The following is a 60,948-nucleotide window of genomic DNA, read 5'->3' on the forward strand; positions in this document are numbered from 1 at the left end:
ATCGTCTCAAACAGTTTTCAAATTTTTATATTTCATTTTTATTTAAGTATTAATTTTTAAGAGTAAATCTTTCTTCCATCATTTTTCTCTTTGCATTTAATCTTTTTTTAACATTACAAACACGTTGTCGTGGTACACATTACGGGTTACATTGTATCCTTTAGCAAAACTAATAGGAGAGGGGATAAGAACAGAAAAACGATCTTCATTGAGTGCCTATAACTCATATATTGAAGCGAACAATGACGGCTGTCTCGTCTACGTGTCAACATTTGCTGTTTCAATAGATATAGGAAGATGTGGTATGAGTGCCAATGAGACAACTCTCCATCCAAGTTACAATTTATAAAAGTAAACCATTATAGGTCAAGGTACGGCCTTCAACACGGAGCCTTGGCTCACACCGAACAGCAAGCTATAAATGGCACCAAAAAAATACTAGTGTTAAACCATTAAAACGGAAAAACCAACTGTCTAATCTATATAAAAACGAGAAACACGTATGAACTACATAAACAGACGACAACTACTGTGATCAGATTCCTGACTTAGGACAGGTGCAAACATTTGCAGCGGGATTAAACGTTTTAATGGTACCAAACCTTCTCCCTTTTCTTAAACAATAGTATAACATAACAACATTGAAAAACACACCATAAAATATTAATTGGAATGCTTAACTCAATCAAAAAACGTAAATTAACACACAATGAACGAAAAAATTTGACCTGTGACACCTGAATGCAAATACACAGTTAATAAAAAATTACAAGGGATAAATAATTAAAGTCAAAAGTAAATAAACAGGTTTAAACAAAGTTAAAGTATGATATCATCATGATCATTGTGAAATTTCAAACAATTTTTAGAAAATCATCACTTTTGAAAAAACCTGCGTCATATTATACACAGGTAAATGATAATGATTTTGTTGTTAAGTATACTTCTTCTTCTGTGTGTATAAAATCTTCCGTTTAGGAATACCAAGAAATTTCTTTAATATCAATAAAACTAATCTAACACTTGGTACATATGGGGTGAATATCAACAATAAAAATATACAATTAGTGCTAGATAAAACTTCCTGTACAGGTCCAGGAACAGCATCTAAGGAAAAATGAAATAATTTTGATGTTCATAGTACGAAGAAGTGAAAATTTGTAGTAAATTAAATACCAAATAATCAAAGCTGGTATATAGACAAGATCCATGTTAACATTAAATAACAAAAAAGCATTACAAATAGTATCAACAGGTCAAATTAAAAAGAAAGTACGATTTGAGAGTACTCGCAGTTACTGACAGCAAGTTAAAAGCCAAAACAATTAATAATAAAAAATCATGCATCAGAGACTAAAATCAACTAAAATTCATCCCAGGAATTTAGTAATTTAACGTCATGAACAGTCAAAGAAGACATGACTTGTGCAATGCCAAAAATAAATGTATCGACAGGTAGTAGGATAGTTAGGAGTGACTTCTTTATAGATAAAAATGAACGTGTGTGTGTCTCTATACACCCCGTTTGAAAATAAAATACAAATTTAGTTATGTTTTAATTTGCTTATGACAAAACTGATATTAGTGCCAATGTAAACTATATTCAGAGATCTAATTACAACATTGGTACGTTAACCCTTACTAATAAGTTTGTTTAAAGGTTCGATGAGTTTACACGGATCACATAATGATTTCCGCGCTTTAAGTACAATATTACCATAAAATTTAGGATGTGAAATACCATTTTTAATAGGTACAGCCAAATTTACTAATCAAATCTTTGTATCTATGAAAGAATTTTGTAAAAGTTTTAAGTAATTTATGGTAACGAAATCCCTGACTTAATAATTTACCAGTGATGCATTGATTACGTTCGTTAAAATCTATGACATCACTACACACACGGGCATACCGAACGAGTTGGGATATATAAACACCGTATGATGGAACCAAAGGCACATCGCCGTCTAAAAAAGGAAAATTAACAATAGGGAATGAAAAATCGTCTCTTTTGTCGTAAATTTTAGTATGGAGTTTCCCTTTAGAAATTGAAATGTCTAAATCTAGAAAAGGACAACTGCTGCTGTTTATGTTAGATTTAGTTAAAGTAAGTTCTTTTGGGTAAATTTCGGTAGTATAGTTAGAGAACTCTGGATTATTTAACGAAAAAATATCATCCAGATAACGGTAGGTATTGTTGAATGTATCAACCAAATGTAACAATGATGTGTCTCTATTGAGTCAAGGTTATTTATATCTCAGACTGGTATAATAGTTGCCATAAAAGCAAAAATGGATAACAAAATGTTGACAACAATTTATTAAAGGATTCAACTTATTTTGGGCGTTTTATTTATTTATTTTTTAGATATTGTTTTGCTAATCGGTTTCGTTATTTTTTTTTTCATCTACAATTGTCCTAGCAAAAGTCGCAAACAAAGTGTTAAAATCAGACATGCGACTTATTTGAAAAGATTTAGTTGACCTTTCTTGTTGATTACACATATCGATCATTCAACTCGTGCATATATCGTTTTTCCCCCTAATGTTTTTTTAACGTAGATAGCGTGAAATTCTCACTACACCAGGAATCGGATTTACATTCCTATTTCGATGGCACGAAACTGCGTATTTATATATCCGATAAGCCAAACGAACGCACCCATTTAGCAAGGGTATACTGTGGGACGGGAGAGGTCTCGAGATGTCAATATTTCTATACCCAAGTGATTCATTTGATTTTGATTAAAAGGTGATAAAGATATACTGTACATTAATGCGAGACCAACACAAATACACAGACATATCAAAACATTTATAGTCAACTTTCAGTCTTTTTTTTATAGAAAGATCCGTATACAGAAAAATAATCAGTGAAAACCGCCTAATGACTTAATGATAGTTATACGGAGTTAACTCAATAATAATTACCGTCAAATATTATATATCCCAAAAGTCACATTTGATTTAATACTATTTACTGTCAAAGATATCCCAACAATCACTAGTCTCTGGTTGAAAAATTTCACCTGCCCTATTTTAATTTTGATCGGTGAAAATTTAAGAAGTTGTAATATAAACCAGTAGAAGAAAAACACTTCACTAAATAATAAAACGGTAAAATAAATGATGATAATGGATGACGACCAGCGGCAAATAAAAAGAATATTCAGGACGATAACATGTAAATACAATACGAGTATTAACCCCGCTTTTTACTAGACTGACACGCTGAGTCGGTTTTTTTACACGTAAGTTCCCAAGATAGTAGTTCGCAGTAAGAAAAGTCACCCGACTCTGAGCCGACCAGTCTGTACTCCTACTCTATGATGTCACGTGTTAAGCGTTGAAATAGCATATACTAATTTAACGTCTTTGTTTGGCCCGGTCGGGATTCGAACAAACGACCTCCCGCTCTCGAGGGGAAACCAACCAGTAGAGCGGTAGTACATCATATACCAAAAACTCAAGTACAATAAACAATACAGTTTCACAGACTTCTCACAGTTACTAAAGCGAGCTAAAAGTATCTAACCTAAATTAAATGCGTGAAATGATATTGTAAACATCGATGATCGACTTTAGTGTAGATTTCATGGATCAACGCTCTCGGCAAATTAAAAACTCTTGCACTAATTATTTGAGTGGTCCGAATGTGGCCAGCTGTTGCAAGTCTAAATTTCTGTCCTAATTCAATATACCCTCATTTTCCAGTGGTATTTTAAAGTTTCACGTCCAACCTCACTGTCGACCTCCTATTGTACGACCTACCTATTGAGTGTTGTATTTAAAGACTTTATGTGTTATAGTCATGAACAAGCATGAAATATTTGCCACTGGACGTAAAGCAAACAACAATCAATCAACTTCATAAATTGTTACTTGTACTTAGCACTCAAAGACAAGATATTGTAAATTGCTATAATGTACTATTTCCATTAAAATTTTTATGTTTTTTTTTGTGTTTTTTTTTCCTTCAATTTATTGCATAAATGACTGCTTATAAAACAGTTTTAGATATTTTTTCACTATGGTTCTTATCTACAGTTTTAATACGATTTATAGCATGTCAGGCAAGGATAAAACTAAGAAAGGTAAAAGTTTTTTCAGGTGTTTTGCTTCAGTTGGACATAACATGGGAATAACGGACGACTAAATGTATTTATAAAGGTTACTCGGGGACACGTGTATTTGTTTACTTTAAGCACGTGTGTTCAAATCAAAACATGTTTATGTTTAATTTGAATGGACAAACAGTAAGTTATTACCGGTTTAGGTAATATTAATCATGATAACTTCAGGCTAGAATTTAAGCGCTAAATTATAGTATTATAGTCTAGAATTGTCATTCGAGGTTCGCCTATCCGACAGTACAGTATCGTTTTCGTAAATTGTCAACAGTTTTTACTGGCAAAATGTCCGAATCGTCTCCACGTCTAGAATTGAACGAAGACCTACTACTTGCAGGAGATATACCGCAACCTAAGATTCCTACAGCAGCTGATAAGTCGTCTGATTTGGTTGATACCGTAGAGCTTTTCAAGACTATCTTAGACAGCAAATTAGGTGAGTTGAAGTCAGAACTCATCCAAAAGCAAGACAGCCTTAAGAGAAAGATTAAGGAAGACGTCACTTTAAAGTTCAAGGGTGAAGGTAACAGAATCCAATACACTTTTAACGAGGAAGTATTAGAAACTGTAAACAAACTGTCCAAATTCATCCCTTCCTCTAATAAGCAAGCCTATAGATTAGTTCTTGATCTTACAGATAAGCTTAGAGGCCGTAATAAGAAAATTCGCATAGCTGATTCTTCCCCTGCTGGGTGGGGAACCGTAAAGGAATATGAAGCCAATGCCGTGGCTTCAGATTCTGAAGATGAGAGAAAGATACGCTAAGCTGAGACCAGAGCTATCCGTACCTCTAAGGAGAAGTCTAAATCTCGCCAGCAACCTACCCTAAGAATCCGCCTCGTCAACAACCTGCAGAATCTTATGGTAACCCTGCTTATGCTCAGCATTATTAACGTACTCAACAGCCGCCCTTTCTTGGGAGCTTCGCAAGGCGTGAGCCTTGCTCACTCGACATGTGCCACTACTGCAAGCAGCAAGGCCACTGGAGAAAGAACTGTCCTCTTCTCGCCAGCTTCAGGTCATCCAACAGCAACTCCACAACCTACCAAAAGTCGTAAAGTAGAGCCTGCACTTCATTCTTCAGCCATCGTGAATGATAAGTATTTAGATAATGACCAATTTTCAATATGTTTTCACGATAACGATCATATAGAATCTTTTCAAGTTTCAATATTTTGAAAATTGTCAGTCATACGACAATTTTAAAGGGGTGAAAGGTAGATTAGCAAGTCATGTAAAGTATTGGGAAAATATAGGCGCTTGTCCTTTTGTGCTTGATACAATCAATAATGGTTATGTTATCCCATTTATAGATACACCTTTTAATATGTATCACACTAATAATAGATCAGCAAGGCAGAATACTGAATTTGTCACAAAGTCAATTGAAGATTTAGTTCAAATAGGTTGCGTAATAAAAGTGCCTTTCCAACCATATGTGGTAAATCCATTGAGTGTTGCTACTCAAAAGTCCGGTAAGAAACGACTTATTTTAGATATAAGTCAATTGAATAAACACATAAAGCGCGAAAAAATAAAATTCGAGGATAGGAAGATAGCTATACAATATTTTGACAAAAATATGTATCTGTTTAAATTTGACCTTAAATCTGGTTATTTTCACATCGACATCTGCCCACAGCAACAGACTTTCTTAGGTTTTCAGTGGGAAGGTCAATTTTATTGTTACACTGTTTTAGCCTTCGGAATTACTACTGGTCCGTACATTTTTACCAAATGTTTAAGGCCACCAGTAAAATTTTGGCGTGAAAACGGTATAAAAGTTGTTTTGTATTTAGATGATGGATTTGGCATGAGTCCAGATGAAAATACATGTAATGAGCAGTCGTCCTTCGTGAAAAGGTCTTTGGTTGATGCTGGTTTCCTTATAAACGAGGAAAAGTCTGTATTTAAACCTGTTACTTAGTTAGAATGGTTGGGAATAGTATGGAACTCGAAAGAATACAAATTGTCTATTACTCAACGTCGAGTTGGCGATTTAATTTCCTCATTGAATGTCATTTCGGCTAATTTTCCTTATATTACAGCTAGATCTTTAGCTCAGGTCGTAGGCAGAATTATTTCTATGGCTCCCGTAATCGGAAATGTGGCTAGAATCATGTCAAAGTTCTGTTACATTGAAATTGAAAGTAGAATCGGGTGGGATAATCCCATTTCAGGGTATAAACCCGTCGAAGTTTTATCAGAGTTAAAGTTCTGGTTAGAAAATATCGCTCTGATTAATTGTCGTAAATTAAGTCATTACAGTAAATCGTCTGCTGTTATATACTCAGATGCTAGTAATATTGCCGCCGGTGCATATACCGTTGAATTAGAAAATAAGATTTTCCATAAGATGTGGACATGTAGTGAAATGGTGCAAAGCTCCACCTGGAGAGAGCTTAAAGCAATAGAGTTAGCCCTATTTTCTTTTAAAAATAGTTTCACAGGAAAAACTATAAAGTGCTTTACTGACAATTAAAATTGCGTCAAAATTGTTAATTCGGGAAGTATGAAAGAAAATCTTCATATTATAGCAAAATCGATTTTTTCATTTTGCATTTAGAAAGGAATATCAATTGATATTCAATGGATTCCAAGAAAAGAAAATGAAAAGGCTGATAATATCAGTAAAATGGTTGATTTCGAGGACTGGGGAGTCACACATATATTTTTCAATTTTTTAAATGATATGTGGGGCCCTTATTTGATTGACAGATTTGCTAGTGTCGAAAATAGAAAAGTTTTGAGATTTAATTCCTTATTTTGGCAACCTGATTCTGAAGCAGTTGATGCGTTCTCTCAAGTTTGGACCAATGAAAATAATTGGCTGGTTCCACCAATTAGTCTTGTGATTAGATCGTTTTAACACATTATAGCTTGTAAAGCTCGAGGCACGTTAGTTGTGCCTAAGTGGGCTTCTGCTGCATTCTGGCCATTGATATTCGATAAACATTTGATTTATCAAGATTACGTAAAAGATGTTATTGTGTTTAAAAATACTGATGGTATTTATGAACAAGGTTCTAATAAGAATACGATATTCGGAGTTGAACCGTTTGGTTCGCCAGTTTTGGCTGTTTTGCTAGATGCGTCTTAGACATGGCCCTAATATATGTAAATATATTTTAGCAGGCATGGTCTGTTTGTTACATGGCCGTAGTATATGTATATATATATTGTAGCAGGCATGGTTTTTTATGTTGACATGGCCCTAGTATCGGTAATGATATTGTAGCAGGCATGGTCAGTTGTTTTACAGTACGTGGCCCTAGTATCTATAATGATATTGTAGCTGGCGTGGTAATATTGAATATATATATTATATTTTACTCTGTGTATAGATATTTGAAATATGCGAATAATTCGTTCTCTGTATATGTATATAAAATGTTATTGCAATTTTACGTTTTTCAGATATTTTTTCAGTAGGGCAGTAGTCAGAGTTTAATTTACAAGTTGCCTCTAATAATGAGCTGAGCAGTTTGTTCAACCAGTTACCCGATATCCTTTTTTCATCCAAGGCTGAGAGTACTCAGAAGAAATATAGATATGAATTCAATTCAAGGTGAAAGTGGACTAGTCAATATTCTTTTTCACCATTGCCGGCATCTCATTTGCATATTTCTTTATATTTAATTCATTTGTCTGAAACTGCAAAATCTGTTTCTAAATTAAATGATGCTTTTTACGCCACAAATTAGCTGGCGTTGCTGAACCCAGTGAAAATAATCTAGTTGCATCTGTTCTCGAAGGGGCTCATAGAAAAATAGGTCATTCAGTTATTAAAAAAGAACCTATCACACCACATATTTTGAAAAATATTGTATGTAAATATGCTAATAATACTTGTAATTTAAAAGATGTAAGAATAGCATGTATGTGTTTATTAGCCTATGCTGGTTTTTTTTAAAAATTCTCCGAGTTAGCTAACTTGAGAAGGTCTGATATACAGTTTTTCCCTACTTACCTTACACTTTATTTAGTCAAGAGTAAAACTGATGTATATAGGGAAGGAAGAGATGTTGTCATTTCAAAAACAGGGAATGTTACATGCCCGGTAGATGTACCCTATCTAAAGTTAGCTAACATTCCGGAAGAATCTAATGAATTCATTTTTAGATCAATTTGTTATTGTAAATCTCTGAACATATACAAACTTAGAAAGACTAGTCATATTTCCTACACTAGAGCCAGAGAGTTATTGTTATCAGCACTTGACAGTTTAGGTCTTGATAAAAGACAGTTTGGCTTACATAGTTTGAGGTCAGGAGGAGCTACTGCAGCGGCAGAAGCTGGAATAGATGATCGATTGTTTAAGAAACACGGGAGATGGAAAAGTGATAAAGCCAAAGATGGCTATTTTAAAGAGAGTATACAAAACAGATTGTCAGTCTCAAAACATTTAGGCTTGTAATATTTTCTTACTATTTTCTATTTTCATTTATTTATTTATATATATTTTTTTCTATTTTCTATTTGTCCCTTTTTTTATCATTCGAAGCTTTCTGTGCCGTCGGGGCGAGCTGATAACCAAATAACGGTGTTTAGTTTTTCTTTATAAATGATTTATGTTCGTTTGAAGTATTGAATAAGAACATAAATGTATTTATAAAGGTTACTCGGGGACACGTGTATTTGTTTACTTTAAGCACGTGTGTTCAAATCAAAACATGTTTATGTTTAATTTGATTGGACAAACAGTAAGTTATTACCGGTTTAGGTAATATTAATCATGATAACTTCATGCTAGAATTTAAGCGCTAAATTATAGTATTATAGTCTAGAATTGTCATTCGAGGTTCGCCTATCCGACAGTACAGTATCGTTTCCCACCCACCCACCCTTTCAAGACTTCATAGGAAAGTACATAGTATGTTATGTAGTAAATAGTATATATGATATGTAATACTGTAAAGATTTTGTTCTTCAACTTATAGAATACTTTTCTATTGTAGATTGTGTTTATATGTGATGGCAGCGGTCAATGACAGCAAATTGGACATTTGTGTTTTTATTTGTAATAAAATAAGCTTTCTGTGCTGTCGGGGCGAGCTGATAAAAACTTTCTGTGCTGTCGGGGCGAGCTGATAAAAGCTTTCTGTGCTGTCGGGGCGAGCTGATAACCAAATAACGGTGTTGAGTTTTTCTTTATAATTGATTTATGTTCGTTTGAAGTATTGAATAAGAACATAAAAATAAAAGAGTTTGTTTTCATATAATACATCGAAACTACGAATATATGTCACCTAAACACGTTTTGATCGGGTCAGTGAAACCTAGTTGATGCTATAGATGTCACATTTATGCTTTTTACTACGATTTTATTCATTGAAGTTTGCATGCATACTTTTTTTTTTTTTTTTTTTTAAACCAAAGCAAGATCTATTAATTAATTGGACTGAACAGACAACACTAATTATTTTACATTCGCATGTAACGTAGTGTAGGAAAATTGCAGAATCAAAAAGGAATGAACATTTACCGAATGAATATTGTGAAGGACCTTATGCATCTAGGTCTGTTCGATTAAAAGTTCTGAAACGAGCTGTTTAAAAAGCTAATTGATTGAAGACTTTACTTACTGTTTTCTTAGGTCTGGTCTGTTTCATGATTACTGACAGATTAAAAGCATCAAATATATTACATAACAAGAAGTTGTTGTGCAGAATATGCATTGGTCAGTTATAAATGAGGTATATATAGGGTTTTGAATGCCTCATTTATTAAATAAGAAATCGTTATTTTGAAAAGTTGGATTCAAAAATATAAATTTACCCCCTAATTTTGTAAAACTATCATTTGGTGTTATTTTAATGCTAAACAAATTAAATAAATGGATAATTGAATGATGTACTGCCATTTAATCGGTCCGTTTCCGTTGCAATTTGGTAACTGTTAATTGTATATATCAGTCTGAGTACTGTTTAACTATCATTTAAGGTGAACATATTAAGACTCGTCCAATTAAGGGGAATTAGGTTTCTGTGAGTGCTTTTTGTGTACTTTTCTTATGTTTTTGACGGTTTGTAAGTCAGTAAAAAGTCAATAATTAAGTTAATATTGACATTAAAAGACCTCCTCACAAAAAGGGCTGTTCAAATCCCCTCGCCCTTCGGGCTCGGGGATCTGAACATCCATTTTTGTGCGGAGGTCTTTTAATATCAATATTAACTTATCATTGAACTTTTACTATTACTTACACATCCAACATCAAATGGATTTAGTGTAAAGACGTCATAAACAGTCAGAGAAAAACATGACCTTGTGCAATGCCAAGATACAGGTATCGACAGATTGTAGATCCATTAATGTGTATATGCATATAACAATAATAAAAAGTTTGTTTTTAATTTACTGATAACAAATTCAATATTAATACCAATAAAAACAATATTCAATGATCTAATTACAATGTTGAATTAGTAACCTTTTAGAATAAGTTTATTTAAAGGATCGATAAGTTTACCAGGATCGTTTCTAAATTTCCGGGCACGGTTAACAACATTTCCGTAAAAATGAGGATGTGCTATCCCGTTTGAAATATGTTTTCTACAGGTATAACCAATCTTCAAAACCAAATCTTTATATATACGGAAGAATTTAGTAAAGGTTTTAAGTAATTTGTGGTACCGAAATCCCTGGCTTAATAATTTACCAGTAATACATAGATTACGTTCGTTAAAATAAAAAAAACGTCACAACAGACACGGGCATAGCGAACGAGTTGTGAATTATAAACACCGTAAGATGATGCCAAAAGAAAATCACCATCCTTAAAGGGAAAATTAATAATAGGGAACGAAAAATCGTCCCTTTTGTCGTAAATTTTAGTGTGGAGTTTCCCGTGAAAAACCAAAAATAACGGTAGAATCATTGAATATACTAGATAAGTTGATAAAATCAATACCTTTGCTAATATATTTAATTTTCAGAAAGTGCCGGTTATGATCTTCAAGTTTGTCGATACGCAGGAACAGCCTATAGTGGCAAAAAGCTGTAATTTTACCAGAATATTCAAACAGTGGGCTGAAGAAAGAGATGGTGTCATACTCCTTGAAAATATCATGTAATTTACTAATTGGTATTTGACCCAGTTTACATAATAATTGATGCCTACTATTGTTTTTAAATATAGATAGGAGATTACCAATATAGATAGATTAATAAAGGCATGCTTTAAAATAGGAAGTAGTAAGCATATGCAATTAATATATAACTACTTTAATATATCTTCCTGTTTTAATTACATATAATGTAAGTGAATTTTACAAGCTTTGTAATTGTGAGAAACATCAATTTGAATCTACTTTAAATCAGTTAAGATAATTACTTTCAATTAATTATTTGCATATATTTAATTCATTTTAATATCATGGTATTTAATAGTTGCATTTGTCAATTGACAGCAATTTTCTATTTCATAACACATTAATTAGGTGGGTCTTACGATACAGACACATATTTTCAAAAATGATTATATTCCAGTTCTAAATAGCTAGTATTTAATAACTTATTTCAAGCAATCAGAATCCAGCTTTTTTCAGACTTTGATAAGCTGTGTTCAAATATTGTATAAAATCAAACAGATTTAGATTTGAAAAATAATTCAATTATGCATTATTCTCTGTATAACTTGGGTTATATGATTAGATTACTTGTATTTAACTACTTTGCATTACTTGTATTTAACTACTTTGCATTACTTTCTTTTACTTGTGACACTTTGCATTACTAAGGGAACACCTGACCTTAATCTCTTATCCATGAACTATATTTTTTATCATATCAGGAAAAACGCCTACAAATGGTGAAAATTGTCTTAAAGGGCATAAGTACAATGAGGAGATGTCTGACTATATCCTCCATATTGTCTTTATTTTAGATCTTGTCTTTCTGATCATTTTGCTTATTTCAGTTTCAATCTATCTATTATAATTTTTTAAGATATAAAGCAAAAACGCAAAAAATGGTCAACTCCTCATCAAAGAGCAATATATCTAATAAGGAGTCGACCATGTAAACTTATTGTGGAACTTGTTTTGCTTATCATTTCTGCGATTTAAAGTTTCTCCTTATCTATTATTGTTTTCAAGACAATTTTTCAAAAATAAAATAAAAGGGAAAATTTATCATTTTATGGGAAATAACTCCTATCAGAAGTCGTCTGACAGTTTTGGCGTAAATGGACAATTTGAAGAGCTTATCATTCTGATCATTTGTGTCCTAATCTGATGATGTCTATCTATAACGGTTTTCAAAATAATACACAAAACTTGCATCTTGCCCTTATGTTCTATGATAATGCCCAGAAAATTTAACCACACAAATGAAAATGTCTCAGCTGCGATATAACCCATCATAAAGTTTACGATATGGGCAGGGAAATTGAGGAACAGACTACCGTTACCGACTACCTGAAATCAAATGCGTATCTTTAACACAAACAGCACAGCAGTCATCAAACGAAAAGCAATCATTTTCCTTCGCGGTCAATTTTAAATACAATAATGACATTCTAGCGTGTTATACAAGCTATATAAAATAAAAATTTGGAGAAAACATTGTTTATATTTATGTAGAACATTAGATGTTCTTTCAAAGGTTGAAAAATACGTAATATTTAGCTTCCTATACGAGTAACGATAAAAAGTACATTTTCTTTCAAACGTTGAAGGTGAAATGATATGCAATACACATGTGTATCAGTAGCAAAAGGTTGTCGTTCCTCAACGCTGAATCAATTTCAATAAAATAAACAAATTTTCAACTTTCGATTAAAGAGTTATTTATTAGAACATGCTCATGTGTTCATAAGATGTGCATATATCTTGCGTGCATTATAATCTTTTGTTTAGAAAAAAATGTCTTATGAGAAATGACATATGGCCCCTAAATCGACAAATACTTTCACTGTTAAAAGTATATAACGATTGTATTTTATATGAATATTCTGTCTGAGGTTGAGCTATCTACAATCTTGCTACGTCTTTTTATGCAAAAGGAATGAATCAAACTAAACTCAGGTTTAGTATTCAGTAAACCATCTTGATTTCTTCTATAATAAAATATTTCTTTGAACAATGATCAATACCAAATTAAGCATCATCAGTAATAAGAATGTCTGTGTTCTATTGGATATGTCAATTTCTAATGAGTGTTGATTTGTGAAGATAGTCACTACCTAAGGGAATGACCTTTTTGTATCCCGTAACGTTTTAAGCTATGTCATTTGACATCAGAGGTAACATTCACAGAAGAAACAAACATAACATTCAATAAAATCTTTTGTTACATTACTTTAAGTACGCTTACTGAACAGAAAGACTAACGATTATTTTAATTAGTTATAAAAAGCTTAAAAAAGCTATAAAAAGTAGGGAAACGACAATTTATAACAAAGGAATAATGTATTTAATCAATACTCACTAAGTCAGCATAATGTTATATTGGCTAGTATCGTTTCGACACTTCTTGCCTTCTGTATTTTTATTGTTGTGGTCTGTTTCCGTCAAATAATAAACAAATTCAAGGAAGATGGCGGGTAGTCTGATGTCATAGTAGTCACAATGAGTGTACAAGAAGCGACATGAATGCTTCATAAAATAAATACATTTTAACAAACATTTCAATTGAGGATTTATTACCTAAACCTTGTATTTTAACTACATTTAAAAATATATAGATATAAGATTTCAATAAAACAAAAAGGTCCCTTACAAACTTCGCTGACTCACAGTCATGATACTTTGATTTTAAACAAATAATATTTATTCAAAATGTGCCTACAAATGTTATAAAGATAAACCATATTTGTCAATATATCAAATCTTGCTAACACTCTGTTTAAACATATTTTCATCATCTTAAAATGAAATTTAAAAAAATACAATGAAAGTAACCGAGTATTTTTAGAAAATAAAACTTTTGGAAAAATTAAAGAACAAAATGCAAAATTCAAATTAGGGTTCAAGATTTACAAATGGTAATTTTTGACAATAAAAAGCAACATCGGTGTGGTGAAATAGTGTGGTGGAATTCTTTATAAGAATGCATCAATTTTATTTCCCAATTTCAAAATAAGTAAATAAACGCTTGTAATACGTTCGTTATCCAATATAATTTTAATGGCATCGGTCAGATCAGGTTAGTCTAACATAATTTTGCTATTCACCTTTGTCAAGTAATGACACTACTGCTGTTTTTATTTTCAATGTTTGACATTTAATTTTGCCCTATTTTATCATGGGATGTCGATGGAAAGATGAAAGAAGAGGGCCACTACGGATTTACGTGTATTCCAATTTTGAAATTTTCCTCATTATGTCATTCATTCATGACCTGATATTTCATTATGTTTGGATTGTTCGAGTTAGGCTCATTGTTGAAGACTGTATGGCGACATGCAGGTGTTCAAATACTTGCATTTCAGACTGTGGTGGATAGTTCAATAACATACGGTACCAATGTTTCTGCACCAGATGCGCAGTTCGACAACTAATGTCCCTTCAGTGATTTCCGAGGCCAAAATAATTGAAAATCTAAAGCTTATTAAAAAGATGAGGAGCTATAAACCAAAAGGATAAAAAGGTATAGCCAAAGCTGGCAAGGAATCAGAGCTTTGCATGAGGGAGATACATTACTTAATTTCAAAAGTTTCAAAAATTTTATGACAGCAACTTTTAATAACACGAAACCCGTATTTTCATGCCATTACCGAAGTACTGGCTACTGGGCTGGCAAAACCTCCTCGGAACTATCAGTTTACCAGCAGAGGCACCGACCCAGTGGTTTTTATGACATAAACAATACAATATTTCTGCACCAGCTGAGCATTTCGACAATCAATAACTCTTCAGTGATGCACGAAACTAAAATTTTTCTAAATCCAAATCAACTTGTCTCATCGTCAATTAACATGATCAACCTACAGCTACTTTTTTTTACAAAACCTGAATTGAAGGTAGTGAATACGAAATTCCAAAATATTAGCAGTTCCGGTTCCTCTAATGGCAGCAGTTTTTTTTTAATACATGACATGCAACACTCCAATGAAAGTGCATTAGCCGTGATAAATGTCAAAAACGGTACAATCATCTGCCGTTTGTGAACATGTGTGAACGCCAATGTATGTCAGTTTCATTAACATCATTGTGGTGTTTTTTTTTTTAAATTGAGACGAAACCACTTTTTGTAAAATTGACAAAATGAAAACAAGCTCTTTCATCATTTACAAAATGTCAAATGAGATATGCAAAACGATAATAGGTTAATAAAATGATTATTTTTACTTCTCACTAGACTTGTTCATTTTTATCTATTCGCATTGATTAATTAGTTTTTTTCATTAAAAGTACAAACCAAGCTTAGATAAATAAGACATTAGCAACTTTTATAAGGGTTGCGTCCCTTTTTTATATTGTGTGATGGACTATCGTAACGAAACGTTATCATTTGTGATTTCAAAACCTTTGGTGTGATAATTTTCCATTCATACAGTAAATGTCTCTACAGTGATGATTGTGTTTAAATATTTGAAAAAAATTGTTTGTAGGAGAGGTGATTAAACAAAATAATTCTAAATGTTAAGAGAAAGTCTTACAAGAAATCAGAGCTGTTAATGCGTTCTCTACTTCAAACTTAAATTGCTATAACAAAAAGTTTCTAAAAGATAATTTTAGATTTCCTCTGTTGTTTTTTTAAGTATAATATGTGATGTTCTTTGTGATTTCTTTTTCAATGTCTTTGTTTTTTAGACTGGTAACTTTTCGTTTATTCTTTGTTATTTAAAAAGTGATTTTATTTCAAATGTTCATAGCCGGTTATCAAGTTCCAGGGTTAGAACATTTACCTCACCGATGGTTTATTGATTCGGTGATGTCTGAGGGTTAAATAAGAGTCATAGACTAATCAGCTGTGTTGTGATGCCTAATCACGTGATAAAAATTATCGGCGTTTTAGAAGAGTAAAACACACAAGACGTGTCGTTTTCGCTCAACCTTCTAGAGCACATGAGATAATACCGGTTCTTGCTCGGTACGTGTTGTTCCGTCTTTAGTTTTCTATGTTGTGTTTTGTTTACAGTTGTTTCTTTGAGGGTTTTTTTGCCATGACATTGTTAAATTGTTTTCAACTTATGAGTATGAATATCCATTTGGTATCTTTCGCCTCTCTTTAACGGCCAGTACCCTTTTCAAACAATACAAAAATCTTTAATCATATTATGCCTTATGCCTCATGTTTTTAGAGTTACGTACAAATGTACGTTTCGTGTCACTCAAAGACTACTGTTTGTTGGAGAGGTGATAAAACAATATAATACTAAATGTTAAGACTCTCCCAAGAAATCAGAGCTGTGAATGCGTTCCTTTCTTCAAACTTAAATTGTAATAACAAAAGTATTTCAAAAGATAAACACCCAAAATAAAAGGATACCAACAGTATACTAATGAATAAAAAGAACAAATTAAATTCCATTTGGGCAAGATAATTTATATACAAAGATCCCGGTTTGAATAAAAATTATTGTTGGATCCAGCGATAACATGCTTACGTGGGGTTGTAATTTCAATACATAAGGAAAATCTAGTACGAGAAGACAAAACACAAATTGAGGCTTTAAAAATCAGCAGTTGTCTATACAATATGCTTAGCACTTACTTAATAGAACATTATGAAAGCATCTAAATGCCGTCACAAATCAAAATTTAGAATTTTACGAACGTTATATCAGTTGCATCTTCTCATATCCACGAATACTCACAAACTAGTAGATACTGATTACTTCACTGTTACTTTAAAGTCATACGTAGAAGTGTTATCAGAAATTGAATTACTATTACTATGACAGATGTAACAGTTATATAACTACTGTTTCCAGTTCATGCGATATCACATCTATCACTCGGGATATCTAGAAATGTGACAAATTAAGAAAAGGTGGTGTGAGATCTGGTTTCTGACCTTCCAAGCAATAAGTTACAATAAAACTCCTGTCTGTGAAAACAAATCCGTTGTTAAACTGTGGTAGAAGACAGAAACAAAAAGTGCTTGTCAAAATGGTTTCACGTCTTCAACCATAATTTATTTCGAAAACACAAGAATTGATACATAATATGTGCGATTCGTAATGAATCTAAAGCAGTCACATTCCAAACAATTATGATATACTTGAAACGAAATATTTGAGATATTATTAAACAAATATGATTGTTGTTTTCTTGCAAGGATTTTAGGAAGAAGGTTTTGTATACTAAACTTTTTTTTTTTAGATGAGACTTATTAACGACTTTGTACTTACTAGTAAATGAAAATGATCAACAGGGTGGATGTCTTGGACTTGAGAAGTAGTAGTAATTGTTAATGTATGCAACCCACGTTACAAGTCAATAGTTTTGATCAAAGGGAAAAAAAATACGAATATGATTAATGATATCTGAAATAACAAGTTTACTTCATTTCAACAAAATGTCATTGGCACGGTTGGACAAAAGCTTTCGCAAAAGATTGATAACATACTGGATATACAGATATGCAACGTTTTGTTTGACAGGGTTGAGATCGAATGATTGAATCAAGTATCTAAAGGCTGAGCAATCTTGTATCGAACAACAATATGTAATAAAATTAAGTCTTTTGGACTGTTGTTCATCTGGTATCATTGAAACGCAGGTTTTCCTTTTTTCTAAAACCTTTTTCTCTTTTCTCGTTCGTTGAACCATTTTTCTCATGCAAAAGAAACTCAAGAAGTAGTTCATAAAGGAATGGGTGGAAAATTATTTTCTTCTGGCTATTGTCAACGCGCAGCTTCAATGCTGCAGGTTTTTGAGTTGCAGGCAAAAATATAACATCAAACCAACAGCGTTCTCAAAAAAGTATAAATGCATTGTATCCGCCAACAACATGCCCCTCTTTCTCAATTTATTGTTCAAATTCTTCAATTGTTATGTGTGGATCTTGATCAATCAGGTCTTCGTTTATAATTCTGTTGCAAATGGCTTATACATGTTTTATTATTCTACTTTGTAGAAAGGTGATATGTTTCCAAACGCGTTAATAGTGCGGTTAAGTGTTTCTTTTACGTACTGGCAGTTTTGCATAAAAGGATGTTTATCTTGGTCATCAGTTATTGTGCGTATAATACTGAGGCAGTCTTCCTTTACCACATCATCTAGGTAATACGTAGCAATACGAACACTGGTATGTCTACGGTCACATGCAATACTTAGTTGCATGTATTTCAAATATTGTCTTCGTGCATCTGACAACCACTGATTAAGTTAAAATGGACAGGAAAAAATTGAATATTGCGCAGTGAAAAAGGAATGGTAAGATACAGGCATATTTGTTCAATGTTGTTTATTGTTTAAAACTGTTTAAAAAGGTATCTGTAATATTTTTACATAATTTCATCATTGTGTCGTTAAGTTGCTGTCCCATGGCGTGTACTTTATTCTTTTTTGTTTGAGTTATGATTGCACACACTTCTCATAGGAATAAAGCTAGTGCATCTTTGACACATTTATTTTATAACACTTAATACTATTAGTTTCTGAAAGGTTGTCTATCATTCTTCATTCTCACTTAAGAACCTAAATTCACGAGGATGACCAAGTTGATGACGCAATGCATTCAAAAATTAAAGATATATATTTTTATAATATATTTAGAACAACATACAGCTATTTTGTATATCTAATAAAGATTCTTTTTTTCCAGTCTTTATCACCTACCCTATATCGCATACCCCGTATCGCATACCCCGTACGCATAGCTAAACTCGTATCGCATACCTAGCGTGACGTCATTTATAGAATGACGTCAAAATTTGACTTATGACGTCCATTTGCTGTATTTCCTGGCAAGATATGAAATGTAACCTCATTTAGTTAAAATTTCTGAAAAATATACGTGTAAGAGAAAATGGGTCATGTACTAAAGAAATTGTAGTTTTCGAAGTATTCACATATTTGGTACAGCAAAATTGCAACCCTGTCGAATATGTAGAGTTCATATATATATATAGGCCTGTATACTAGTACGTATAGGAATATAGGATTCTCTCCGTCTGTTAAAAATCTTTGAATAGATGATACTTGTTAACATTGTTGTCAACATTTATGTATACAAATGAGCTCAGATTATATTATAATGGTTAATTTTAACAACAAATTTTGAGAAGGTGTGTTGTATTCTACAGGAGAGAACAGCTGACAGTATCGTTAGTGAATGCATTTTTATACATGGTCTTAAAATATAAGTTATTTGCCAGTTTCATAGCCCGATATTGAGCATGTTATAAGATTATAGGTGACATTACAATGTCACTGTGGATGTCTCGTCCAGTAAGAACGATCCCGAATTTTGTTATGACTCTCATGAAAGGGATATGAGATCATATAAAGCAATAAGGGAGACTTTTTTTTAGTGTATAACAAAAAAGAGTCAGTTGGAAAAATACAGGACAATCATAGTTTTCTTATCTTGCTATATATTTTTGACGATTTAAAAAATGATGTCACATGAATCTGATTCTATTAACATATATGATAAACAGAAAAATACATGTCAAAATCCGTATCGCATGCTTCGGCCCTCGGGACTGATATTGGTTCCTCGTGGTGATACACCATGCAATACGGATTTTGTCATGTATTTTTCTATATTTAATACCATAAACAGCATCCATTGCATTGCACCATATGCCAATTTCGACAATTTATGTCCACTCACTGATATCTATCGTCACTTTATTTGAAAATCCAAAACTTACAAGAAACGTTGAAGATCTAATATAATCGAAAAGGATTTAACGTATATACAATATGTTATGAAATCAGGGCTATGTATGACAGATTTGCATGCCTTAATCCAAAATTAAGTTGTTTTCCATTCGTTAGATGTGTATAAACGTTTTTTTGCCATTTTATATAGAAACTTTCCGTTTTGAATTTCCCTTTGAGTTGGTATCAATAATAGTTAATATGAATATGTACAGTTTTGTTATGTCCGTTTTGTATAAGATAACAGTTGTCAACTCCACGAGTAGTCAGATTAATGTCAAAACGATGGCAGAGGCTCGACCTTGTATACGACATTTTTTATTGGAAAGTGCTGGTTGCATTGCATAATAAAAACCCGGCTTATGTTCTCCGATGTTCGGAAATATTTAGACTTTTATATATAAGGGATTTTGCGCTCATCAGTTCTTTAAATTGTGTCACAGTATAGGAATTGTTGATTTCTGTGTTATATATTATTGACGTAGGAGAAGATGTGGTTTAAAATTCGAAATGTGACAGGCAATTGTCACAAGAGTTACCGTATCTGACATCAGTATGACTACTCTTGCAGATAAACTATACAACAATGATTGTTACTAGCACTTCCGAAACTCTTTGGATAACCCTATGTTTTTTAGTAAGGTTTGTGTTGCTCAGATTATATGTTGTGTTATGTGTGCCGTTATTTGTCTTAACGTTGGTTTTCGTTTTTTGCCATAGTATAGTCGGTATGTTTAGACTTATGAGTTTTATATCCGTTTGGGATATGAGGCCTCTTTTATCCATGTAAATCCTAAAGAAATGTGTTTTTATCTTCTTGATATGTACGGTCACCAACACAACGTAATTATATATGTTCTTCTTTGTTCCAACTTACAATCGTAGAAATTCATATCTAAAACAGGAGAAATTTCTATCATCTAATCAAAACTACCACGGTGTTCGTTTTCTATGTTTCAGTACATAATTTAAATTTTGTACAATCAAAGTAATCTCTCTATTCTCCTCTTCCTATTTCTTGGAGGTACAGGTAGCAGTTGCGCACAGTTTAGGAAACATTTATCCTTGTCATTTTATACCCCAAAACTTCCTCAATGTCTAGAGTAGTTATATATGAAAAAAACACTTAACAAAGATATCATCCCTTAAAGCAAACAATAATAAAACTTAATATAAAAAAATCGCTTATTGCTATTTTAAAAGGCTTTGTTTGCAACAGGTTTTCCTCATTTTCAAAACAAATATCATGTTCACAATTTCACTATATCACTAGAAATAGATTATTTTGTACTTGATATACAGATATGCCACGTTTTGTTTTACTGGGTTTAGTTTGAATGATAAAATTAGGTATCTAGAAGCTGTTGAATAGTCTTTCTATAAACAACAACAATATGTTACAAAGTTAAGTCCTGTACACTTTTGATGCTGTTGTTCATCTGGCATAACTGAAATGCATTTTTTTCATTTTCTCTACAACCTTGTCTTTGTACACGTTGATTGAACTATTCCTCACATGCAAAAGATATTCAAGAAGTAATCCATACAGGAATGGGTGAAAACTTATTTTCTTCTGGCTATTGTCAATGCACAATTCCAATGCCGCTGGTTTCGGTAAAACTGGTAGTTCTGCTGGCATAAAAGTAACATTAAACCAAAACTGTTTCTAAATAAGATTGAATACGTTGTACCCACCAACACAATTTCCTGTTTTCTCCATTATTTCAAATTCTTCAATTGGTTTGTACGGATCTTGATCAGTCAAGTCTTTTCTTATAATTCAATTGTACATTTCAATTTCCTTATCCTTGCATATAGGTACCATGTTTTGAAAACCTTCAATGGTGCGGTTTAACGTTTGTATCACGTGCTGTTCATAGTTTACCTTAATAAGGTTAGTTTGGCCAGTTACAGTCCGTTTCAATTTAAGGCAATCGTCTGTAACATCATCGTCTAAGTAACATGTAGCAATACGCAGATTAGTGTTTGTAACCTCTTCTGCAAAACTCAATTCCATGAAATGAGTATACTTTATTCGATTAGCAGAATATTTCGTGTAAGCAGATGTTTGCTTGTCTTTCTTTAGAAGAATATATTGAAGAACGCCCATGCAATTTTGCAAAATCTTGACAAACGGTTGTGCATAATTGACTGTTTTCAATTTTTCAAGTACATCATGACATCGTAGTAGGATTTTGTTTATTTTAAAACCATCATATAATTTCCAAAATTCACGTCCACCAGGAGCGTGGTACTGTTGAGCTATGAATACTCTTAATCGCAGCCAGTTTTCGATGAACCTTCCTTGACTAATTCTATCCAATACAAGACGTGGAGTGTTTTGATACATTTTGTATGTTGGTAAAAATAAGCTTATGCTATCTGTCGGGTCTTTTAGAAAATTATCTAGGCATTGTACTATTTTGATTTGAATATTACGGGTTATTTCGCTTAAAATGAACTGATTTCGTTTTCTGATGTAATAATTCGAAAGAAACCTTTTCCCCACCAATTATTTCAGTTTTGAAATGCAAAAGCAAACACAAAAGATCAAATTTGATGATTGCCAAAGCTTCTCAGATTTGTCTTCCAGACACCAAAACATTACAATTTTCATTGTGTATGATGCAATTTTTTTCCCAGCTACTTTTGAAAGCGTACTTAATTTCAACAATTTTTAGAGCATGATGCGATGAATCTGTGTTTCATTGAAAGACTCAATTATCAACTGTTCGGCTCTGTTAAAAGATACTATCCATTGGAGTTCACTCTCCTTCGATTCTTTACTTCCAACTCCAGACAGAAAATAGCCCGACTTCAGTATATTGTCAAATAATTCTGTAGTAAGCAAGTTAGAAGACCTCTTTCTTGTTGTCCATCCGAGAGCCTCAACTGGCCATTTTTTGCCTCGAAGGCAGAAAACAAAATCTGTATCTTCTATTCCATATTCACTGTCTATTTCAAAATCAGCAATATTAATTGGTGTCGTGCTACTGGCTTTTCGAAAGAATGACGCAATGTTTTGGGGTTTCAAATCAGTATTGACTGCTGGACCATGAATGCTGAAATCTTTTAGAAAATGCTTTTTGAATTCGGTCATTCTTTCTTTCACAGTATTTTTAAGAAAGCTTTACGACCTTGAAAATCCAAACATTCTCTTAAACCTTCGTTGATTTGTAAAACACCTATCTTTGAATATCCTGGGTTTTCATTTTCTGGAAGTCGCAAAACTTGATTCTCTGGATAGGAACCCTTATCATTCATTGTCATTCTCTACTTCACTTATATGCTCAAAAACCTAAAACGTATAGACAATCATGATAATATCGGTGTCACTCGAGGATAAATGTTTGTATTGTTGATCAACTACCATACACAAATCTTCAGCTGTGCTCCCAACAATCATTTCCTGGGGTTCATTTCCTAGAGTGTCAATAATATTCCCAATCTTGTTAGCATAGTTTGCTTCATTTTGTCGTAGGTTCACCAAAGGCAATGAAATACGGCATTCATTCAATGCAAATAACAAATGTAAATCTGATAAATCAATAACTGAAAAAATATAATATACATAAGAATATGTGGTATGATTATCTATGAGACAACTCTCCATAAGAGACCAAATGACATAGAAATTACCAACTGTTTATATAATCAAGGGAAATGGTAATATTAAAAAAACTTTAATAATTGTTTGTCCCTTTATTAGGTCTTAGTAATTAAAAATGACTTTTTCTCATGTTTGGAGATTTTACATTTTAGTTTAACCAAATTACATGAATGTGTTTCTTTAAACATCCGTTTTATGTTATTAATTACTTCCTACCTCCAGTTCAATCTTTGTTTGGTATGAAGTTATTACACTCTTTGTGTGCATACCGTTATTTATATATAGAAAAATTTGTTATCCTACTAAAAAATGCACAAAGGACCTTTATCATTTTGAATATGAGATATGTTTACTTAACAATGAATATGATTGTTATTATAATTATGCGTGCAGATATAAATTAAGTCGATCTGTTGATAGTTAGTGGTTTCCATGGGCCCGTACGGGCTGACGCGTATATATAAAATATTTTCGTGATTTCACTCAAATTATAAAATATAAATATTCAAAATATAAAGTAGGAAATAGTTGTTTTGTTATAAAACCAACTTAGGGTTAACTACAAATGTATATTCTGGTGAATACCGGTGCTGATTATTTTGATTAAAACAATAAATGTCGCAGTTCAATACATTCGCAAAGTTTTATCTAACATCATTAGCTTGGTGTCAAAGACGAAAAAATCAACCAAAAAATTACGACTATGTGATATCTTCTGTATGCAGCATCTGTAAAAACTGTCGACTTTCAACTAAATTATAGGGTTTATTTCACATTTTGTCATGTCGGTGCTTTTTAAAGCTCAGTATACGGTATGGGTTTTTTTAACTGTTAAAGTCTCTATGCTGACCAATTGGTTTTTAAATCCTTATCCATTATGTCTCTGGTGGATACATAGTTACCATACCACAAATTTTCATTGTGGTTGCAGTTCGGTTCTGTGTGTAAAAATATAAAATATTTGGTTCTCCACGTTATACAAAAGTTTTCCCGCATGACAGATTTGCATGCCTTAATCTGAGACTAAGTTGTTAAATGTGTTTGAGCTTTTGATTTTGCCATAATATAGAGGACGTTCCGTTTTGAATTTCCATTTGAGTTCGGTATTTTTGTTATTTTACTTTTTAATCTGAAATGATGTCCATAATTTTATAAAATATAACATTAAAACAAAATCTGTATTTTCATACTTGTACCGAAATACTAAAATGAGATGCAAAAACGTCAAAGGAATATTCAAACTCATAAGTCGAAAACAAATTGACTACGTCATGACAAAAAACGAAAAACGACCAAAAGGCAAACAACAATATAAAAAAAAAACATAGAAAAATAAAGACTGAGCAACACAAACCTACCAAAACCGGGAGTGGTCTGCGAGTAATTTCATTGATAAGGGACTTTCCGTTTTGAATTTTCCTCGGCTGATATCAAAACGATCAGTTCTATAAATTTCCCCGAATACAGAAGTCGTGAATAAATATAACACAAACACTCAAAAATCTGCTATAATTTTCTCATTATCATTATCAACAATGATTGTTACTAGCACTTCTGGAACTCCTTGGATCACCCTCGTTGTTTTGGTAAGGTTTGTGTTGCTCAGTTTTTAGAATTATTTGTTGAGTTATGTGTATCGTTGTTTGTCTTAACGTTTATTGCCATGGAATAGTCAGTATGTTTCGACTTATGAGTTTGATATTCGTTTGGGATATGAGGCCTCTCCTATCCATGTAAATCCTAAGCAAATGTGTTTTTTCTTCTTGATATGCACGGTGACCAAAACAACGTATATTTCTTCTTTGTTTAAACTTAGAATTGTAGACATTCATATCTAAATCAGGAGAAATTTCTATCATCTAATCGAAAATACAACTTGGAGTCAAACAAGGTGTTCGTTTTCTATGTTTCTATACATAATTTGAATTTTGTAGAAATAGATTAATTATGTACTTTATATACAGATATGCCACGTTTTGTTTGACGGGGTTTAGTTTGAATGATAAAATTAGGTATCTAGAAGCTGCGTAATAGTCTTTCTGTAAACAACAACAATATGTTATAAAGTTAAGTCCTCTACACTTTTGAAGCTGTTGTTTATCTGGCATTACTGAAATGCATTTTTTCATTTTCTCTATAACCTCGTTTTTGTCCCCGTTGATTGAAACATTCTTCACATGCCAAAGAAATTCAAGAAGGAGTCCATAAAGGAGTGGGTGAAAACATATTTTTTCTGGCTATTGTCATTACACAACTCCAAAGCCGCTGGTTTTGGTAAAACTGGTAGTTCTACTGGCATAAAAGTAACATTAAACCAAAACTGCTTCCAAATAAGATTGAATACGTTGTACCCACCAACATCATATCCTTTTTTCTTCATAAGTTCAAATTCTTCAATTGTTCTGTACGGATCTTGATCAATCAAGTCTTTGCTTATGATTCGTTTGTACATTTCAATTTCCTTATCTTTGCATATAGGTTCCATGTTTTGAAAACCTCCAATGGCGCAGTTTAACGTTTGTATCACGTGCTGTTTATAGTTTACCTTAACAAGGTTATTTTTGTTAGTTACCGTCCGTATTAGTTTGAGGCAATCTTCTGTAACACCATCGTCTAGGTAACATGTAGCAATACGCAGATAAGTGTTAGTAACTTCTCCTTCAAAACTCAATTCTATGAAATTTGTATACTTTGTTCGATGAACAAGCACATATTTGCTTGTCTTTCATTAGAAGAACATATTGAAGAACGCCCATGCAATTTTGCAAAATCTTGACAAACGGTTGAGCATAACTGACTGTTATCAATTTTTCAAGTACCTCATGACATCGTAGTAGGATTTTGTTTATTTTATAACCATCATATAATTTCCAAAATGCACGCCCACCAGGTGCGTGGTATTGTTGAGTTATGAATACTCTTAATTGCAGCCAGTTTTCGATGAACCTTTCTTGACTAATTCTATTCAATACAAGACGAGGAGTGTTTTGATACATTTTGTATGTTGGTAAAATTAAGCTTATGCTAGCTGTCGGGTCTGTTAAAAAACTATCTAGGCATTGTACTATTTTGATTTGAATATTACGGGTTAATTCGCTTAAAATGAACTGATTTTGTTTTCTGATGAAATAATTCGGAAGAAACCTTTTCTTCACAAACGATTTCAGTTTTTAAATGCAAAAGCAAACACAAAAGATCAAATCTGATGATTGCAAAAGCTTCTCAGATTTTTCTTCAAGACACCAAAACATTACAGTTTTTGTTGTATATGAGGTAATATTATTTCCAGTTATATCAGAAAGCAACCTAACCCTGAAAAATTTTAAAATAATAATACAGTGAATTTGAGTTTCATTTAATGACTCAACTATTAACTGCTCAGCTTTGTTAAAGGATACTCTCCATCGAATTTCATTGTCTTTTGATTCTTTACTTCAAACTCCAGCAAGGTAAATCCCGATTTGATGATATCATCGAATAAGTGTTGTGATGACCACTTTGCAGACCTTCTCCTTGTCTTTCACTCGGAGGCCTCAACAGGCCACTGTTCGCCTCTTAAGCAGGCAACAAAATCTGTATTTATGTCACCGACACTAATCGAAATATTAATTTCAGTAGCATTTCCGGCTTCACGAAGTAAAGAATACGTATCTTTTGGTGGATAATAACGAGTATTGAGTGCTGGTCCGTGAATGCTTACTTCTTCTGGGTAATCTTTCTGATGTTTTGAAAGTGTCTTTACGTTACTAGTATTTTTTAAGCAATGATTTCAACCATGAAGAACCAAATAATCAATCAAACCTTCGCCGCATTTTGAAACAGATAACTTTGAATACCCTGGGTACGCTAGGTCAGGTATTCTTAAATTTTTAAAGATACGAGCAGAAGATTTGAAATTTTCTGCTTCGCTTAAATGATCCCAAACCTTGCATTCAACAACTGAGATAAAATCTATGTCACTAGAGGTCAAATCCAATCCTTCCGCAGAGCTTCCAACAGTCTTTTCTTTTCTTTATAGTTTTCTGTCGAAGGTTCACCAAAGGTAATACTATACCACATGCATTCAGTACAGATGACAACTGCTCTGAAATAGTCTTCAAATCCATGACTAAAATAAATAAATTAATTTTCATTTGAGATAAGATCACCATGACACGATAAATTTGCAGAATTTTCTACTTTTATAGGAAAGTTTAGGTAAATTAGACAAGGGGCACTAGTAGACTACCGATGTTCAACTCTAATGAATAATTTCAGAACATACAAATAATGGTAAAATTTAAAAAAAAACTGAGAAAATCACAAAACAATCTCCAAAAGGAACAAGAGCAGATACGACGATTAGCTAGGCGTCGTCTACTTTGTATGATTACAAACCAAGCGAATGCACCCTTTACCAATAACATATGACAAGGAGGATAAAGACACAAACACATCGTCGTTTAAAATACGATTTTTCTGGCATGTAATGTACTGTCGATATCAGTTGTTTTTCTGAACAACTCTGTTGCTGTAGTTTGTTGTGTCATACAAGTAGTGACTTACCTTGTTAACTCAAATTTGATACGAGGTGGAAGAAGAACGAATTGTAGACATACGAGTTGACGTGGATCTTACTTGTACACCAAAAAGGTTTTTTTTAATCATAAGAGCCCCGTTGCATGCAGTTCATCAATAGATAAAAAGCTGCATCGAGTCTGTTTATTTTTAGAAACATTTGCTGAATAAATTTTATAAGGAATGTAACGTTATCCATGAAGTCTAATCAGTAATCGTTTTCGTTTTAAAACACTTCCGAGAACTAGATCGCATGACGCAATCGACACTATAATACTTAAACTTGAGAGAGCATCAGTACAAAAAATGTAGCACCTTTGCAGAATGAGCCCTCAATGAAATAATACAGACTTCATGCGGCCGAGTTTGGTAGGAAGATATATAGTTTACAACTTTTTTAAGTTGCAACTCAACCGCAGATGGATTTGCTCAGAGCATAGATTAGATAAAGAAACTATTAAAATCGACACTAAATTTCATGAAAGGACAGAAACATTAGTGAGACCAGACGACATATTTTGAAGTTCCTTTTTAGGACTTGGGAATTTCAATGTCTTTTCTTAACAATTCCCTTAGTTGTTCATCACTTAAATTTGATCGCTTAATCGATTTATGACTATTGAACAGCGGTATACTACTGTTGCCTTTTCTTACAATACAAAGTTCCGTGTTATTGTATGATCATCAGGAAAATTTTATATGAGGACAATGAAAATGATCACTCGGGAGATTTGTATAGAACACGTAGAATTATGACACCTCTACGAGGGTCAATGTCCTAATACTCCTTGCTTGCTTACATGCTTGGTGTTGGTTAAAGAAATGAAGGTTATGGTTTTATATTTGAAAAAATCCGGTAGCTTTATTTCTGGTATAATCAATAAAAACTCTTCTTATAGTATATTGGAACATATTTTCTTATTAAGATAAGTTTGCATATATAGCTAGTTCATGTAAGGTTTCGTATTTTAAATGTATTATAACTTTACCTACCTATTTAATCGACTTAAAGTCTGTAGTTTTAAATGAAATGTAAACCCCTATAGATATACGACATACAATTAGTGACTGTCCTACTTTTATACCATAGATGACCTTGAGAATTTAAAGCATTTATTGTTATCATAACAGTATTTAATCAAATAAAATAAAATTAAAAACCAATTGTTTAGAGAACAATTGAAGGTCTTTCCACCCGTAAAGATATATTTTGATATGAAAAATATTAAAACTCGGTTTAGAATGCCATTTCCAGCGACAAATGATAGCTAATTGTACGCTGATTCCAAAAATATATGGTTACTATACAATTTTTTTTAAATAAGGGAGATAATTTGTTACTTCCGGTTTGAAAATATTACTTTCGGTATTATTTGAATGTTTACTTGACACTGGTTCCACAAATATATGGTTCTATATACTTTAATATTAAATAAGTACAAAAAGAAGCTACTTCTGGTTTACACAAGGTCACTTCCTGTTGGCTTTTCCAAAGTAAAATGGGTTGTAACATAATGCACAAGTCTCATGGCTTTATCATGTATACATATGAGGTAAAAGCAAAGGTCTAAATCTAGAATGTCAAATTTACCTATGACCTTGTGCTCAATTTCAACGTCATAAACCAAACATTTCAAATCAAAAGACCCTAGGTCTTAATTATATATGGTTAATGAGTTATATCTCCATACGCGTATTTTCAAATACAAGATGGGATGAAACTCTAAGTTAATGTTAGCGTACCCTTTAAACCAAAATGTGTGTGTTACGACATGTCGCAACTAACAATTTAGTATCATTTACTTGTACAAAAAATATACGCGACATCTTGCGAAACCACAAACACCGTAAGAAAAAATGTGGCGGAAGAAGGAAAAATTAATAATCAGAAGAAAACCAATAGGTCTTTCCACAGAAAAGTGGAAAGACCTAATTACAAATGTAACACTGGACGGTCTTTCAAACTACCAACTCACATTTTTTTATAATACAGATTGGAGTAAACTTAAAAAAAAAAAGATATGCAAAAGATAACAAAGTTCAAATACTTTTATGAATTAGAAGGAAATAGTTTAATGCGTTTAAAAACCACCTTATGTATTTCTAAACTAACAAAAATATCAGGTGTATAAATTTATACGAAACTGTAAAATAGGGGGGAAATCAGTTACCACTGTGGTATAATCTTAATCACTATAAAAACAAATGAATATGTAACAAAGAAACACAAAAAGGCATATATACAAAGCATATTTGTAAAACAAAAAAAAGGAAAGATAAGAATACAAAAATTTACCATTGCACAATGACGGGATGTATAAATACAGAGCGACGTTATATGTTATAATGAAATAAAAAAAATGCATATATATATATATATATATATATATATATATACAAAGCACATTAGCAAAAAATGAAAATCAAGAATACAAAAATTGTACCAAAGAACAATAAAACAATGACGGAAAGTACAGAGTCACGTCAAATGGATATCTCCAAAAACATATCAAACAGTAAAAGTAATATTCATAAAAACAAATAAAAGAATACTATTACACGCTATTAAGATGATAAACAACGTCAGTACCCAGAATCTATAGTTCAAAACCATTGAGTATTTTTTTGTGAAGTTGATACGGAATATTTATCAACAAGGTCTTGGTACCTTCCGAAGAACTGTTTTAGAAAAAGGATGAGGCGTTCTTTGATATACCCCTGGTTCATCAACTTTTAGCTCAGACACTGGTGACGTTTCACAATGTCTGAGTAGCAGCTGCAAGCTCTTGAATACCGAATAAGGAAATATATATCCCATATGCAGGTGAAGTTATGTAACAGTACAACATGAGAACAAATTATAAACGCCAGTTGAAAAGGCTTAATTCATCAGATCGATACAAAGCAGAAACACATCTCACAGAAAAAACAGACCGGATTTTCGTCATCATATACTTTGCAGATTGTTAATTATATTAACCAAAAGTATAAATAGCATATATATTAATATTAATATTAATATTATTCATTTTCAACATTAAACGCATTTTTCCAGTGTAAACTGAAATGTTAAAAAACCAACTTTACTTAGAAAACTATTATAGCTATCTTTAAGTTAAAAATTCATGAGATTATACAACAGTTTTGCCTTGTTTAGAAAAAAATGTCATGGTCAAGGATGAACATAGGCTTTTCTCAAAAGATTGATGATATACTTGATATACAGATATGCTACGTTTTGTTCGACAGGGCTGAGTTTGAACGATTGAATCAAGTATCTAGAGGCTAAGCAATGATCATTTTGTATCGAACAACAATATATCATAAAATTAATTCCTCTAGACTGTTCTGCACCTGATATCCTGGAAACGCAGTTTTTCATTTTTTCTAGAACCTTTTCCTTTTCCTCATTCTTGGAACAATTATTCACATGCCAAATAAATTCAAGAAGTAGTCCATAAAGGAGTGGGTGAAAACTTATTTTCTTCTGGCTATTGTCAATGCACAACTCCAGTGCCGCTGGTTTCGGTAAAACTGGTAATTCTGCAGGCATAAATGTAACGTCGAACCAACACCGCTCCCAAACAAGTATAAATGCGTTGTATCCGCAAACAACATGACCCTCTTCCTTCAATTGTTCGAATTCTTCAATTGTTTTGTATGGATCTTGGTCAATAAGGTCTTTGTTTATGATTCTGTTGTACATGGCTATTTCATGAACTTTGTAGTTAGGTGAGATGTTTTCAAACGCTTTAATAGTGTTGTTTAATGTTTGTTTAACGTACTGACTGTAGTTTTGCATTAATAAATGATTATCCGGGTGGTCTGTTACAGTCCGTATGATATTGAGGCACTCTTCTTTTACCCCATCATCTAGGTAGCACGTAGCAATACGAAGGCTGGTATGTGTACGGTCTCCTACAAGACTCATCTTCATGTATTTTAGATACTGACTTCGTTCAGTAGTGTCAGTTGTGTCTTCAACTGTTAGCTTCTTTTCCTTCAGACGGATATATTCCAGAACGCCCATGCAATTTTGCAAAAGCTTGATAAAAGGCTGTGCATACATGACTGTTGTCAATCTCTGCATGGCGTCTTTACATCGGGATAAACTTTTTTTTGTATTATATACGTCATATAGTTTCCAGAATGAATGCACACTAGTAGCGTGATACTGTTGTGCCATCGATATTCTTATTCGAAGCCATTCTTCAATGAAAATTTCCTGACTGATTGCATCCAAAACGGGAAGTGCAGTGTTTTCGTACATTTTGTATGTTGACAAAATTACACCGATGCCAGCTTTGGGGTCTTCAAGAAAACTCTCCAGGCATTGTCTGGTTCTGGTTTGTATGTCATCCGAAAATTCAGTCGAGATGAACTGATTTCGTTCCCTGATAAAGTAGTTGGGGAGAAACCCTTTTTCAACAAAACTTTTTAGTTTTGACATGCAAAAGCAAACACAACACAATAGATTTGATGGTTGCCAAAACTTATCAGATGTTTCTTCCAGAATCCAAAACATAATAGTTTTCATTGTATATGATGTTATGTTTTTCCCAGCTACTTTTGAAAGCTGACTTGTCTTCAATAATTTCAAAAGCATAATGCAGTGAATTTGTGTTTCGTTGAAAGACTCAATTAGTAACTGTTCGGCACTGTTAAAGGATACTCTCCATTGAATTTCACTCTCTTCAGATTCTTTACTTCCAACTCCAGCAAGGAAATAGCCTGATTTGATTATATTGTCAAATAGTTCTTCAGTCGGCCAATTGTAAGTCCTTTTCCTTTTCGTCCACTCGGAAGCCTCTGATGGCCATTTGTCGCCTTTAAGGCAAAAAACGAAATCTGTATCCTCTATTCCATAGTCACTCTCTCTTTCGAAATCTGCAACATTAATAGGTGTCGTACTACCTGCCTGTCGAAAGAATGACGCGATATCTCGGGGAAACAATTCCGTATTGACCGCTGGACCATGAATAGTTAAATTGTTTGGGCAGTGCTTTTTAAATTCGAGACTTTTTTCTTTCAAAGTATTTTTTAAGAACTTTGTGCGACCCTTGTGATGACAACAATCTTGTAGATCGCTGCGAATTTGTGAGACAGCTAGCTTTGCATACCCAGGACATGTTTTGTCTGGTAGTCGTAGAACGTGATTAAGTGTTGGATAAGACGATTCCACGATATCCTTTTCATTTATATGTTCATAAACCTTAAAGTCAGAGGAAATCAAGATAATATCTGTGTCACTTGAAGACAGGTGTTTATATTGTCGATCAATTGCTGTCCCTAACCCTTCAGCGGTGCTTCCAACAATTATAGCCTGAGATTCATTTCGAAAATTGTCAATAATGTTCCCTATTTTGTTAGCATAGTTTGCTTCATTCTGTCTTAAGTTCACCAAAGGCAAGGATGTACCACATGCTTTCAAAATAGCTGACAGATGAAATTCCGTAAAATTCATAACTGAAAAACAAATGAAACATTCATTTCTTATTCAAATGTATATTACAACTTAATGTGCGAAATCGAAAAGTTGTGTGCCTTTATAAAGGTTTAATACGTTAAAACAGTTTTATATCGTTTCAGTATAGAAGAAGAAGATGTTTTATTTCCATTAAATGGACTCACAAAGAGCATAAAGCAATATTTGTTTTCTAACATTAAATGTATATCTTACCAAATATATATGAATTTGTCTACGTAAACATCCGTTTTGATGTAATTTATTTCTTCCGCCTTGTTCAATCTTAATATGGTTTGAACATGTTGAATGTTTAAATTAAATGTTAAAATAGTTGTGTACATAGCGTAGATAATTGGTTTATCCACTAGTACATTCACAAAGGTTATTTAAAAAAAACTTTTATCATAATATCATAATAATGCATAATGATATAAATAAAGTCAACTCATTACATAGTCGGTGGTAACCAGGGACCTATTTGCATGTCACGCATTCAGGAAACATTTACACGATTAAATGCAAAATTATATGAAAAACATTTCATTGTAAACTATCCACCAATGTTCAAACAAAGTGTTTGTAAGCAATTTTTTTATAAAAGGCAACCGTACGGCCTTCAACAATGAGAAAAACCCATACCGTATAGTCTGCTATAAAAGGCCCCGACATGAAAAATTCAATTGAGAAAACAAACCTAATTTATAACAAAACAATTTACGAAAACAAATATGACAGTCCTGTTTTATGAGGCCGATTGAGATTAACTATGATCCGGATGTACGATGATGTTGATTATGGCAATTATAACAACTTTCATATATCACATTTCAATTCACTCACAAACTGGCTTCTACTTGGTGTCAACGGAAGGAAATCATTAAAATGCATACGACTATATTATCATGATTGTTGATATGCCATCCAATATAACTCTCGTTTTTGAATGGATGTCATATTGTCTAAATGATCATCACACATTACATGTTTTATGACTGTTATTTTATGTTTGTTGCCCATGCATCTTTCTTATTTGTTTTGAGGTTTTGTTCTTTGTGTTTTGGTTTTCTATGAACTGGTTCCCCATTCAGGACAATTGTTTCGATATCCTCTAATTGTTATTGGCAGTGTGAATTGCTTCAGTAATAAACGATAGCCATACTCAGATACGGTTTGAAATAAGTCGAGAATCAACAGAGGGATATTTTGTGTCTTAATTGGTTGTATCAGATATTGACTTACATCTAGAAATTGACAATGAGGGTCGGTTGAAAACAAAACTTTATGACAAAAGAGATGATTTCAGCTTCCCAATTGTGAACTTTCCATTTTTATGTAGCAACATTCCAGCAGCGCTTGCACACGGAGTATATATCTCCCAGTTGATACGATACTCCAGGGCTTGTATTGCCTATCATGATTTCTTTGATAGAGGGTTGCTGCTCACAAGGAAGCTATTAAACCAAGAGTTCCAAGTGGTGAAGTTGAAATCATCCCTTCGTAAATTTTACGGACGCCATCACGAATTTGGTTGACCGTTACGGAATATCCGTTTCACAGATGATAGCGGATATGTTCCTAATGTCGTAACTACAACCCCGTTCCCTTTTCCTGAATGTGACCTACCGAATTAGACTTATTACCTGGTTTGTACTAACATGAGCAACACACGACGGGTGCCACATGTGGAGCAGGATCTGCTTAACCTTCCGGAGCACCTGAGATCACCCCCAGTTTTTGGTGGGGTTTGTGTTGCTCAGTCTTTAGTTTTATATGTTGTGTTTTGTGTACTATTGTTTGTCTGTTGGTCGTTTTCTTTTTTTAGTCATGACGTTGTCAGTTTATTTTCGACTTGTGAGTTTTGATGTCCCTTTGGTATCGATTGCCCCTCTCTTATTTAAGTAAACGTTAATAGAAATAGCCATATATCATTGGCTTTCAAATGATTGGTTTGAATGTCGTTCCTGTTGAAGACAAATTCAAGAATCACATTGGTCACATTCAATCTACAAGGTGTTGTTTTCATTTTCTAGCACTCAGTGATTAACGTTGTCGGTGGACTGCTAGTCCTCCCCGAGGGTAGTCAGTTCTTCGTTGGTTGGTAAATTTACATTAAAAATTATTAAAAATGAGCAAATTTGAAAAGGTGGATTTCGACTATTCTTTTATGTCCATTCTGATAGTTTTAATCATTAAGTATTCCAGTATTTATAAATCCATTGCATCCATTTTGTAGGGTTCGTGATGTAGGTAAATCTAGAAAAGCACTTGAGACTTCGTAAAGTGCTATTTCTGCTGTTTACAATTTGTGAATTTAGGTATCCAAACATGCTATGTAGCTTGTGATAATGCTGTTCTTAAAATTAAAAACAAAGATAAAAACAAATTCAAAAGAAGTCGCAACAAATTAAATTAAACAAAGACGCAAACACAGAAAAAGAATATAAGAGTTTATAGTACAGTATAGTAAAACACAATGATATATATACACTTTTCCGATAAAGTACAAATTAAGTAAAATATAAATACACGGGTATATAAAATGAAAACAACACTATAAAAACTTCATGAGTTCGAATCGCACTATGTTACCCACCGGATAACAATACTAACAATATAAATTTCACTGCTCTGCTATGTATTTCGACAGTTACTGTTTCTGGAGAGATGCTCGAGTCCAAAATACTTTAAACATAAAAAATAATGTAAATCAAAATTTGAAATGTTATATAACCGAAAAATACCAAAAGTATATCGAAAACCTTACAAAATATCAGAGCTATGAAGGGTGACATTTGTCTTTATCAAAATGATTTCTTAAGTTTCATACCAGAAAATTTCAATAAAACAAATATTCGTATTATCATGAAGTACTTAACTTTTGGGCTGGTTACCAGTCCACCAGCAGAGGCATCGACTTAGTGGTATGAAAAACATTAACGGTACCAATGTTAAAGCACCAGACGTGTATTTCGATAATTGATGTCATTTCATTGGTGCTCGAGGTTGACATATTTGAAGATCAAAACCGATTACGATTGTTTTTAGGGCTGATATAATCGATAAGGACCAAAAATATTAGAATAACCGAAAAAGATTCAGCACTATCCATGAGGGAGATACATTCCATAATTAAAAAGAATTTCCTAAGTTTTGTTTTTATTCAATTATGCCTTCAGTTTTGTTCGATGACATTTCAAAATAAAAAAAACATAATGCAAACGTTGAAAGAACTGAAACCAAAAACAAAGTTGAGCCAAACCTGGATAATTAAACAGATCTGAGTATGATGGAGATGCATTCATAAATTTAAAATGATTTCTGAAGTTTAACAACAGCAAATCTCAACAGAACAACTAGTTGGCTGGTGATAGCTCGATTACTAACATTCAACCAGCAGGGCATGGACCTAGTGGTAGTAATATCATTAACAGTACCAACTGTACTGACAATAAATGATCATAAATGTCTCGACAGTGGTGCTCGAGTCGAATGTATAAATCAAATAAATGTCAAAACAAGATTATCCTACGACAGAATTAATTGATATATAAACATTGTTCATTTAATTATATTTGGTTGACCTTTATTCGAGTTTAGAGTGATTGGTCTAGATATCAGCATATTAAAAACTATATCCTTCCATTAAGTAATTGCGAATTCTTATGACTATAGTAATATTAAGTATTGTTCAATTTATAATGTATTTTAAGTTTTGAAATACCAATATTTAAGATGAGATTTTCAGGAAGTTTATCTTCTTATAATTTTTTTCTATTTTAGTTTTTATATTCGTCCGAACAACAACAAAAAGGACTAAAATAGATCAACCATGCTAACATCACTGTACCTGTGTCGAAGTCAGGTTGTCTTTCTTTGTATCTCATTGTGTGTTTTCCTATATAATTAATTGAATTTGCTACAGATGACATATGTTAGTAGTATGTAATACGTTTTGTAAAAATTTGTCTAGACTCGTGGAGGTCGGAATATGTGTAAATTAATTTATGTATTGTTTTGTAAACCTTGACAAGCAAAAAGAATATAATACATCTACGCTATGAGTTCTATATTGCATATACTAAAACCAAATTATGGTAATTGTAAAAACACATTTCTTTACGCCTAGTACAAATGAGAGGTTGAAAAGATAATCGCCGACGAGACATGAAGAGGTAAAAAAAAAGGATATAAATCTCCTAGTGCAATGATCAACTTATTCTCCAATGCCCAAGCATATATACACCAGTTTAGTCCCAAAAGAAAACATTGAACGATTCCCGATCAATATGGAGTTATATACTCAAAATTGGAACGATTTGGGTGAAGTTACATGCAAATATATAAACACATCTAATACTTTTCAGATGTGTTTCTCTTTCATATAAGTAGTCTTGGTTTGTGAGGTTGTGTAATAGTTTTCCAAGATTCTCCATGCATTTGATATAGATGTGTCCATCTGTTTTAGAGGCATCATATTTATAACTACATTGGGTCAAAAAACGGCTACTATACAAACATTCGACATAATATTGATCGATATATACTCCATTGCAGGTTTAGACCAAAACAGTCTCTATAAATTAACTATACAGTTTTCAGATCTGACGGTCATGTTAGTCCGAAGTGTATACCGGGACCTTTTATAGCTTACTATATCGTATGGATTTTGCTTATTATTGACTTGTAATTGCTCACATTTTTGTTCTTTTTGGTCTTTATTGATAGTTGTGAATTTGTCTCATTAACAATAGCATACTATATCTCCTCCATTTTTTTTTTTTTTATATTTCTACCAAATATAAGGAACAGAAGCACACGATACGGTGCACTTGCATAGACTCAAAAAGAGGCAGGGGAAAATTACATATATGGTACAAAGATCTCGGCAAAATATTTTCAGAAAACAGATATGTATTTTATAAAAAGTTGTTGGGGTTTTTTTTGTCACCACTCGCCAACCCTATTACTCATGGTGTAACTCGGTAACCAAATTCTGTTAGCGTTATCGATAACAAAATCAAACCAACCCGACTTATTGTTAAGTCTGAAAATTAAAACTGCTGAAATGTGTATTGAAAAAATTCATCAAATATACCAGTGATCAATTTCACCAAAAAACTTGAGAATAAATTGTAAGATTTTTTTGTGAAAAGAGCCTTAGGCTAACACTTTAGTTAGTCATATGCGCGCTTCGTTTTCGCAAGACTCACCAACGGTGTTTGATTAAAAACTGTTGGACTCCTCTCATTTTGGATTCGTTTCAGACCATTTACTACAAAGACACTCAAGATTAGACGGTGTTACAACTGGAACCAATTCAAAATTACCTCACTATAACTTGTGTAATAATGATCATTTTTAATAGTTTAAATATAGATCCCTGACTGAGTACGATAAAGAATAAAAATCATAAACAGCACATTCACCATCAAAATAAAATTAAAATATAGAACCCCAGTAATTGTAAAATTTAATGAAATATTGTAAATCAAACTTGAACTGTTCACATGATACATCTAGAAATATTGTTAAGTAAGTGGTTTGACTTTTTACTATTCCTTATTTATTTTTAGTTTTATTATGATTTATTCATTTAGTTGGAAGATTATTAGCTGCAAAAAAGTAGAAAAATTATACAAATAGCAATAATTATATTGGCTATTATTTGGTTAAGTAAAGTTAAATATTTATTTTAGCTGCAGTTTAGTAAAAGCTTCAAAAATCTCATTTGCTTGATTTATCGAATTCAGCAGAGATTAGAAAAAAAAACATGTTAAAATACGGAAATCGACACTTCAGAAAATTTCATTACAACCTGGGCAAGTCAAGTAAATATCATAAATGACATATTTATTAATACATATTATTAAAAGCACCGTTAAAAATTAGGTATAAAAATGTATATGTTTATAAAAAATATTAAAATGCACATACTCATTTCTCAAAAAGAAATAGTTTCCATAGTTCGAAAATGACGACACAGAAATATTACATAGTAACGGACATAAATCGAACGTTATATTGTAGATCCTGCATATTATATTATTTTTTTCTACGTATTTATTATGTTATTATGACTTTGCTTATTTTTTTTTATTTTTTTTTTATCATAAGCAGAAGCAGTAATATTGGTTTTTTTTTTGAGATTTTTGTTGAAATAAAAAAAAATAGATATTTTTTATATTCATACCTCAGCTCAGGTTTGTACGCAAAATGTAAAAAATTATAACTTTTTGACAATTTGAACAAAATACTAATAGTATCCTGATAATTTTTGAATGCATACGTCCGTTTTACCAACAACTTGATGGCTCGATGATCAATCAATTTTTTTACTATTGTTGTTTTCTGATTGTTGTTTATCTCCTGTCTTGATGCATCGGCAATAAGGTATAATGATGTCTGTTTTACACAATCTCCATAACAGTACAGAATTGACAATGGCAACGATCACCGCACAAAGAGTTGTCATGAAAACAACAAACAAATTGGGATGTCGATGATAAGTAACATAACAACCATGTAGAACTATCATTATCGGCAGCACCCGGAATAGAACAAAAGTGACGAAATTTAGTATAACACAAACACGGTAAAGAATCGATTCATATCCGATTTTACAAATTCGCAATAATTTTCTTGAATGCAAGAAGAAACTGTTTCCCTCTGTTAATAGTGCTATACATGAGTATCCAATAAAAGTCTTGGTGTGCCAGTTATGCCAAAATATAGCAATACACTGCAAAATAAGAGAGAACAAATTAAATTCAATATGTGTCCAAATTACAGAACCGTAGTGATACTGCATTTAGCACAAAACATTAAATATAAAGCGTCAATTTGAGATAAATTAATATGTTGGTATTCATTAATTCATATAAACATGCATAAAGTTACGCCTCTAAAAAATGAAATAAAACGTTATAAATGTCATGCGTCCGAAGCGTTTTTCTGGATTTACCTTGATCAGGAACGCTCAAAGCTGAATATTTGAAAGCCAATAATTATAAGAATCGAACCACTTGAAGAGCTATATGACAAAAAAATACCAAAAATAATAGCCATATTCATCTATATTTAAATAAAGTTGTTTTGTCTTGCAAACATGTCACAAAATTAAATATAGGGATGTTAATCCGACAGCGGCGGCGGTGGACGTGTGAATAAAGCTCATTTGACATATAATGTAAATTCAGAAATTATTGCGAGGTTTTTATTAATGCGAATAATGCGACTGTATGAGTATCGCTTGCATTCTCATATCTAATACATATATATGCACACATATTTTTCTGAAATCGCAATAATTAATCTCGCATCATTGTCCATTCTTCGAAAATCGCAATAATAAATGCACGCAATAATTTCTGAATTTACAGTAATGTGAAAGAGCTTGAAAAATCTAATCTTCCAACGTCGTAGCCACAACAATCCCGTCTTCTTTTCCTGCTGGATTGTGAGCCACCAAATGAGACTGGTCACCGGATTTTTAGTTGCCATGGTCAACTTGACTGGTTCTACTAGTGAAGAAGGATCTATTTACCATTCTGCAGCACCTGACATCACATCGGTTTTGGTAGGGTTCGTGTTGCTTTGTTTTCTGTGTGGTGATTTGTAGACTGTTGAATGTATTTTCGTTGTGTTTGTGTTTGAGGTATTGCTTGTGTCTTCGGCTTATGGTTTTTATTGTCACTTTGGTATCATTTGTATATTTTTCTGGTATTATCTGGTAGAATTGCTTAGAGAAGCAAAAATAAATTGAGTGTAAATGGGTCAATACCATATATTAGATTACAATCGTTCTACGTTTTCTTGATCAAAAATCATCTGCATTTCTCGCACAGAAAGTTCAAACGAATTATTTTAGTCGAATTGTACGAAACAATCGGTTGAGACAGAAATGCTCACTGTGCACTTAAGATCATTTACGGATCTTCAATGCTTGGTATTACCAATGACGAAGTTTTTCAGTTTATAAATAAACTCATCATAGATATATGAATGTTTCTTTGTGAATTTTCTATGTTTTCTGTGTGCCATAGGAGTCATCGTGTGGTGTTAAAGCAATTATGTAGGAATGAATTAAAAAGATGTGTATGTCAATATGACAGTAAAAAAAACACAAAACATCCTGCAATTACATAGAAACTAATTTATAACTATAATTAGGATAAACTAAAACTTACAGCAATATGATGAAGAGTTACCTCCCATTGTTGAATTGATTTTCCATTTATGAAATAATCAATAAAATCGTACACAAAATAACCTATAAATAAACAAAATCAGATCAAACTTATAATGCAGTTCATGTTCTGTAAAATGAGATATTTGATTTTAAACATATGTTATTCATAAGATTATGAATAGGATTTTGCAACAGTTACAGCCTATAAAATCTCTATCCACAAGTAAAAAGAGATATATGTGTTTGTGTTTGTGCTTGTGTGTTTGTTATTTATTGAGTACAAAACCTAGAAGTCACCAAACATGTTTCAAAGGTGAGCAATCACCTGAAGTATCATTCAGAGCCACTGATGACATCCTCGCTTATTGTAACCACAATCCCTTCCTCTATTCTTCGAACGTGACATCCTGAATTAGTCCTATCAATGGGTTTGTAGTTACAAAAGACGACGGGTGCTACATGTGGATCAGGATCTGTTTACCCGTCCGGAGAACCTGAAATCCCCCCTCCCCCCCTCCCCCCCTCCCCCCCCCCCCCCCCCGATTTTTGATGGGGTTTGTGTTGCTCAGTCTTTAGTTTTCTGTGTTGTGTTTTGTGTATACTGGTTGTTTTTTCGTAGTTTTTCTTTTTTTTCCCATGGACTTGTCAGTTTATTTTTTCGACTAATGAGTTTGAATATCCCTTTGGTATCTTTTGCCTCACTTTTATTGAAAGCAATGATGGTTCACTTAGATGCAGATTTAAAAAAAAACAGGTGGTCATAATTACTATGGCTTGCAAATTTTGAGTCATTTAACCATCAGCATTTCCTTTACGGCAAATATTATATGGAATTCTGTATCTTATAATACTTTTAGTTAGTTAAATTTTGTTTTAGAATTAAATACAGTACAAGGTACATTTGTTTAGCTACATTTTATCTCATTTTTCATCATAAACCAGAATAAGCAAATCAAAACCCTAAAATAAAAATGAATAAATATAACACATAATGACAAAAACAACAATAAAAACAATAAAAGCAAACAAACAAATAAGCAACACACTAAAAATTAACGTAGCACTAAAAAATAAACTCAACTTTTTTATTTGATAAAAAGATACAATAATACACTAAAAGAATATCATTGTTGGCAAAAGTACAGGATAGATGTCTTTTATTTAAGAGCAATTTATTTTTAAAAGAAATTGTCCTACGCTTTAAAATTCGACAAGAGGTTACTTTTTAACATTAATAAGAGTCAGGCCGTTGCATTTCTTTCTATATATACATGAAATAGCTAACTTTGGAGATTGCGTATAACATCCATGAAATAAGACTAATAAACGAGGAATATAAGGATTTGTAGTTCAATTATTTGGTGGTGGTCTTCAAAATATGTGATTACTAGACAATTATTAATATCGATAAAACAAAATTCAGAATTTCTGCGTGTGCAACACATGGTTCTTGAACAACCTTCACATCTGCTGATCAAAAGGTCGAAAAGCTAAAAATAAGCATCATTTCAGTTCAAAAACTAAAGGCCATAACAAATAGTTGTTGTATAGGGGGAATCGGTTAATAGTCTTTTCATGCATGGGAAAATGTTTTCTTCCAGTAATAGTTTTTGAAACTATTAACCTGTTAATAGTATTTTACTAGAAAATGTTTGCTTCCAGTTAATAGTTCATACCCAGTATGTATTATAAGGTAAATAGTCTTTTTCGGACAATGTCGTAAAAAAGAATCCACTTATTTACTTGCTATTGTCCGAATGGCCTCTAAATAAGTGTTCTATTATACAGAAAGTACGGGGAAATGTTTGCTTCCAGTAATTAGTTTTTGAAATTATTATCCGATTAATGGTCTTTTTACGGTAAATAGTTCATAATCAGTAAATAGTTATTAAAACTATAAACCGATAATTAATTTTTTTTCAGACAATTCAAAATAAAAAAGTAAATAAATTTATTCGTCTATATATAATTTCATAGAGAAAATACATACTGAGATATAATAATCAATTATAGTAAAGATAATTATCTAAACCTAACTTATACATGTATTTCTCTAATTCTTCGTCAATTTATCCCTTTCTGCACCCATTGTATAAAAAAAAATTTAATCAACGTGTGGTTCGTTTGATCTCAGTTCTTCATTGGTTAAAATCCGATTATGACGTCGAATTTTCTTGCTTTCCTCTGAATTTCCTATTGTGACGGCATGAAAAAAGGCGACCATGCCTGATGACGTCACATAGAAAGAACACATCTTTTTGCAGATCATTCGAAAAGAAGGAATACATTTGCCTGCGTATTGTTTGAAAATCATTAGAGAAACAGATTCCACCACCAAATCTCGTGTAATACGATATTTATCCACTCTCGGCAGTTAAATTTCAAATATTTAAAACGCTCGGCGAGCCTCGCGTTTTAAATTTGAAAATTTAACTGTCTCCAGTGGATAAATATCGTACCACACTCGATGCAGTGGTAGAATCTATATTTCTCTAATTCTTCGTCAATTTATCCCTTTCTGCACCCATTGTATAAAAAAAATTTAATCAACGTGTGGTTCGTTTGATCTCAGTTCTTCATTGGTTAAAATCCGATTATGACGTCGAATTTTCTTGCTTTCCTCTGAATTTCCTATTGTGACGGCATGAAAAAAGGCGACCATGCCTGATGACGTCACATAGAAAGAACACATCTTTTTGGAGATCATCGAAAAGAAGGAATAAATTTGCCTGCGTATTGTTTGAAAATCATTAGAGAAACAAATTCCACCACCAAATCTCGTGTAATACGATATTTATCCACTCTCGACAGTTAAATTTTAAATATTTAAAACGCTCGGCGAGCCTCGCGTTTTAAATTTGAAAATTTAACTGTCTCGAGTGGATAAATGTCGTATCACACTCGATGCAGTGGTAGAATCTATATATAACAACTTTAATCAACATGGCTTATGGATTATATTGATACGTAATCCTACGTCACATTCCTTAAGGATACTTATCATGGCTTAATGGCAATATTTATATACATACCTACTGAATCTGACCAAACAATTCAGTATTTGAACATCAGCATACTGTACATGTCCTGGGTTAGGAGGAAAAAGGGGGGATGAGCGTTCACAAACATGTTCGGATATGGATACAGAATTTTGAAAAAGGGAGGCCCCAAACTAAGCATGTTAAAAGTGCATTAACCATATATTAGCTTCATAAGAGGGCCCGAGTCCCTTGCCCCTAAATCGGCTTCTGGTGTTTAACCACCCCCTCCCCCCCTTTTCCCCACATTATGCATGTGCCTGTCCAAAGCCAGTACCATGTGATAGATATCCATTTAGTGAGTTGTTTCTTTTAGGGTGGCATTAATTATCATTGTCATAGAAAGAGCCAGCGGAAAGAGCAAATTTATCTGTGCGTTATTCGTGCAATCTTTCAATCTTTAAGTATTTCAAATATTTTAATTATCATTGATCTTTTTTAAGCAAAAAACCTTTGATATCAAAAGTTATTTTTTATTAAAAATATTGTTTTGAACGCAAACTTAGCATGCTTTGTATGGGAAGCAGACCTCCTTTTTGTCCAAATAGAACCACTAGTCTAACGCTTTGTATGGGAAGCAGACCTCCTTTTTGTCCAAATAGAACCACTATAACCTAATGCTTTGTATGGGAAGCAGACCTCCTTTTTGTCCAAATAGAACCGCCAGTCTAATGCTTTGTATGGGAAGCAGACCTCCTTTTTGTCCAAATAGAACCACTAGTCTACAATTGGCAAAGGGAAACTATTTGTTTTAAAAGTGTGTAAATGACAGAGTCAAATTGGTAATTGGCAAATGGGCTATTGTTTGACATTTGTCATCCTTGAGTCTTTTATATCTTACTTTACGGTATAAGATTTGCTCATTGTTGAAATCCGTACAGTGTCCTTGGCCTTTGGTGGGTATATTTGTCTCATTGGCAATCAAAGTACATATCCTTATATTTTTATATAGACAATGGAGTATTTTCTTAATTTGAGTGTGCACGTGGAATGATCTAAACTATACTAAACATACCTGAGCAAAATACAACCATGTGGAAAATACACGGATTGCTGGCAGTGTATGGATCTTCAATTAATTCAGGATACAATAACAGACTATAAATATAGAACAATATTCGGGATCAAATTAATTTTACTGCATTTTAATAACAAAGGAAAACAAAAATGATGATGAGGAGGAGGAGGGGGAGATGATGACACCCTAGCCGGACACATTATTCTGATTCCAGGTCTTTGCTCTTTTTCCTGTATGCTGCATGCTTAGCAGAAAGTGGCAAATACCAATTTTCAAGTCTTTGGTTTGACCCGATATTGGATCTTATATACCTATATAAGTTGAGATACATTGAATATGTCTTGGTTTATTGGTTGATTGATTGATTGGTTGATTGATTGCGATTTGCTTTAAAAGTCCTGTGGCAAATAGTTCATGCAACATTAGGACGAGAACAACTTAATGATCAATCAAATAGGTAAGCTCTGCAAAGGTCGACTGGTGTGTAGGGCGGGGAAAATGGATTGCCAGTTGAAAAATTAAGGCATGTTGGATAGGACAGACATTTTTCTTGCAATAGCCCCCCCCCCCCCCCAACCCGACCCCCCCCCCCCCCCCCCCGACCCCTAAAGCATGTGTTACGAGGGCTCTTCTAGTACAGAGGTTATGGGACTATCTTTACAAGATGTATCGGAATGAACGCCCTACTTTTCACCTGACGTGGCCGCGTATTTATACATCCTGGAAAGAAAAACAGACGTTCCCTGAGAGGGGGGTGGGAGTTGGAGAGAAATTGGGACCTATGATATTTCTATACCACGGGCTATCCTCTCTCTAGATTTTGTCCACTGTATCTAAACATCCTCACAGACAAACTTGTTCAGCCCTTTTTGTTCGACCTTTGAGCCCTCTCACAAAAAGGCGTTGTTTTGTCATTCCTATTTATAATTTATTGGTAATCTTGCACTATTACCGCATCATAGGTATGACCTTACTTTGATAAGCAGTTTGTAATTTACAGTTGAACTTATAGCCAGATGTTTTAACTTTCCTTTTAACATAGAAAATCAAATATTAATCATACTTACATAAAACATCAAGCTTATCTTAATACACACATTAGTCATTCATTTTCAATAGTATAGTATTCGCTCGACTTAAGTAAGGATAATATTAATATATTAAATGGAACAGTTTCATTATACTATAATATCTACTTTATGATAGTTTTTGTAATGTTCTCTGTTCAGATCCGGTTTCCCCGCTCAACTGTCAGAATCGCGGACTGGCATTTTAGATGTCCATCTCCGTACATTACCTGTTCATGCATAACAATCCTTTTCAGTCAACTCATTTTATTAATTTGGTATAATTACTTTTTTAATTACTAGTGATACAATACACGATCATAAAATTATGATTCTCCCATTCAATTTTTAAATGTGTGTTAATCTGTATATGAATATCATAATAATGTTATAATTGCTCTCTTTTCAAAATTAGAAATAATTAATCTTACATATTTAAGTGATTCTACCATGCCTATTGCACTTACTGAGCTTATTCATTTCGTAATGTACGTGTTATTGTACATTCTACTACCAGCGGTTATGGGAAAAATCAACAGTAGCAGTCAATATGAATAAAAATGATGATTGAGGTAATCGTCAATGAGACGAAAAGAAAAAAATATAACAGGAAAAATAATTAAAAAAAGACATCTACGTTTACATAAATAGTGTAAAGTAACAAAAACAACTTTTTGTAGGATTGGGTTATTTCTCTTGGTTTGTATATTCTGTGTTGTGTTTAGTATATACTGTTGTTTGTCTTTGGTCTTTTTTTCTTTTTGGCCATGGCGTTGTCAGTTTTTTTCCGACTTATGATTGTGAATGTCCTTTTGGTATCTTTTCCAAATGGATATACGATTTCAATATAACATAGATACATGAATTGCATAAATAACAGGTTAGAATAAAGCTGATAAAATCAACATCGAACTGATGAAACGGGAGAATCACTTTTGAAACTGGCGTGGATTTGTTGAGACCCATTTTCCCTTTTTCTATAAGAAATGATAGGACAAGCGACATATTTGATTTTGTATTATATTTTTGTTACCTTTCAGACGTGTGTGTAATGGATTTGTGAGACATTTTTAACGTTCACTTGTGTGCTCGGTTGTGTGTTGTTTTATTGTTTGTTTGCTTGGTTTTTTTTTGGCCGGGGAGGCCGGGGAGGGTTAAACGGAATGTAATCCACTTCGGACCATTTTAGTACGCCCATTGCACATTCAGTATTATATGTTATATTTCGTTATGTACGATTCATTGTAATTAACATGTTCCTTGTGGGCACAGTGATAAGCAAAACAATACATATGTTACAGTATCTGTGTCAGTATACACCAGCGGCCTGATACATATGTTACAGTATCTGTGTCAGTATACACCAGCGGCCTGATACATATGTTACAGTATCTGTGTCAGTATACACCAGCGGCCTGATACATATTACAGTATCTGTGTCAGTATATACCAGCGGCCTGATACATATGTAACAGTATCTGTGTCAGTATACACCAGCAGCCTGATACATATGTTACAGTATCTGTGTCAGTATACACCAGCAGCCTGATACATATGTTACAGTATCTGTGTCAGTATACACCAGCGGCCTGATACATATGTTACAGTATCTGGGTCAGTATACACCAGTGGCCTGATACATATGTTACAGTATCTGGGTCAGTATACACCAGCGGCCTGACACATATGTTACAGTATCTGGGTCAGTATACACCAGCGGCCTGATACATATGTTACAGTATCTGGGTCAGTATACACCAGCGGCCTGACACATATGTTACAGTATCTGGGTCAGTATACACCAGCGGCCTGATACATATGTTACAGTATCTGGGTCAGTATACACCAGCGGCCTGACACATATGTTACAGTATCTGTGTCAGTATACACCAGCGGCCTGATACATATGTTACGTATACATTATGTATCTTTCAAATTAGGCAAAATTTGTTTGGTTATTTACTAATGAAAATTTGTCTATACTTAAATATTTAGGGAGCTATATTATTACATGTCTAGATGTTAGACGAAATGTTAATTAATGTATGTAATAACAATGATAATTGTAATGATTTTATAGTTCTGATCCTGCCTGGAATTAAATGTATGTGATTTTTTATAGAATGAAGAAAATAACATCTGTCTGAACTTTTTAATGTTTCATTTTTATATATAAAAATGTTTTTCTGTTACAAATCATGATGTATTGTTTTATGTGTACATGTTATGCTGCCCATCAAGGGCCCTTGATTGGAATAATAAATATTCTTATTCTTATTCTTATGAAATAATAAAGTTATGCCGAGTATTCCGATATCTATTAATAGCTGATCATGACGTTATGCGTATTGTTTTAAGTAATTAATAAATACGTACCATAGGCATCCCCATGTACCAGCTATAAGTCCATGTGTACCAGAAACAATAAGATTTCTCCATGTACAAGGATCGGTTCGCACTGACGTCGGAATATTAACCTTTGAAACAATTTTGTTAAATGTGGAAAATGCTACTATAGTTGTACAAAAAACGGGATATCCATACTCCAGATCAGATGTTATTACATTTGTTTTGTTAAGAAACATGATGGTATGTTTAACAGTTTAACCCGGCGTAAAGTCGTTCATGGTTGGTAGACCACATAGTTAATATTTGTAGAGGTGAACACGTTTATCATGTTACTGTTAAACATGTTAAATTCATTTTTATAACACAAGTGAAACTGTGCACTTCAATCTTTCTTTGGTAGGGGTGAGCAGCTGAGACATTAAGTACCCCACCTTTGTTTGTCAAAAATATATACCCTGTCATATATCAATTAACAAAAAAAACAGACCTATAGACATGATAGATATATTCGGATATTTTTCATCTTGTGGTACATTTAATAGTATAGCGATTTTTTTTGTCCGGCTCATCATCACGTTCATGTTTAGTAGCATTACAGTCACGATAATCACACTTTGCTTCTCCAATAAATTCGTCACATTCGTCACACCTTAAACACTTTCATCTATTTACCCCTTTTATGTCTTTCATTATGAAGAAAATTCAATTTCAATAGAAATTACTAGGTCAGATAGTAACACCCCAGAGAGTTTTTTTATATACATAGAAAACTGATAAAAAGTTACATTGCCGTCACCGACACTATGGAATTTCTTTTGATAATTGTTGTCATATTTCATGTATAGAAACCTTTGATTGTTAATTAGGTGCAAATGTCGAAATAATCGGATTTATAGCATCTATAACTAGCATTAGTGAAAATACCACATTGGAAGATAAAAAGAGATTAATTGGTTTGACAAATAGTTGATGCATTTACGACTTAACCCTTCAAAAATAAATACAGACATCTGATTAGTTTCAGATACTTATGATATAATCAAGCAAGTGATAATATAAACCAATTTGAATTTCTCACCCTTTTCATATATACCATAGAGCATGAAATAGTGACCTAATCCAGCGGCTCATCCCTACCACTCATTACATATGAAGTGTCCCCCCCCCCCCCCCCCCCCCCCCCCCCCCCCCTTTAAACAGCAACGTGTACAAATAGAGTTGAATAAGTATTTGGAAATGTAAAAAAAATAATAATTTATTATGTGAGATAGACGCTTTAGTATTTGAACTCATATAGCATTTGATAACTGCTTGATTCTATACCTTGTCAGTTGAATGAATTCAGGCGTTTTTTTTCCATAGCTTTCGAACTATTAGCTTTATCAGCGACTATAATTTCACAAAAGAATTTGAGAGAAAAAAAAAACTCGTAAGTCATGAACATTTCAGTAATATCAGCGACTAATTTCACAAAAACATTTGAGAGAAAAAAAACTCGTAAGTCATGAACATTTCAGTATAACTTACGTTCAATTTTTGTCGTAATTAAGAGGTTTTGTGAAAAGAACCCCAAGATTCTTAAACTATTAAAATACTCGATCATCTACATGTAATAATAGAATTGTCAGTTATAGGCAACAACCTAACAAAAATACCTATCATAATAAACAAGCGCGCATTTATTTCTTTTAATCAGAACATTCCAAACCTGCATTCTAATATTCATGGTATATTTTTATACTTTTGGTTTTCAATCGTTATCTCAAAAGTACAATTGTACGATTGATGCACAATATTTTATATTAATCCAAGGTTCGAGGAAAGTGGGCGTAATTGTCCATTATGTTAAAAAAAAATTTTGACGACTGTATGCGAAAAAATGTAAAGTTTCTATTGTGTACTGGTCACATGAACTGCCTACTTAAAAAAATATATATATATATATGAGTCTAAAAGAATCTTTTAGACTCATATAATTTTCCTTGTTTGTGTAGTATTGTCAATTTTGATGATCCAATATAAGTTTACTGGTTGGTAGATTCTTATAGACTCTATATATATATTTCGTTTCATCTTGACCTAAAGGTATAAGTGTTTTTCAACTTAACTTAGTGTTGTATCGAATTTTCTGTGTTCTCCGGTGCCATTATCCAATCAACAGCTGTGACTAGGCTAAACTTAGTAGCTAGCTTCCTGAATTAATTTCGACCCTGATTTCTAAATTATGTACCGTGTTTTGTTTCCTTGTGGTCATCCTGTTGGTAGCAAGTTTTGTATTGTGTGTTTAATTGCACGACATACGGTCTAGATAGGAAAAGGGGATTTGTGCGCACGAAAAACTGGTTTACCACCCACCACATTTCGAGCTTGTACCAAGTCATGCTATCCGAATGATATGTATAGTTGTCCGTTGTTGTTCGTTGCTGTTTGTCTTTATTTGCAGGTCTATGTTTTCGCCGGGGTCAAGTTGTTGGTGCTAAGTATGGTCTGTTGTATTGTTTACTCCTTTTGGTCATTATCTTTATTATGAATTATCTTTCTGTCCTTTTAACGAGTTATCTGGCAGCCAACTATTCAATATAAATAAGAAGATGTGATATGAGTGCCAATGAGACAACTATCCATCCAAGTCACAATGTATTAAAAGTTAACAATTATAGGTCAAAGTACGGCCTTTAACACGGAGCCTTGGCTCACACCGAACAGCAAGCTATAAAGGGCCACAAAAAGACTAGTGTAAAACAATTCAAACAGGAAAACCAACGGTCTAATCTATATAAAAAACGAGAAACGAGAAACACTTATGAACCACACCAACAAACGACAACCACTGAACAACAGGCTCCTGACTTAGGACAGGTGCATACAAATGCAGCGGGTTTAAACGTTTTAACAGGCGCCAACCTTCACCCTAACCTGAAACAGTGGTATAACATTACTACATAAAAAGACACACAATAAAATATCAATTGAAATGAAAGAATTTATTATTAAATTTGTTTTAAAAAAGCATATGAAATAAGAATTTAATTATTTCTAGAGTGATAAAAAAAAAACTCTATAAAGGATGTTTTCGTTTACTATTGTGAATGTTCCTTTCTTGGTCGGTGATTTTCATATGGCACCTATTTTTGGTCTTTTCTAGTTTGAACATATTAATCATTTGTCATGGCACGTGGCAATTTGGAGAGGTTGGCATTAGACTACTTGTGTTTTGTCGGCTCTGACGGTCGTCTGCGGTCGAGCAGGGGCGAAAATTGTCATTAGCGGGGAAACGCATGGGGATCGGACGTCCGTCTGAAAGACCTAACCATGCATATGCCGAATTCTTTATACATATTTTTATTTTTTGCATTGTTCGATAGCTATCTCAGTGACGTAGTCAGTTCATCTGCTCTTATTCATATTTGTTCTGGTGACTTACTAGTCACTTCTGGATTTCTGGAGGTGTTACCAAAATAAATAATTAGCTAAGTCAGTTCGGAAAGGGGGGGGGGTAAAAAAGGTTATCAAGGATACTAGTTGTAACCCTTTCAAATGAACAATTGACTAACTCAACTAGGGAGCTGGTTAAGTGGTTTTCATGGTTACTAGTCGCAATCCTTTCAAATGAACAATTGACTAACTCAACTAGGGAGATGGTTGAACGGTTTTCATGGTTACTAGTCGCAATCCTTTCAAATGAACAATATATTGACTAACTCAACTAGGAAGATGGTTAAACGGTTTTCATGGGTACTAGTTCCAATCCTTTCAAATGAAAAATTAACTAAGTCAATTCTGGGGGTGGTTAAAATAATTACCATGGGTCCTAGTTGCAACTGTTTCAAACGTACATGTATAATGATTTGCTTAGTTGTTGTTAAAAGTCATTATTGCACTTATTTATTGTCCGATAGTTTCGATGTTATATATTGGTATTTTCAACTTGTAGCAGACTTGAATATAAACAAATGATTGAGTTCTAATGATACAAATGGTTTCCAATTAACTCCAGTATATATTCCATTGAAAGGATGTGCAATAAATAAATTATATTCAAAATGTACAAAACATTAAATAATAGATAAAACTCTAAAAGAGGATGAAAAAATCCTACACAGCGTCATCTGGTAATACTACATTATGAAGTCTATCGATTGTTCTAATTTGGTCATGATAACTTCAATAGAAACGGGAGGTGGCCATGTAAAAAAATGTTGGATGAATTAAAAAAAAAAAACATCAGAAAAACAATAAGGCCATTCCCAACGTAGGGGAAAGTCAATGAGTAATATCAGGGGCAGTTTAAAAAATAAAGCTGCATAATTAAGCACTGTATTTAATTAACATCCTGTTAAGTTTACTACTGACATAAATATTACTTAATGAATTAATTGTCACCTTGAATTCATTATTTTCCTTCAGATTGACAGTATCAGATATATCAAAACTGTTAACGGAATTTCCTGCCACAACAAATCGTTTACAAAACTCTTCGACATTGCTGTTGTATTTAATACAAACAAATATGTTCTCACTATTTGAGGCATCGTTGTTCTGTAAAGTTAAAGTCAATGATATTTCATACATTCCAGGGGAAATAACTCTGAATAATCCAGTATTTGTATGATATTTAACTTCAGTGGACGGCGTGTTCTGGAATGGAATAAAATACAGTGAATTTGATACCTGACCTTCTCTCAGTCGACTTGCATTAACATGGAAGACTTGGATGACAGATTTAGACTGTAATGTTTCCTTCTTGACGACTGAGTTCATGACAAACCACAAAACAATCGTAGTTCCAATACACATTAAATACAAAATTGCAAAAGCTAGTGTTCTAAGTCTTCTGTTCCGTTTTACCCTATTTCGACTTTCTTGACAAGAGCTTTTATGGCAGTCTGCAGTTTTTGTAAAGCTTAAATTCTGGTTTGATAATTTAAAATCATTTTGTAAGTTTTGTTGCTGCTCATCAAACACCATACTTATATTAGAACAGTATTGTTTGTCTATAGGCTTGTTGATTTCGTTTTTCAAACTGATATATTCCCCACTTAAGTCGTCCCTCAGTTCAACGGGTGACATTTTATAAGATTTTACTGTACAGCAGGAATGCTGGTTCTGTAAACATTTTACGCTTAAGTTCATGTCCTGTGACATTTTGCATGTACCAGATATGTTTTGCTAGTTTCAATCCTTTCTTACTACGGCGTATTCACCTAAAACAACAATGCAATATGGTGAGTATAAGAATGCATTTATTTCAAATTTTTAAAATTTTATTTTAAACAACGTTTAAGTTTTCAAATAATCTTTGAAATGTGAACGCAAATGATTAACCATGACATGTTAAGCACCTTTGAAAATGAAACTAATGTTGCTGATAAAAATTTTAAAAAATCTTTTAAACGTGAACCCTACTGATTGACCATGATGATGACATGTTAAACATACCTTTGAAAATAATACTTATTTTGCTGATAAATTACAATATTGTCATGTTATCTCTGATTTAAATTATTCGCACCTAAATGTGTATGTACCAACTTACTCTCGTCTTTGTCGAATGGTTTTGAATACATGGTTTAATTATCTTCAACCTCTCTATATATAATTTTCAAAGCTATGATTCATACGATTGTTTCAGTTAGGGTAATACCAAAGAATATTTTATTAAAATTTAGAACACGATCGATACCAATTGAACAATTATTATAACAAACATGTACTGAAAGTTGAAAGGAAGTTGTGGTATACATAATACGGAAACATCGCTTTATATATATTACAAACAATACTAATGTCTATAGTATATCTATGTAAGTTGGAACTATGATTAATGCAGGAAGCTGTAGGAAATATCAAAAATCTAATTTTTAAGTGGTTTATTCATATTTACAAACATGTGAAAGTATGTTTTTGACAGGTTAAAAACTGTGCTTGAAAGCTTCCCCAATGCTTTTTGACTAACATAGATCAAGGTTCGTTTGTATTTTTCTCAGTTTCAATACCATAGCGTATGGTTCCAGCTCATTTGTAGAATTTTGAATCTTTATATCAGTAACGTTCTATTGCTTTAAATATTCCACTTATATTATGAGCTTGACTTACTTTCCGCATTCCCCTTTCCTTTACTTTTTATTTCCTCCGCCAATAAAAACTGGCCGCCATGTGATATTGCTTAACGTGGCATTTAACACCAACAATCGATCAATCTGTTACTACAGATAGTTCTATACAACACTTTTCAATATCATAGAAAAATGGTATCGATCGTGTTATATATTTTATTACGACACGACTGTTTCATAGGTTTGAAAATATAGGCATCAATACAATTTATATGTTTTCATGAGAGCGAATGAAAAACTAGATGCTCCCACTAGTCTGGGTCGTTATTCTGTCAGAAAGATGACATATTTCTGATATATCATCGTAAGAAACAGGATAGAGAATACATTCATAAGATTCATTCGTCTAGCTCCATCCTCCCTCTTTTCCGACAATTAACCAATGCTTCCGTCTTATCGTCACAAAATTACATCCTGGACTAATGAAAGGATTTATATATCCTAGTTTTCTTGTGTATCAATTTTGACGATAACAGTTTATGCCTATCCGTTTAGGTTTTCAAGATTATATCCACAAACGCTAAAAGTTCATGATATTCACAGTGCACCTTTAAGGGCAATAACTCTAATAAGGAATTGTCTGTCAATTTTAGTGGATATATAATGGACTTTGACTTTCTGATATAAAAATAAGGAGATGAGGTATGATTGCCAATGAGACAACTATCCACCAAAGCTTAAATACAGTGAATGAAAGCAATTATAGGCAACCATACGGCCTTCAACAATAAGAAAAACCCATACCGTACTGTCGGCTAGAAAAGGTCCCGACAAGAAAAATATGAAACAATTCAATTGAGATAACTAACGGCCTAATTTATAAGAAAACAATTAACGAAAAACAAATATGACATATATGAACCAACGACAACCACTGAAATACAGGCTCCTGAGTTGGGACAGGCACATAAAGAATGTGGCGGGGTTAAACATGTTTGTGAGCGCTCAACCCTCTCCTAACCCGAGACAGTGGTGTAACAGCACAACATAAGAACAAACTATAAAAATCAGTTGAAAAAGGCCAAAGTCATCAGATCGATACAAAGCAGAAAAACATTAAACATAAACAAAGACCGGACGTGGCAGGGTATTTATTCATCCCTTCATCCCTCATTCCTAACAACCATAGGCGGATCCAGGGAGGGCCCGGGGGGCCCGCCCCTCCCCCTTTTGTGGGAAAAATTTGATTGATTATATAGGGAATCACTGAAGCATGACTGGAGTGCCCCCCACCCCCCCCCCCCCCCCCCCCTTAGATCAGTCAGCGGGCCCCCCTTCTGAAAAGTTCTGGATCCGCCACTGACAACAAAAAAGGACACTATTAAGTACATATCTGAGAGAATAGTACTCGCAGTTACTGTCAGATAGTTCAAAGCCAATTGATAAAAAAATCATGTATCTAAGACTAAAATTTCAATCAGTACACATCCAACATCCAATGGATTTAGTTTAAAGACGTCATTAACAGTCAGAGAAAAACATGACCTTGTGCAATGCCAAAATAAGGGATCGACAGATTGTAGAACCGTTAAAGTGCATATGTGTATAACAAAACTATTAATATGATTTTAATTTACTGATAACAAAATCAATATTTATACCCATAAAACAATATTCAAAGATCTAATTACAGTGTTTAATTGGTAACCTTTTAGAATAAGTTTATCAAAAGGATTTACCCGGATCGTATATAACTTTCCGAGGTCGGTAAACAACATTACCGTAAAATTTAGGATGTGCTATTGTGTCTGAAATAAGTTTATTACAGGTACAGCCAAACTTGCAAACCAAATCTTTGTATATATTACAGAATTTAGTAAAGGTTTTAAGTAATTTGTGGTAACGAAATCCCTGACTTAATAATTTACCAGTAATGCATAGATTACGCTCATTGAAATCCAAAAAGTCACTACAGACACGGGCATAACGAACGTGGGATATATTAACACCGTAAGATGGTAACAGAGGAACATCACCGTCCAAAAAAAGGAAAATTAACAATAGGGAAAGAAAAATCATACCTTTAGTCGTAAATTTTTGTGTAGAGTTTCTGGTGTGAAACTTAAATATCTAAATCTAGGAAATGACACTTATTGCTGTTAACATTTGATTTATTTCAAGTAAGTTGCTGTGGGTAAATTTCGGCAGTATATTTAGAGAATTCTTGATTATTCAACGAAAAAATGTCATCAAGATAACGTTAAGTGTTGTTGAATTTATCAATTAAGTGGAATTTAGACGGGTCTTTACTGAGTTCGGCCATAAAGTGTGATTCATAACAGTACATGAACAAGTCTGCTATTAAAGGGGCACAATTGGTGCCCATAGGAATACATACAATCTGTCGATAAACTGTATTGCCGAAACGTACATAATGTTGTCAATGAGAAAATTTACCGCTGTAATCATCTTATCACACCTCCAGTAAGTATATCTATACAAAAAGAAGATGTGGTATGATTGCGAATGAGACAATCTACCTTTCTCGTTTGAGAAAAAATGCTTTATATGAGTTGCAGCAAATATATTTGCAATTAGATTTATCTAATTAAGTAGGAAAACTTTTGTTTGATAAGATTGTGTGGAAGTGTAGTGTAAAGAGTGGGAAATTAAAACTGTCACCCGAGTCAAAAGGACCATTAAAAGCACGTAATTTATCTTAAACATCCAATGATTTTTTTACACTCCAAAAATGATTAATTCCACTATTTTCATAAGTTTTATTACAAAAAATAATTATCAGTTCTTTGATAGTAATTAAGGAACTGAAATTCTAGTAGTATAGAACACTTTCTAGAGGCCGAGATGAAACAATATATAACGGGTTTTGTGTAGTTTAGGTAACCAATTGCAATACGGTTTGACCTTTGGAAAGATATTTTTCTTTTTTTTAACTGATATAGTTTAGTATGTCGTCGATGAATAAGCTTTTTGACGTAGGACTGTTGTTTATTTTTTGGGGAAATTGTGAACTTTCTTTTTTTCTATAACTATTGTACAAATCTATAATTATCTAATTTTGTTGTTGCGTGTCTTTATATTTATATATTATAACTTATTATATTTAGGAGAGGACTATCTAAGTTGTGACAACTTGTGTCTGATCCTTTTTGTTATATGTAACAATATAAATATGTTTAAATGAACCAATACATAGTGGGGACCTTCAAATGTTCAGAAGAGGCCTTAAGCTGAGCTTTGGTTGTGACATGATTTTTAACTACATGACTCTCTGTGGAGCGTACGGCCATCGTGTAGTATTTACGTCATACCACCACCACGTTGTTGGCTGCTTTGTCGGCCGGTACGAACACAAAACGCTTTGCGAGTACTTGATTTTTTTCATTACATACAACATTGCTCTTCTTCTAGTTAATGCAGCGATGTTGGTTTCAGATGTGAACCACTCCCAAAACTGAAATGCAAAATACAGGCAAAATTAGACATTTAAGGGCAATGACTGTAGTAAACAGGCAATAATAGGTGAATATACAATTTGCGTCATTTTTAAGATAATTGATCATTTCAGTCAATGAATTGACATAATTTTGTAAATTTTGTATAGCCAATCATTGTTTACTGGATACAGTTTTTTTTATCTATCATGGTTTTAAGCATAATAGGAAAAACATGCTTATCTTCCTCAACAATCTTAATATATGAACAATAACTCCTAAATAGATCCAATTGATGGTGCCAGTCATATTTGTATTTTTGTGTTAGCTTGTATTTCTCATTTATACTATGTGTACATTCTGTCTATACGTATGTTTGATTTTTTTGTTTGTATATTACTGTTATGTTTATCGCCACTTTCAACGACTTCGGTTCTGACGTGGTTAGTTTTTACTGCAGGAGAAAGCCGGAGTAACCGGAATGAACACCGAAGTTTGGCAAGAAAACTGGCATTCCTTGACAACTAAGATTAGAGTCGAACACACTCGCCAACAGCAGGGTTTAAACCAACTCTGTCGATTATAGATCAGTACAACTCTCAAGTTAATAGACTAAAAGCGCTATTCCTTTGCTTTTTTGTTTTTTTTGCTGTGCACATACTGATTTTGTGTCATTGATTTATACCCCATATCCTTTCTTTTCTATTACACTGTTTATATTAGTCACACATAGATGTATGTTCTATTAGTCACACCTAGATGTATGTTCTATTAGTCACACATAGATGTATGTTCTATTAGTCACACATAGATGTATGTTCTATGAGCCACACATAGATGTATGTTCCATTAGTCACACATAGATGTATGTTCTATTAGTCACACATAGATGTATGTTCTATTAGTCACACATAGATGTATGTTCTATTAGTCACACATTGATGTATGTTCCATTAGTCACACATAGATGTATGTTCTATTAGTCACACATAGATGTATGTTCTATTAGTCACACATAGATGTATGTTCTATGAGCCACACATAGATGTATGTTCTATTAGTCACACATAGATGTATGTTCTATTAGTCACACATAGATGTGTGTTCTATTAGTCACACATAGATGTATTTTCTATTCATAGTAATGACGGTTATGTTGGTTGATGGAACAAATTAAACTCATAAACACCCTGAATCATTTTAAGTTTGATTAAAATTGGTTCTTAAAGGTCTGAGAAGAAGATCTTTTAAAAAGGTTTACGGCGGACAATAGCAAACAACAACTGATCATGGCAATGGCCCATATAGCCACGATAAACTGTCTAGTGATCCCCTCTCATAATTTATAACTGCGATTTGTTCACAAAACTAAATGTCATACCACCAGTGGGGATACCAGTTTTCATAAATTGAAATACGTTGATTCTGCCGTAATTCTTAGTTGGTTATGATACGTTATCAATATAAGCAAATAAACAACATACTTAATGAGATAATGATTTAAAGATCGTTTCTCTAATGATGTTATAGAAAATTCCGTGTATTATAATATATGCCTTATAGATTTGGCGGGAAGTAACTGGTGACAATCTATAAACCATTCGTTCAACAACAATGTATCCATCTTGTCTGAACTGGTTCAAATGAGATGAGATATAAATCTAAATCTACATTCATGATATATCAAAAACACCTTAGAAAAAGATATTTGCCTGTACCCGAGTGTGAAAGTCAATAATAACTAATTGAATACTTCATAAGCAGTCTGGCGTTTTAACCTATTTTATATTTATTTAACGGTTGTCAGTTTATAAGCAGAGATACGATTGAAACAGGTAAGAGATTCAAGTCTGAACAAAATGTATGCCCATGCAACCATATAGACCCGAAACATATAGAAAACAATGTTCCAAGGGATGTCACTAGAGGCCCTAAGAGCCTGTGTCGCTCACCTAGGTCTATGTGCATCTTCAACATTGAACACTCTCCATGATTGTAGAATATAACTCCTGACTAAAATCTCATTTTTGTTGAACTTGTATTGCTGATTTTTTTTTTTTTTACTGTTTCTTTGTATCTTCTATAGTTTTTGCCCAAAACAACGTTAACAAAAAGGTAAAAATCGTCATTTAAGTATACACGAACTCCTATTAAGAAAAACTAACAATTTTAACTATGCTGACTTATTTGCAGAAATTGTCTTGTTGATCATTTTTGCTTTGTAAAGTTTT

At 33.0% G+C, this 60,948-nt stretch overlaps 1 protein-coding gene and 1 long non-coding RNA gene across 2 annotated transcripts; both read right to left on the reverse strand.

The window, feature by feature from the left end:
- Window positions 1–30,115: 30,115 nt before the first annotated feature.
- On the reverse strand, window positions 30,116–33,844 carry LOC127711905 (uncharacterized). Its single transcript, XM_052218061.1, has 2 exons — window positions 33,760–33,844; window positions 30,116–33,545 (listed from the first exon to the last, which is right to left on the reverse strand). The coding sequence occupies exon 2, from the start codon at window positions 33,541–33,543 to the stop codon at window positions 31,252–31,254; it is 2,292 nt and encodes a 763-aa protein (XP_052074021.1). The 5' UTR covers window positions 33,544–33,545; window positions 33,760–33,844; the 3' UTR covers window positions 30,116–31,251.
- A 5,161-nt stretch (window positions 33,845–39,005) lies between these two features.
- On the reverse strand, window positions 39,006–49,579 carry LOC127711911 (uncharacterized). The gene is made up of 4 exons (XR_007986911.1): window positions 49,234–49,579; window positions 45,788–45,870; window positions 41,733–41,815; window positions 39,006–40,285 (listed from the first exon to the last, which is right to left on the reverse strand). It is a non-coding gene; the product is annotated as an uncharacterized LOC127711911 (long non-coding RNA).
- Between the last annotated feature and the right edge of the window lie 11,369 nt (window positions 49,580–60,948).

The sequence above is a fragment of the Mytilus californianus genome, unplaced genomic scaffold, assembly GCF_021869535.1.
Source record: "Mytilus californianus isolate M0D057914Y unplaced genomic scaffold, xbMytCali1.0.p SCAF_8, whole genome shotgun sequence".
Lineage (NCBI taxonomy): Eukaryota > Metazoa > Mollusca > Bivalvia > Mytilida > Mytilidae > Mytilus > Mytilus californianus.

What these genes read in the sequence shown, in the direction of transcription:
- LOC127711905 (XM_052218061.1), bottom strand. Translation starts at nt 33,543, where the DNA reads ATGAATTTTACGGAATTTCATCTGTCAGCTATTTTGAAAGCATGTGGT.